The following is a 72,089-nucleotide window of genomic DNA, read 5'->3' on the forward strand; positions in this document are numbered from 1 at the left end:
ATCTTTTTTTTTTTTTAATTTGAAGTCATTCCCCTAAGTTGCTCCATGCCTTGTGAAGTGTTTCTCACCAGGTCTCTTTGAGCCCCTTTAGATACTGGAAGTGCTCGGAGGTCTCCTTGGAGTATTTCCTTCCCCAGGATGAGCACCCACATCTCTCAGCCTGTCTGCACAGCAGAGGTGCTCCAGCCCTCTGAGCATCTTGGTGGCCTCCTCTGGGCTTAGTTCCAGCAGGTCTGTGTCCTTCCTGTGCTGAGAACCCAGAGCTGGGTGCAGCACTGCGTGTGGGGGACCATGAGAGCAGAGCAGAGGGGCAGAATCCCCTCCTTGGCCCTGCAGCTCGTGAAGCAGCAGGGGATGCAGTTGGCTGTTCTGGCTGAGAACTCATCATTGACTCATGTCCAGCCCCTCAGCCACTGGAATCCCCGAGTGTTTCATCTCGGGGCTGCTCTAAATCCATTCTCCACCCAGCCTATGCTTGAATTCGAATTTCCTGTTCTGTTCCATGACTGACTTCTGAGCCTTTTGATCGCAATTCAATTTTTAGAATTCTGCATCTGAGGGGAATAATATGCATCTGAATTATGGGTAGACATTCACTCACAGTATTTCTTTGGGTCCATGGTAGATGCAAATAGCCATGGATATTTGGCAAAACTTGCAGACTTTGAGAGAGAGAACTTTTTCTGTTGGAAAAACTGGGCTGTATTGTTGCAGATAATCATCTGTGGACTGTTTTGAAGATTATGCACACAATTTTTGTAAAGCATAGTGAAAATATGAATGAGTAATACTATACCAAACTGTTGAGATCTTCCAAATCCAAGTGTCAGGATCCTAGCTATTTCTGCAAGCTGGGATCCCATAGAAAATAAAATCTAAAGAGGTTTATTATGAATATCTTTATATAGAAAAATATAAGGACATTCCTGAAACAACATTGTAATTTTTCAGCAGGGAAAAAAGTGAATTTCGAATCTAGATAGACTGCAAACTAAGCTTAAAAGATGTTTCCTTGACCTCCCCTTAAGGAATTGAATTGAACTGGGGGCAAAACCACCGCAAGTTTTTTTCAAAAAAGGGAAATAGCATATGTAAAGTTTAAGCAGTATTCAAATGTAACTTTACTTTTTTGTAACTTGAAAAACTTTCTGCTACTTAATCATGGACTTGCTAAGAACTGATAGTGATTTAAAAAAAAAGTCAACAAAACTACTCCTTCCATGGTGCCATGATATGTTTCAGTGCTGTTTATTGCCTTGAAGTTGAGATTGTTTGTTGAGGGGAAAGAGGAACATAATAGGAAAGTTTCTTTCTGTTCCTTAAACATCCAGAAGACTTGAAAGGAACTTCTGTTTCAGTGGATTGATGACACTTGGCCAGGAATATTCAGCTAGAGCTAAAAGTGCTCATTCTGTTCTCAGTCAGAAAAGGAGACTGGATGCCAGCACTGAAAAGCCATTTTTCTTACTTGGTCTGAAGTAGTAGGTACGTGGCAATCTGTCAAGTGGAAATCAAGGAGCCTGGCTGACAGATACTATCAGGAAAGTTGTTGCTTAATAAAAGAAATGCACAAAGATGTAAGATTGAAGAATTATCACAGCCTTATTGGTGTTGGCAGATGGTGTAAAACAGCCTGTGTGGTATCTGAGGCTGTATTAACAGAGAGAGTTTTTATTTCCACTCTTCAGTAGTAAATAGTCTTTAAAGTCGAGCAATGCTAGTGGTTTCTGTTGGCTGCTCTTTGAATCAAATGTAAAGAGGAAGGCACTGGGAGGTTGCAAGAAGCAAACATTTTCTTCCCAGCAAGGTTTCCTGAAGCAGCTCAGAATAGGATGAAGATCCATCAGATCTGTGGAAAGCTGATAGATGTGTTGACATGGTAAAGAGATGGCTCTATCAGGAGAATTTGAGGCTGAAACTTGGAAAGGACCAAGGAAATCTCTGACAAGAATGTTTGTGCAGCAAATTCTCTGTGTTCTACCTTCCTTTTTTCTCAGCTGTTACACCACACATAAATTGTGCAGTGTAACTAAGAAAAAATACTTGCTCACATGAACTCAAAACCATCTTGTGTTTCTGTGGGAAAATGGACTGAGAAAATGGAATATTCTGTCAACATGAGCCAAGTGAGAGCAGCATGGATAGCAATGGGGAGGGATAAATAAATGGAGAAAGCTCAAGGAGGAGGGCACAACAGGGTATACCTTTATATAATCCAACTGCATCCTACAACCCCATTGCCTGGTACCTGCTGCTCCTGTACCTGTAATTCTAAAGGGATGACAAGAAAGGACACTTTAAAGCTGTTATGTGGGAGACTTTTAAAGATTGTGGCAGAAATACAAAAGAAAAGAGAAAATGAGAAACAACTTGACCCTAAAGTTGCCAGCCTGTTACAGAGGAACTGGGAAACATTTTGATCTTGAAAATAAGTCATAAGTAGCAGTTATTGTGCACTTACAAGTAAATGCAGAAAATAAGCTGTTTCCAGAGCTACTTTGACTTGCTTATTTTGTTAATACTAACAATTTTTATTTCTGAAAGCTGATGAAATCAGGTCAAACTTGTAAAAAAACATAGATTTTAAGAAAATATTTGGAAAGCACAAATGTTTAAATATCATTTTAAAGGAAAGGAATATTTTTGTTCCTGCATTCTCCTCCAGTCTGCTGACTTCCAATGAATAATGAAAGCAAATTTTAAAAAGAAAACTAAGTGTTTTAATAAATTAATCTGTTTATTAAAATAGTCTTTTGTTTCTGGTATAAGGCCAGCAAGTCTTGCATCCTCTGTGGGATACTTAACTCTCTAATGCCGGGAATTAATATAACACTGCAAAGTATGCACTTAGAAGAACAGATGGGGGTGATTAAAGGGTGGCTTATTATTCAGTCCCTTAACACCAAATACTGTTGTTTGATTTCCATTTAGTAATGTTGGAGTTTGTATGTGTTCAAATTTTAATTAGAATCATTTCCCCTGTCTGATATTTCCTTTCAGTTTTAATACAGCTGATTAGAGCTCAGGGCCTCCTACCTCACTTTCACCATATAAATGAGATTTAAACTCTTCAGGGGTTACACTATTCCTTTCTGGACTGCTCAGGGACTCAATTCCTTAGCATTGTGTTTATTAGATTGTATTAGTTTAAATCTTCTTTAGCAAAGATTCCTCTTTAAGGTAGTCAAAGTTGTGTGTGTTCAAAGCTTGTCCAGGTTCACACACTACCTTCTCCAGAGCTCTGCTTTGGAAAATGCATCACTTTCAGTATCTGATTTGCTGACTCACAGGCAAGTACTTGACTCATGTCTGATTTCTAAAGGTTGCTATTCTGCTTTCTTCCCCTGAGATACTAAATTTATGCTGCATTGTAAGGTATATTGATTTCTTTAAAATCTGTGACCTTTGAAAATCAAGCTGTGAGGTTATAATCTTAAAGGGAGGATGTTTTGGAGTTCCATTTCCATAGGCTGATATATATTAGGGGACATCAATCATTAATGAAGTTCTAATGGAGTCAGTATGTGGTAACATCACCGTCATGGCTTGGGGAATCCATGTTACAGCTCTGCAGCTTCCTACAAAGCCTTTAGCTGAGGGACAAATGAACTGTCCAGAGGTTAATCTTCACAGTTTCTATTTGAGCTGCATGAGTAAGCTGGGGCAATTTGGCTTCCCACAAATTATTTGTCACTAATCATTGTAGAAAATCTTGGAGACATTGCTGGGCAGGGGACCTTGTGGTTAACACTGCCCGGAGAAGCTGAGAGTTTGGGTTACCAAGTTTTCTCACTCGTTCTTGATGTTCTGCACATTTCCCAGCACTGCTCTGCGTGGGTGGGGAGGATTCCTGGTCCTGGTGCTTTAGGTCTTTGCAAAGTGTACAGCTGATCTCTAGGCTTTCCAAAATAGAGCTCTTGAAGTGTTCTTCTGTCTCATCCAACCAAAACCTGAGGACCAAAGATATCCTTCAGCTATATCACGTACACTGATGTACTTATCTGATAAAAACATTCTGGTTAAGTATCAAATGAGATTTTTTTTTTTAATTGAAAGTATTTAGAACTAAGTGAACTCATGGTATCAAATTTGGAAGTTTTAATTAAGGCCCATTTTTAATTGTTCCAGTAAGGAGTAGTTGAGAAACTCAAAGCAGCAGCAACTGGTGAAATGGGCCATGTTTTGTAAATGAGCTTTATTTGAGCAATGCTACTTGGAATATATTTAGTATCAAAATTACAGAACAATGATAATGAAATAAGGGTTGCTATGTTTGTATCCATGCCATTTGCATTTAATAAAATATTAAAATACTACTGTGTTGTTATGCCTGCATAGTTCTGTTTGTTTATACCTTTACATGATTATTTCTGTAATGAGCAATCATTAGTTTAATACAGTTTTTGAATGTGAGCAAGTGTAATCTCCAGGCTACTTGACAATGCATATTTTAACTTAAGCATGACCAAAGTTTATTTCATTATCAGTTATAACCATTTCTAGAGAGAAGATTTAGAACAATTTGAATAAAATTGTTGAAAGGGAAACAGGTTTGCTTTTTCATCAGTACTGCTTGTCAACTTCTTCCTCCCCTCTGTGGCCCTGTGTCCCATTATATAAATAGTAGCCATCTGTTAATAAAATAGGTAATGAAAAGCACTGTTCAGGAGTGGTTTACTCTAGAAAGCCAGAAAACCATTCCTACAGTTCTCCTTGTGGAAGCTGTCAGTTGCCATTGAATCAGGGAGATATATCATGATATCATTCCCTGATAAAAGTCCTCTAGCACATGTCTTATGAACCGAACTGGGGACAAACAAATGCCCTCTCTATGCCACCTCTCACTGCAGGGCATGTCAGCAGCTCCAAAAATGCCAAGTTTGGGCAGAAATCCCAAACCCAAAGAATCCAATGTGGCAATAAAAAGCCACGTGGTCAATCTATTATTATAAAGCAGGAGTGTACAGTAGAGGGAGATGGAGGGAAAGAGGAAGCTTGACCAAATTATGCCATTTTATTTCCTTTTTCTAATGTCCCATTCTTCAGCAACCTGAATTATGTAAATCCCTATTCTCTTCATCTTGGTCCCTCTCCTGTTTTAAAAGCTTCTTTAGCATAGCCAAAGGTTTTCATTGTTCAATGTTTTTTGTCATGCTGCTATACCTTAATTTTTTTTAATTAAGAATAATGCTGAATTACATGTTATACCAAAAATTGTTTGCAGTTGCTACTGGTCAGAATTTCTATTGGCATTTTTAACATTTTCTTCTGCTTTGTTCTATGCTTCTGTGTGTAGGGATCCCCTCAAAACAGATCCCTTGCACTGGGTGAGAATGGTGGGGAAGCATAAAACCCCTTTCTGAGGCAGCCGAACTTGGCCTGCTGCAGGCAGTGTAGTAGATGGTGGTACTGGATGGCCAAAATAGAGGGATTCCTGTAAAGCTAAAGCCTTGAAATGAGAAAAGTGCATTGTAGGCAAGATCATAATGCCCAGGCCTAGGGTAGCTACTGTAATATAACCAGAAAAAGTCAGCTTAGTGTGGTCTCCGTCCCATTTACTGGAAGTGTGGGGTTCTTGACCTTCTTTTTCTGAAGGGTGAGATTTTTTTAGGACCCTAATGCTAAATAATTTAATTTAGTGGCACCTAGAGTTAGAATCAGAATTCCAACATTCTTTGGAGACAAAATTAAAGGGCCAAACTATGTTCAAGACATTTGTGCTATGTCTCCTTCCCACTCTGAAAATGCTTAATAACAACAACCTGAGCCTACAAAATCTGCTGATTTATTTAATAGCTCAAATGAGAGCTAAACTACTTTGAAAATCTGGCCCTAATACCAGCACTGTGAGAGCTACTTATGTATTTAAAAAGTCTTAAAATTCTAAGAATAGAGAGTTGCAAGCGCTTTTGAAGGAAAGTTGTGGAACCCATGGTATTTGCCTTGCTGAATAATGTGCTTAGCTTAGTTTTAAAGTAGGAAAATGGGTTAGGGCACTCCAGGGCCTATATTGTATCTGTGCAATGTAGGGTTTCTTCCTTGACTTCTTTTCAGTGAATGGTTGAGAATTTCCTACTTTTGGAATAATTTCTGGCCTACAGGAACAATGTACTTGTGCTCTGTGCTTTGCAGAACACTTAGCACTGGGACATGAGTTATTTGCCTGTTGGCCTTGACACAATTGTCCAGGTTGCTCAGTGCTGCTCAGCAATGAATGTCTTATTGATCACACCTGCATTTCTCTTAGGGTAATTGGGCTTTAACTTAACCTGGCAGAAACTGGAAAGGAATTATACAAAAATTTATTAGTGAAACATTTTAAGTGAGAAGCTGATCTGAGGCCTTTAGCTGTCAAATATTTAGGCATACGCCACTTTATCTAAAGCACTTAATTTGGTACCTTTCATCCAGCTACTTTTTTTTTTTAATACATGTTTCTGTTGGTTAGCTCTGCTCATTTGAGCACATTTGCTTCTAATTTACAATGCTCTGAGAGGCAAATATAGCCTAGTAACTGCTGTAGTAGTATCTTCTACACCTGCAGAAACATTGAGTGCCTTCTGAATTGGCATATGTTTAGTATGCCTCAAAATGCCTCTGGAGAAACCTGTAATTTAGTTAATATGTTATTCATGTTTATTAAGCACATGCCACAGCAAAGTAAAATAACTATTGGCTTGTAATCCCAGACAAATATGCTCTCCTTTACAGGGACAGCACTTCAAACGTGAATTTGTTGTGGTACCTTTTCAAACTTGGTGTGCATTGAATGGGAAAGAGCAAACCAGTAGTTTTGAAATCTTGAATGAATTCTTATTAAAATTAAAAAACAAATACTAGGCAGATTTGCCTGAAGAAAAACAATTCTCTTTTGTAGAAGGCTCTGTTTCCAAATGTATTTTCTTTGAGACACCCAAATGTTTCGAAACTCTTTGGGAAAGAAAATTGTTTTGGTTTGAAGCTGCTCACCTGGAGGGCTGCCTGGGAGCTGTTGATGTCAGGAGCTCCTGCTCAGTGTTCCAGGTCATCCCCAGGCTTTCAGCCCACCAGGTGAGCTGCCAGCAGCTAAACAAGCAAGACACCAAGAGGAAAGGAAAAAGCTTTCCCACAGAAGCATGGTTCGGCATGTGAATCTGGAAGCGTTGCTTTGAATCTATTAAGCGCTGTCAAAATTAAATTATTTCATGTGACATTTCAATTTAAATAAGCCAGCAAATGCCATAGACTAATATTTTCTTTTTTTCTAGTCATCTCTCATTTCAGTTTCATCTTGGACTGGCTATAAAAGTGATACAGTAATTACAGCATTGATGCAGCTTAGGACAGAGTAGCTTTTGATTTGTGGATTAGCTCTACTTTAGAGGTGGTCTAGGGAGAGTGCCTGCCATTTACACACTATTTTTACAGAATATACATAGAGGCATGGAAGCAAAATGAAGTCCTCATTTGTGTTTTACCAAAGCAATTGGTTCAGATACAGAGAGATTGAATACAGGGAGGATCACCACTGTTCTTGTTAGTGATGCCCAAGGCTTTCCAACTTGTCAGTGGAAGGAAAGCTGAAAGTTGGCATTGAGTTTGTGGAAGGCTGAAATTAAGCTATTATCTCTTGTATGACAGTTTCTTCTGGATGAATTAAGAAACTTCCTCCTATCCTCTACCTAACAGACTCACTGATAGGGTGATGGAGAAAATGAGTACCAAAGATGAGAGGAGAGCAAAAAGAAACCAACTATACTGAGAATTAATGAGACACTGACAGTACTGGGAATCTGCTTTTTTAAAACAGTCACTTTGTTTAAGACTTGGAGAGCAAAGAAGAAATAGAGTCAGAGGGAATAAAGTCAGTGACTCAGTGTGATATACAGCTGAGCAAGGAAGTAACTGATAAAGTTAAAATGTTTCCTCCCTAGCCCCTGTGATTAATCACTGCACACATGTGTGTATTTTGCATTGAAATAGCTCATTAAGGAGTAGCCAGTTGACACAATGTGCATTTAGAGAGGTCAAAGGGACATTAACCATTTGCAATAAAACTGTAAATCCAGAAGGGCTTCTTTGGAATTAAAACCATTTGATTTATACTGCTGGGCAAACATTAAAACTGCAGGCCATGAAAAGACTCTGTGGTTAAGTATTGTTCTGAAAAATAGAATACCAAAAAATAGAGACTGAGTTTTTTGGATTTTGCTTCTGCCTTTTTTTGTCATCACAAAGACAATTTGGGAGGTTATAAAGCATTGGTGGGGTTGAGTTGATGGTGTTTACATTCAGTTAAACAACCCCTCAGCTGCAATTTCAAGACCTTCTGGTAATACTAGAATATATTTACACATTTTAGGAAGATGAAAGCTTTAACAAGGAAGTTAATCAGTTTGTATTAATCATAGTCAGAGAAACTCCATTGACAATTGTAAGACTGAAAATATGCATCACCAGCCATAATTGGTGTGGTTTAACTTACTTTGCAGAGTCGGCCTTTGATTTAATGTACCATTAATTAGGTAAAATAATTACAGTTTTGTGTTAAATAGATACTCTAGGCATATGGTAGATGTTAATGGGAAAATATGGAGATGAGTAACCATACTGCCAGCAGTTCTTCTGCTCAGTGCTAATATGAGGTATAATGTTAGCCAGTTACTTTACAGGACCCCAAAGTATTGTCATTCCTTATTTTTTTTTCCTTTGAAGCATGTAGAAATTTGGCCTCATCAAGTATGGTAGGTTAATACAATGCACTCTGTAAAAATGAATGTCTGAGCACTAAGCCATAGCCATGTGTATAAAAGCAATTTTTTGTTGGTCTTAATAACGTTAGTTTATTAAAGAGAAGGGAGCTCTGGAAAAAAAAGGCAGATACATTAACATCACCACATGGTAAGTGTGTTAGGATTCTGCAGGAAGGGAACAGAACTGAAAACACCTCCTGCCTTTGGGCAACTCACTTTGGAAAGCACAAAATTGGGGAATCTCATGCCTTCAAGATCTAGGGTATTTTGACTTTCAAAAGGAATATGTCTACTTTGACACCACTAATCAGGGTGTCAAAATTCTGTGCTATGTCAAAAAGAAAAGCTACAACTCCTTTTAATGCTTTCTTTATTGCTTGCCTAAGCTTCATTAAACAGTCCGTTATTTGGATCTAATTTTCTCAGAATAAGTTCCTGGCTCTGTTGGTTTTAATTTACAAGACAATCATCCTTTAGAAGGGCCAGTTGCTTCTCCCTAAGTATCCAGTAACATTAAGATTAATGCTTGATTTCTACAGCACTTGTAAAGCCATTTCAATACCAGAAACTTTGGCTTCTGATCTTTGCACAAATAACACACAGAGTCAGCACAACCTTCAAAGGAAGCATAATTTGCAGGGGTAGCTGCTTAGCAAGGTGTGAAATCTCCACTAATTAATCTTTTTTCTTGTGTGAAAGATGTTTCCCTTGTTGATCCTTTTCAATCTTACCCGAGTTTCTCATCTCCTGTCTCAGGGCAGAGATTTTTGAATAAGTTATTGTTGGTGGTTTCCTTCAGGGATCTTTTATTACCATATCCAGAGGAAGGGGAGCTCTGTTTGGATGAAACACTTTTTAATAGCTTAGTGCTGAAAAAAACCTTATGGCCTGGTTTTGTATGAAATTGATTTTGGTGAGGAGGAAGAAATGCAACCTGTGTGAGTTTGGCAAGGAGTGGCAAGCCTGGTAAATGTGCAAAACACTTCCCGTGAGAAGTAAATGATCACACTTATAGCTGTTGGACTCTTGTGTCTCACACTGTTTATTTTGTCATTGTGCATGCTGGGGGTCACATATCTGGCAAGCTTTAGTTTGAAAGTCTTTTGTGGTTTTTTTTCTGATAAGAAACAGTATGTGCAAAGAGTATTAAGATTAATTCTATCTGTCAAAGCATTGTATTTTCAGATTCTGCAGATCTTACGAGCTCCCAACCTGTCAAGTTCTTTGCAAGCACTTTGAATTTAAATCTGATAAGCATAGAATGTAGCTCTGGGTCTTAAGCACAGCTCCAGGTGTTTATTTCAACAGGAAAATATACAGCTACAGTGGCTTATACTAATAGTTCTAGACATGTAGGCACACTGTATAGATTCACCAGCCCAGAGGTCAAGAGAATGGAGCTCTCAGGTGTGTTCAGGTGTCTAATGGAATAATCTTTACATTTCTGCACAGATGTGTTTGGCATAGAACAGAAGGTCGCTTCTTTTACTATATTAAGACAGGTAAATGGAAATTATATTCTTGTTCAGTTAAGAAAAAAGGCACATTTCCCTAAGAATGTCCTGTAAGGTGGCAATAAAAATTATTTATTTCAATGAAGATGGTTCATGAAATAGCTCAATATCCTGAAAGGGTTTTCTAGTATAGGAAATAATTTGAAGAGAAGCCAGGAAATGCCTGCCTTATTTCAGACATATCGTCTCAAAGGAAGGAAGAAAACAAATCAATAACTGTCATAGGATAAAGGTGGTTGGAGAATTTTATTTAAATATAGATATCAAACATGTTCTATCAAAAGAGGAGGATTTTCTCTATTGTCAGTACTTCATAAGGTTTCTTTTTGACTGGAGTTCTTTTCAATCTCTTCATCAGTGTAAGCTAAAAAATGCTGAATATTACTTTTTAAAAAAACGTTTTTCTTTGTTGTGCAGTAATATTATCAGTGATAACTGCTTCATATAAAGGTGATAACTCATCTGAAAGTCAAGATCAACTTGTAAAAATTATTTTATTTTAAACATAATAGTTTGCATTCCCAAGATTTTTGTTCATGATGGAACTTTTTAAAAATAGAAGAAAGAAATGGCATTTTGCTATGGTGAAGTGATTTTAAGATTGAGAGTTTAAAAGAACATCAAATAAAAAAAACAGTTTTCAGCTCAGATTTTTATCTGGGTTGGATCCTTGTTCCTTCTCCAGTTAAACTGGATTTTTTCACATTATCTAATTCACATTAGGTAATGTGAAATATGTCAACAAGATTGATGGAGCAGTCTTACACATGAAACCTTATCTTCATCACTGATAATTAAGCACTGGTACCTTAAATGTGTTTTTAACCTTAAATTGTGATGCATTATATGATAATGATATTGAAAGAATTATCAGTATATTTTTAACTTCCTCTTCCCCTAGTGGAAAGTGTAGCCATGCAAGGGTAAAACTTGAAGTTCCTTGTTTTTCCTTTTGATGAGATGTATGCAAACACTTTTGGTAGGGGGTGGGGCCTGAGCATTTTTTGAAGTTTTTCTCAGGTTTGTTTTTTTTTTTCTTTTTTTCCAGGGCTTTTGAAAGATATGTTAGGGAGTTTTGCAGGTTTTTTTTTTTTTTTGAATTTTCTTAGAATGTTTAGGATGCTTTCAGGGCTTTTTAAGGGTATCCTAAAGGCTTTCTTGGTACTATTTAGATTTTTTTCAGGAGTTTTTTGCGTGGTTTTGGGACTTTTTAAGGACTATCTTAAAATTCTTAGGGCTTTCTTAGGACTATTGAGGGTATATTGAGAACCTTTTTAGGACCAGTGTATTTTTAGGGTTCTTGAGGGAGTTTTTAGGGGTATTTTTAGGGTCTTATCAGGGCATTTTAAGGTTTTTTGAGATTAGGATGGGTTAGGTTAGGATGGGTGAGAGTTAGGGTTAGGAAATTAAATCTTGATCTCACATCTTTTTAAATCTTTCTTTAAGCTCTGCAGTGTGAGTTGGCAAATAATAGTAAATTAATTTCACAGGAGGACATACACTAGCATGTGAAGTGTCCTGTTGGAGTTATATTTTATTATTGTTATTTTTAATATTTCTTTTCTGCTTCACAACCTACCATTGAAAAATCTCTTCAGCTCATCCCAGGATTCTGTTACACAGTTCTGCTTCCATTTTATTAAAACACTTTGTGGTGATCTTGATTAACAAAACTGAAGTAAAACTTGGACCATTTTGCCTGCTCCCAAAGAGAGGTCTGGCATGGCTGCGTGCATTTATGAAAGTATTCCTCAACTGGATAAGGAGCAGGTGGAATTTCTTTTATTCAAGTGGAGTGCTTTCTCATAAAATGGTATCTTTTCCAATTTTTTTGCAAGATATGCAAATCTTTTCCTTTTCTGAATTTTTTTTTCCAAAATCTCACATGTAAGATCACTTAGTTTGTCATACAGAAGACAGAGTCCCTTGCTGCAAACAGCTCTGGAGCAGGGATGTCACTCAGCAGACAGAGAGGGATCCTTGGGCACAATACACATAAAAGGATAAAGCTTTGCATTTAATATTCTCCATCTGGCAGCTTCTACTTCAGTCTTGCAGGACTGAGCATCTTCTCAAACAGAGTAATACCGGGAAAAAAAAAAAAACACTACCTCCTTTCCTCCTTTCCCTTGATTCCTTCTGGACCTGGAAGAAAATCTTTTGTGGTTCTCAGCATTTTGCAGGACTTGGCCTTGAATGCAGCATGTGGCCCTGTGATCTCTTACTGAAATAATGAAGAGTGGGTGTTTGATAAATATACTGAACTGGACTGTGTACCTACTGAGGCATATTTTAAATATTCCTCCCCAAAATGTCATGTATAAATAGAAGTGCTTTAACATATTGCAGACATTTGGTTTCATAGAAGATTTGTGCCTCTATGTTTTCTTGTATGTTAAAATGTCAATTATTGCACACTATTTCTGGAATTTTTTGATCATTATCCTTTTATCCTTAACTAGAAATATCCTTGCTCAGAGATTGCTTAGAGTATAATCTGGTTACTCTAAATTTGTAATGCTTTAATGACATTTGAAGTATCTGTTACTGTATCATTAATTGCTGTTATTATGTCATAAATTTATTTCTACAGACTATATCCCTATTTCTGTGTGAATAGGATTGATTTGCTCTTTAGAATAAGAACAGCTTTGATACCTGGTAAATATATTAATGAGGCTTTATCAGGATTTTACTGAAGAGGTCACTGAATCTCTATCGCATAGAGTTTTTAGGATATTCAGAAAATCAAGTGGTGATAGGAGACTTCATGTAGAATAAAAGTGTTTTCTGGGATCATTATGGTTTGAGACTTTACAGAAAAGTTCAGTGATACAGCAAAATTTTCTCACAGTGCTGAGAGATTTCCCTTTATCATTGCAAGATGGTCTCTTTGCAAGTGAAGTACAATGATGTGCTCAAAAATATACCTGCTCTTTTGGGGGGAAAAAAAGGTTTGTTTCCTCCTCTAGAGAACTGAGGCAATTTCATAAACATGTTTCAGGATTTCATTTAGAAAATGTTTGTTCTTCTGGCCATGTAACCCTCAGAACAGCTGCTGTCAGATGGAACAGGCTTATTGAGTAGGATGGATTGTGAACTGAAGAGATTTCCACTGCAGGTGATGTTCTAGGAGTTTGCCTTTGGAAGAGTTGGCAGTATTTGTAATTGTATAAACACAAATAGGGATTACTCATTTAATAAATAAAACATAAATGTTATAAGCAATGCCAGCAAATATGTTTTGGTTGCAAAGTTGTCTTGCAGAAGACATTTCTCTCAGATGTATTGTTATTACATTGCAGCTCCTAAATCAGCTTTGTAATACACTGATGTTTCAAATTGCCTACTTCCACATCTGCTACCTCATATTACAGCTAGTGAACAATGCAATAAATATTTTTTTCTTTGTTTGATTTGTCAGAGACATTTCCTCCCATTTTTCAGCAGTAGGTTATGAATGTGTTAATCTTCCTTTGACTAATGTTTCCTACTTACTCCTGAGTTTTGATTTTCACCTTTTGAAGTGCTACCATTAGTGAGACATAGACACACAGCTTAGGGGTAGCTCACAAGGAAATAGACTCCTTTTTCTGTTTGTCTATCTTAATTTCTGTATCTCAGTTTCTTTTGACCAAATGGAAGTAAAATACATATTTTGGTTCTCAAATACTCTATAAAACTGATGACCATTATTAGTGATTAGAATTGACAATTACAAAGAGGAGCAAAGCATGTCAAAAATAGTTTTAGTATTTCTTTCCATACTTAGTACTGAAGGCTGAATTAAGAAATTTTCTAAAATGAGCAGTCAGCTCAAAGATGTCTAGAAGCTGTTTCTTCACCTAAAAGTTATTTGGTTTAAAGTGACTACTTTTTCCAATTCTATTCCCTCTAGCAATTTATAGTAGATATTAATTCTCAATTTTGGAGCTCCCTTCAGTCACCCACATACTTGTGATATTTGCCTGCTGCTAATGAATATGAATAAAATGAAAAGCAATACCTCATAACTTTAAATTATTATTGTAGAGTCTGATAGGAATGGGCAGGTTTATATAAAATACTCTGAAGTATATTTTTTAAGAACCATCCCTATAATTCTTTGAAGAACAGATGTCAAAATGTACTGTGATAATTTCTCTGAGAAAGAAAATTATATTAAATTAGCGCAAAAAAGTCACACAAGAGGCAAATACTTAAATTTGTCAATTTAATTTATAGAGTATTGTGCATATGAATAGAGCTGTTTGCATTATTACTTGTGAATAACTGATTGGCCTGATTTAAGCCTTTTATGTTGAGGCACATCGTGATTTTGATAGCTTTATTTTTTTAGATTATTTATAGCATTTCAATGAGGTCTTGGTAAGAAGAAATATATAGTGCATGTTGCACAGAAAATCGCTTGGCCATAATGATGATGTATAAATCTGACATGTTTTAAAGGTCCATTATTAATCCTCTTTTTTACAAATAAAAAAAAGAAATTAAAAATCATTATATACATCCTAATCAGTGATGGAAAAATTTGTATAATGACCAAGAGCAAACCTACATCTGCTCTTGGTTTAAACATGTACATGCAAGTGAATGAAAAGCGTAGATTTCAGGGCAAGCTGAAATGACCAGCACATACAAACAGTATGATTACCTGGTGTTGAAGAGGACAAGATGACTGAATTATCAACAGCTGAAATTAGCAATAGGCTAATTTTGATGCCTTCTTTTCAAATTTCCGTCTTCTGCTTAGGAAAATGACTGGAGAACAATGAAGCAGACTCAGATACTATATAGGAATGTGTAAGGACAATGTGAATGTAAAAAGGAAATCTTAATTTTAAATGCTATCAACAATGTGAGAATCAGGGAGAATTCATGGTTTATCTCTCTCTGGTGAAGGCAGATTCAAAGTTCAAATTCATTCCTTCTGATGGTAGCTATGTACCTATAAGTGCAAATAAGTAGTAAAATAATGAAAAGAAGCATCTTACTGGAGGTGCCTCCAAATTTGTCATATATAAAAAAAAAAACCTTGTTAAATTATTTTCTTAGTTTGGTAACTTTATTTGGGTTACCTTGGTAACCTTGTGTACTGAGATATAATATTAATTAGATTAACCTTCTGAGTTGCAGTCTCTAACATTCAAACTTAATATTTAGACTGAAGGAGAAAACAAATGTTCCAAAGGGTACAGAAACACAATTGTGAGGAGCTAAGCCATAAATGAAAATTCTGGAACTCTATTTCCAGACACAATATGTGGAGGTCCTGCTGAGTTCTACAAGATGGTTCCTGTGCACTGTAACTGTATCAGAACAGAATGTGGATAGAGGACTTTTTATAGCACTTGAACTTTTCATTGTGATGGCATTCAGTGCTGTGCAGGCATTAATGCTTCGATACCAGTGTGCCACCCTTGCAAAAGTTATCCACCTTATTAGCAAATATTTTGAGGCTACTAAAATATGAAACAGACTTTGAGCTTAGCATCTCTCAAAGAGCAAACTCAGTTTTCATAGCAGAAGTGAAAGTCAATGATCTACTTTGTCACACTGAAATAAGTGAGGTGAGATGTTATGATGCTGATCTGTCCCCAGGTCTGAAGGAACCCACTCAAGATCAGTGTAATTAATCACTGTTTAATGTGGCTGGAGCCAGGATTTTACTCACAGCTCTCTGGTGACAACCATGGAGCTGCCTTTGGTTCCTGCTGGAGAGTCAGCATTGCAGCAGCTCTGACTGGCTGAGAAACACAATTTTCTGCTAAGCACAGAACTCCTTCAACGGGAACAGGGGCTGAGCATTACTGGTGTGTACAGCTCTGGTTAAGAACTGATAACTCCAAACAGCCTTTAATGCAGCAAGCTCTGAAAGACAGGAATTGTGTTGTGTGTCTGTCTTCAGTGTGCACAGCATTGGCTCATCCTAAACAAAGTACTCCTGGAGCTCCAACAGCTGTTGGACTGGTTGTTCTTGTAAGCATAACTGAATGCAAGTCCTTTTCCTCACAGACGTGAGCACAGAGCATGTGTTCTACACTGCTGTTAAACATAAACCTTGTTCATCTCTAGTGAGATCCTGTGGGTTTATGCCACCAGTCTAGTAGACAAGAAGTGCAAGTCAGTGTTTGTTTGTTTTCCTATTGCTGTTGTGGTTGGTGATCCTTCTTAGAGACCAAATAAATCTACTTTTATAAAGGGAGAACAGAAGCTGTTGTTGAGGGAGGCTGTGGCTTGGCTATTTGCAGTGACTGGCATCCCAGTCTCTGGACTAAATTCAGTTTTTGCAGGTATGAATAAAGGTTGCCACCTGAGGGATTTAATCTACATGCCTTAAACAATGTTATACTTTTTTTTTGTATTACAATCAGATCTTTGCCAGCTCCACAACCTTTTTCTCCTTCCTAGTCTCCCAGAGGATTTGCAGTAGGCTTCCTTTTCCCTCTGTTATAGAGTACTTTAGGTTTGGCTCATTGCCTGTAGGCTGCAGCTTATCATTTCTGGTTTGTCTCAGTCCATTTTTTTTCTACTTTTCTATATCAGCATTGAGATCCCAGTTCTCTTTGTTGCTCCCTTCCCTCTTCCACTCCCTCGTGCTTTGTTTACTCTTGAGCTTTTGCTGGCTTTTTTCCCTTTACTAATTGTGCAAGCTCAGGTCACCAAGATGTTCTAATCTAAACTATTATTTTATTTAAGGCTGGCCTGAATCAAGCAGCTGCTGTGCTGCTGACCAGCCTAGGCCATGCCCATCAACTAGGACTTGAAGCTTGTGTAAAGCTCCAATTTTAACAAATTCTTGGGCTGGCTCAACACAAAGTTTGGTTCCCTTATTTTCTCTTGAAGTTCCAGAAATACCATAGTTCTACTGGTAGAAAAAAAATTAATTTTGGCTTTAAAAATAATCAAGTTTCCCATCAGTACATTGTGAGCTGCAGTCTGAAGTGACTCTGACTCGTGAATACAAGCCACACCAGCAAGTTTAGTGGCATCTTGGTTTTGTTGATAAAAAAGATGCCACAGTCTTGAGAGACCACTGTCATCCTCTGATTCTGGAAAGCTGAGCCAGTGAAAAAATTGTATTTTGCCTTTTTTTTACCTTCAGTTAAAAGAGAAATAGTACTTGCCAGTTTCGCATTGTACGTGTAGACCTCATAAGGTGAAAAATGTTCCTATAAAAATATCTTATTTAATGTTCTCTGTGCCAAAGTACCTTGAGCATGTCTGTTTTTATGGGCTTAAAGAAGCAACAAGTTTGTAGGAGATGATTTATATTTAGTGAAGACATGAGTGAAACCCTTCAAATGGGAATGGAAAATTATTTTGTAAATTAACTCTTCTGGGTGTTAAAGGTCATGTTAGTTAAGAACATTCTTAGCAACTTCAAGGTGGCAAAATCAAAAATGGGAATTCATAAGTAGGACTATTCCATGGAACCAAAACATTTGATTCAGCAAAAGCCTTATATGCTAAGGCATGTCTCAAACTAAGTGTTGCTGGTGTAATCCTATTTGAAAATTATAACTTGTGCTAAAAAATATTCTTAAACCAAACAGAAAAGCAGGACTTTAGGGAGTATGTCTTTGCAGTTTTCAATATGGTAGCTTGTTTGCATTTTGTCCTATTTTTTAGTGATTAATTTTATTATAAATACATGTTGGTTTTGAGGGATGTTCTGATGTTATTAAATACAGTCTTTAATTGGTATTTAATATTATAGTTAAATCAAGCTAGTTACTGTGTAGTTTATTAGCATGGAATTACTGCACTGTTAAATCCAGGATAAATAATTTCCATATTTTAAAATAAGTACAGGATTAATTATTTTATACTGTAGTTTGTTATTTTGCACTTAAGAGTAAATTAATTTGGTTCAGCTAATGCATATTAAATCTAGATCCTTGAGAAATATTGCTTAAAATCTTGTTTCAGTATTTCAGAGAATATATTGCTGGGAAACATAATTAGGTTATGTAACTGAATTAGAACCCACCCAAAGAATATGCAGAGCTCTCCTTTTCATCTGGAAAGAGGCTCCATCAGGAAGTAGAAATGGAAATTTTGTTTTTTCCCATGAAACACTATTTAATTTTTTTAAAAATTTACATCCTTAACTGGATTCCTCTTTCAGGTGATGTAGGCTGTATGACTAGAAAAGGAAGAAATGTTTGTCTGCAGTTTGGACAGGCAGGCTTGCTCTGTGGAATGGTGCAGGATTGAGAGGAGCATCTCTGGAATGTGAAATTCCACACAGAATGCAAGAGCAGGTGCATTTGTGTGAGTGTGCAAGCGGTGTTACTCAGCTTTGGGCATTTTGGAATGTTGGCCTGTGTTCTTCTCAGTGACCTCATTCTCCTAAATTTTTTTTTAATAGTCTGTTGTTCAGGGCATTCTGAGGAAATCTCCTCCCTGCCTTTCCCTTACTGGTTTCTTCAGCTAAGCCAGTGGAATCCGGCACTATTAATTGAATGATTGCCACCATCTTTTACAGTGGCAGATGCTGTGTGCTTTTTATTCTAGATCAAAGTTTTTATGTTCCAGAAAAGTCAGGGTTGGTGCATTACCTTTAATGGCTCTCTGTGTTCCTGCAAGAGAATTAAACTTCCAGATGATTGCATGGCCCTGTTAATGAAAGTGTGATAAATGGTGTAGTCTTTTGTTTGTCCTTTGGCATCATGAGCCATTTTTCTTTTCAGTTTGTGATTTGAGATGTCTTCAAAGACACCTGACATAAAATAGCTAATAAAAGATCTTGGAAGAAAAAAACACAAAGCAAAAAACAAATTGTAAAGGAAATTACCCAAAACTTTAAATGGGTAGCATCCTGTCTTCCAGGAGTGTTCAAGAACTACCAGGACAAACCTCTTTCTTTTCATCAAGTGAACTTACCTGATAAAAAGACTTACTCAAAACAAAATCCTAATTTTATTTTTTGTATTTTTTAGGTTTTTTCCTCTTGTTAATAACAGGAAATTAACTATGTAGAATTCAAATAAATTATTTTTTAATCAATGATAGCTGTTTTCCAGTTCCAAGTGGCGTTTTAAAACGAAAAACAAGTGTTGGGGATGATGATGTTTTTGGTGAGTCACTCTGGATGGTCATCTAGAAATACTTCCTAGCTATTTCTAGAATCTTGGCATGGTTGGGGATATCAATATTCTCAATCCCTCCTGTTTCCCATCTGTGTCGCATTCTGGCTCCTGTTGCTCCACAGCATCTGAAGCTTTGAATGGGTAACAGAGGAGTTTTTGGACTTTGGTGGGAAGACAAAGATCTTTTCAAACCTTGAGTAGTTGCACCTGCATGAAGGTGTAGAGGCTACATAGTGCTCACTCCCAGTCCTCTAGGACTATGGATGAAATACTGGGATTTATTTGTATCTGAAGATATTGCATCTCAGCTTCTGCCTCCCCTTGCATCCCAGCAAGCATTCAGAATCATGTCCAACAAGCTCCTGGCCTGGAAGATAATATGTGAGGCTTGTAACTTTCACTTAAGTATCTTTTTAAAGAAAAAACCATTTAAAATAAGACGAAATTAGACATATTCAGTTTATAAAGGCTTCGATCACTGTAGATGCGAGGTCAGGTGAAGTTCAGTCTGAGGCAAATTAAGAAAAAAGATAAAATCAGCCTTAAGGAAAAGTCAGAGTCTACACAGTTATTTGAAAATCAAGCATTTATCTGTAGAATAGCAGAGCTAATTCAGTTACCCAAGTGAGGAGGAGGGGAAAGGCAGGGTGTGGGAGTGAGGGAAGATGTCTGTACATTGATATATCCTCGTGGACAGAGTGGGACTGGTGCAATTGCTCCATTAAGTGCAGATATTTGTCTGTCCTAAGCCTCTGAAATCAATACCAATAATCTCATAAACAAAGCAAGATTTGACTTTGAGAGAATTAATGCAGCCCAAATAAGGCCGTATATAGATATAATGAAGACATAAATTTATATTACCTAACTAAAAAGATTTGACAAACTAGTCTAAAAATAATAACATTCCAACCCGGAACAGGAGAAACTGGATTAATGTTAACAGGCTTTATTGAATCTCAATGAAATCCACAAGAGAGGTTTTGTTTTGTTAGGATTATCACATGCAACAGGAAGCAGTATAAAACTCCAAGATTTTTGAGACAAAGCCTTTAACTAAGGCAAAGATGGTGTAAAGGGAAACGTACCAATTCAGTTCTGTAAATGAGTGTTCTTGCAACTGGAGCAGAAGTGTTACTGTGAAAGGCAATTGTATGAATGAGTTTCCAAGTCCTTGTTGTCCTATATTTACATCATAAGTTTTCTAAAGAGAGTCTTTAGTCCCCTGCTGTGTATTGTAAAACTTGATGTTCTGTTCTTTGGGAGCAGGAGCAATTAGGATGTAGATCATGCAAAGCATTTCTGGTTGTACAGTCATTAAAAATTCTCTCTCTGGCCCTGTCATGGCACTGCTGGGAATGTTCAAGGACTGCTGCAGCAACACCAGAAAAACTTAATGCTGCCCATCTCAGCCACTCCTTAAAGGGTTGCAGAGTAGTACTGGTCTTTCCAAATTTTTTCCTCCTTATCGAGAAGATAAATATTTGAATTTTACTATATTTCATTTTTTTGTTTCAGAAAATGAAGACATTTCAATATGAAAATTGTGCGGGTTCTTTGTCCTATTGTTTTAAAACATAATGTAGACCAAGTGGTTTTAATGCAGTCTGGCACGTATTTCACATGACTTACAGAGAAGCCTAATGTCCTTTTCTCTACAAATGCAACTCAAAGTGTTTTACTTGATGTTTTCAAACAAAAGCAAATCCTTTATTTCATTTTATTTACTCATAGATTTGAGGCTCTATATGGAGCCTTTCCTTGCACTAGAAGTGGTCACTAAGAAAAATATAAATGAAAGCTGCCCCGCAACTGAAGGTGTTTCCCACTTAGACCTGGGGAACAACAGAGATGGTGAAAACTCAGGTTAATGTTTTCCAAGGGATTTACAGAAGTGCTTGTTGTCATCTTGCTTACCTCAGCATCTCTACCTGATAGAGGAGCCTGTCACAGTAGAATGGGTGGTCACACAAGCAGATCTGAGGCATCTATCATCTCCTAGTTCCTGTGACTACAACAAAGATGTGTGTGTCAGATGATTGTGCCAGGGAATATGTCCCTAGTTCATGTACCCAGATTAGAATTAGTGTGCATAAGCAGACTGTCCTGTTCAATTGATATTATTGAGTTCTATATAAATGAAAATTTTAATTTATGTTAAGAGATATTCAAAGGCTCCCAGTAGAGAGGTAATTGTATTTCATTTAATGCTGATGAAATAAAAAAGACAGGAGTTACATAGTTATATTTAACAGGCAGTTGTGCTGGCTGAAAAATGACATTGCTATCTATGAAGTCAACAACAAATTCTAGCTTCTAAAAGGCAACTCATGGAAGGGTTCTAGGATCAGCTCATCCAGCTTTAGCTTTCCTGAAGGTTGTTACCAACATTTTTCATCTGCAGTTTGTAGTCACAATAGCAGGTTATGTCATTACCACCTTTAAAAAGACTTTACTAATTTCCTTCTGTGTTATTGTCAAGTTTAGTTGCCTGGATATAGAATCCTTTCCTCCCTACAGAGAGGACCTGCCATACAATGAGCACTGTGCTGTGCATTTCTTCCTAGAAATGTTCTGGATGTAAATACAAGATTGTCTGAGCATCTATCAATTGACTGAGGATTAGCCTTCAGTTGTATCCCACTGTGATTCCTACAGGAGCTGACAGGCCAGGCACATCCCTCTGGGACACAGCCTGCCTCAGGCACGGAGAAACATTGTCTGGTGTTTGCTTTTTGGTGTATTACAGGCACTACAAGTAGTGTTTTATCTGGCTCATGTGTCTCTCCTTGCTCGTTTCTATTTGATTCCCTTCACTTCTCCAGTTTCCACTCCTCATAGTCAGCTGTATTTTCCACAGGCATTCTGGGCCACAGTACACTATTCTCTTCTTCCCATAAATCAAATCCCATTATCTTAACTGCTGTAAAAGTTTCAAACCAGCAATCCCTTTTTTCTTTAAGTCCTCAGCATGTCCAACCATCACAACTATTTTTTCTATAACTTTTTGTCCAGATGCTCCTTCATCTTCAGTTTGGATACTGATGTGTTTTTTACAACTTCAACTCTCTTAAAAATATCTTCCCTCCCTGTTTCTCTCAAATTCCTCTTAAATACTCTAATTCTGTCCAACACATTCATCAAGGTCATCTTATCAACTTGTATTTTCCTGTGCTGTGTTCATGCATCTTAACATCACAAATGTCATACTTCATTGATCTCTGTCAGCACAAATATTACCAGTTTCTCTTTCCTCCTCTCACACCCATTTTCAAATTATTTTATGAAGTGCAGAATCATTTTCTTAGCCCAGCTTGGCTAATCATGTTCAGTCCTTCCTTTGTCTTGCACAAGAAATGAGAGAATTATGACAGCAGGAAATCAAGACAATTGCTAAAATGAACCACATGATGTAGTCTCAGAAAATTGTAGATAGCTTTTCCCTATGGAATAATATTTCCCTATTGTCCCCTGGAATTCCCAACCTTGAGTACTTATTGTGTGTATCTTTTGGGGTTTGTGGTGTTTTTTTGTTGTTTGTGGGTTTTGGTTTTTTTTTGTTTTTGTTGGTGGTGGTTTGGATTTGGGAGTTTTTCATTTTGTTTTGCTGGCACTCCAGGAATTTTATTGTACTAGGAGTGTTGGAATGATCCAGGTACCTTCTTGTACTTGTAAAGAGTGGGACTGGGTAGAACTGTTCCCAAAACTTCTGCACAAACCTCAGTCATTGCTTTTTTTCTTGGCATATTGCTGATTGCCTGCACACCCAGAGATCTGAAAGCATCCCATAATGCTGGTAGTGAGTATAGTAGGTGTTAATTTGCAGCTGTGCCCATTGTTTTTCAACCAAGATCTGTACTTGAAATCCACCTGCTAGTGAGCAAGGCCTCTTGCTGTTGAGCTCATATTCCTTCCACACCCATCATTGATTTTGTTAAGTGACTAGTTATTTTGCAACAACACCATCAGAAATGCACTAAATGGGCTTCCTGTTCATTGTTATTAGGGGCTGGATGAATGAGTTTTCTTCCCTACAGAAATGTGTACCAGTGGTCAAATAACCTGCGACCACAGCCTGACTCTCATTAGGGTTAATGGGAATCAGGTCTCAGACTTGTGTGACAATTGACAGCATGCAGCTTGGTAAGAAAGTTTGCTTAGGGAGGAAAAAAATTGCCACCGACTCTAAGATGCCTCAGATATTTTTCCTCTGTTTCCCTTGTCTCTGTTTTTCCAAAACTAATTTTTAAAAGTTCTCCTAAGTATAACATTTGAAGTGTTCCCCTTTCCCACATTTATTTGCTGCCTTTCTTAATCCACAGAAACCAAGATGTTTTTGCTAGGTAACATTCTGAAGCTCTTAATTTCTTTTCAGATTAAAAAAAAAAACCCTATCAATTTTAGGTGCAATATTGCCTAAAATGGAAGGGTAAAATTTTTTTGGTTACTTTAACATGATGCTGCTCTTTACTGCTGTGGCACAGAAAATATTGAAACGCTTTTCTCTGTTTTCTATTTTTTTCCCAGCTTGTTTATTGTTCATTAGCTTGGATATGTCCAGTTCAACACTTAGTAGGCAACACTATTAAATTCTAATCACTTGGTTGAACAAAAGCTTGCTTCATAAATCATTCTTTAATAGCCTGTCTAAAATTTCTTTAGGGTGTTGAAGCTGCATTGCAACATTGCTTAGCTGATCAGACTCTAATTATAGAAATTATACATCCAGCAGTCAAACCAGTAAACCAACCTCCCCTGACTGGGGCAGTAATCCTGTGTCAGTCAGGATCTGTCCTGTTGATTCTGGATTTCTGTCACTCTAATCCTGCTATGCCCTGAAATATCTACTGCTGCATATCACCCCTGTGTTGCTTGGGCTTCACCTAGACCTGTCTTAATTGCTGTTTATAGCCTGCCTGCCTATTTTTCTTAGATAGAAGCAAAAATAAGTGGTTTAACAACTCAAAAACCATAAAATTATTAAAATTATTCTGTATCATGATGCAGTACTACTGAACGCAATAGATAAGAATGCAAAATTCATGTAATACTTTCAGGATCGTTATTTTAGTCTGCAGGTTGTGTTACAATAGAGGCTAAATGATTCAAGAAATATTGCTAGCACTGTTGTTTTATGGTAGGGAGTAGAATTAAAGGATTTATAAGGTTGCTTTCTGGACCATGCATCACTTAACTATGCTTTCACAAACTATTTCACAAACTCTGGCGATATTTACAGCTGCACCTCAAACAGTGGGTTGAAATGTGAAGGGAATAATGTAGGTTGAAAAATATGAAGCGTTAATTACTTTTCAATTTGTTGTTAGTAACAAAATTTCATTTTAGCAAGAGATGACATACACTAAGAAAACATCAGGAAAGAGTTGCAGGATGAGAGAGATGTGAAAGACAGCAAGAAAGCTTAACCAAGTATTTGCAGTATAAAATTACAATAATTGAACTTTATTTGGTTTTTAATTATTCTTGTAATAAATCTTTCTGTGACATTGTGCTGTGAACTGAGTTCAAGGTCAAAACTTCAGCTTACTGCTTATCTACAATAAATCTAATAAAACTGTTATCAGTTTTATTACATGCAAAAATTCTAATAGAATGAGTGGATGCCTGGCATAGCTAAGTCTTACTTCAGTAGAAACTTTATACCTTATTCTTAGGTATATATAGTCTTATATATGTAATAATACTTAAAGATTGCTGCTATTCTCAGTGCATTCAATTTGAATAATCTGACTCAGGAGATGTACCAGGGACAGCCCTATATGCTGCATTCCCCAAAACTCTGAAACAAAAATGTGGGCAAGCTGCTTCCTCAGAATTTTGTTGAGCAACAGAAGAGCTTTCCATCTATCCTAATGGACTGTTACTGAGCTGGATTCTGTAGGATCAAGAATCTTCTTGGGGTTTTTTATTTGTGGTGGTTTTTTTTTTTTTCAGCTGTTCTCTGTGTGCTTTTTACCTAAAAGGCAGTAATGAAGTTTGTCTCAGATTGGCACCTGTGCCTATGCAGAATTTCCTAAATTGTCATGTTGATAGCTTAACAGTCTTGAACTGGATGGACTGAGCAGCAGACAGCACTTGGCAGAAAATGAAATATTTCCCAGGGACAGCCCAGCACCACCACTGGGTGTTGGTTTCAGACACTGCATTAACACAGAACCACTTTTCCTCAGCTATGGGCCTAAACCAAAGTTTTTGTTATTTGGTATCGATATATAAAAAGACCAAAGGAGGGCCAATATTTTCATTTAAGCCACTGAGTGGGAGAGAAGCTTTTTGTGAGCCTCATTTTTGCACCAAGCACTTCCATTCACTGATCTCCCCTGATCACAGTGAGAAGGGCAATATTGGGAATGTTGAGATCTTCTCCTCTCTCTTTAGAGAGACAATCCCTGGAGTTAAAGGGGTAGATGGAATGAGATCAAAAAGGCTTTCTCCACTTGCTGCTCTTCCTGATTAAAATCCTGGCAGACTGGAAATCGCTACCAGCTTACCTTTATGCCAGCATAATCAAATAGCTCTTAGAAGGGTAATAGCTGGAAACAGTTAGGAAATTGTCACACAAGCACTTCAAGAAATATAAAGGTAATATTAATTATTTTACAAGTAATTTCACTGAACATGGTGTCATGAAAAAGAATCATGGCTAGCAGTCACCTAATTCCACAGAAAATTTGAGCCAGTCCAGTTCAGGCTCATCTGTGAATTTGCTTGCTATGAATTTCTTCAATGCCTAATGGTTTGTTTATTCAGAATTTTGCAGAAAAATTTTCAGGAGTTTTTTAAATGTTTCTGAAAACTTATATACTGGGTAATTTTTATCCCTTGCAGAATTGTGGCAACAATTATAAAAGGATGATACCCCAAGCTGCTTTTTAGCAATGCAAGTTTTTCAGATGGAGAAGTTCTTATTCCTTGCAGAAAAATGATAATAACTCTTACTGCAGCTCAGGTAAAACAGGAACTGAGATTCACTGAATTCATTTCTGTGAGCTCTGAATCCATTCCTGAGTGTGCACTCTTTGCAAGGAGTGAATACATGGTTTACAGAATTCCACCCAGGTTGCATAATTCAAATCAAAGCACAAAAGAGTCAAGTGTTCAGCAGTTTCTCATTGCTTACAGAATCTTTTTTCATAATATCTGCTATGCTGTCTGTTGTGAGATTAGCTTAGTCACTCCTCCCTGCTGGCTCCTGCCACAGGCTGCCAGGGAAAGAGACCCCTACCACCACTTTCATGAACCTGCCTGATCACTAAGAAAACAAAGACTTAGAGAGGAAAAAGAAAAAAATTAACTCAGTGACTCCTGTCTTTGCTCTGGCAGTCTTTACATTGCTTTGCTGGTGACTTGCAAGCTGTGAATTCATTGGTTGTACTGACACAAATGCCAATTTTTGTGTTTGTGTTCATTGTAAATACTTATATAAGTGGCTACCTTGTGCTGCAAATTTCTACTTGGACTGACTTTGTGACAAGTTTGTAGTAAGTTAACAACTGTATCTGGTGAGTGTAAGACTCTGGAATAACTTTAAATAATGTAACACTAAATCAGTATTTAATCTTTGTTATGGGTAAACGGAAAGAGATACTTTGTGAAGCCAAATGTATTCCAGTCCAGTGAGCATTTGCTTCTTATTATGCATTTTAGCAAATGATGTGTTACTAAATTTTAGTTGAAACATGACCTTGGGCGGAATAGGCACCATTGCATAAAATCCTAGAAGTCTACTCTAGGTGTACAGGAATCAGCTTTTTTTCTCTTTTTTTCTTTCAGCTTGGGTTATATGGCAACCACAGTTAATACCATAAGCATTAAATCTATTTTTTTTTATTAGTCACTGTTAAAACAATGTTTTGTTCAGAGAGTCGTGGGAGCATCGGCCACCACGTGTAGATTATGGACGTGTCTCCATCACACATTTCTGTGTACAGCACCTGCCCCACCATGTCTGCTCAGGGGTCTTTGCTGCAAAGGTTTCTGCTCCCCACACAGCCACCAGGGCTGTTTTCTCTTTAAAAAACAGATCATTTACGTTGTGTTGTCACTCAGCAATGAGTCATCTTTGTGTCTTTTCTGAAGATAAAGTTTAATTCAGGTCTCCTGACCTCATGCTTCCCCTTGCTCCCTTCTTCCCTTTCTGCTCCACATTCCTGGGGAGAAACTGCCAGCACAGCAAGGCACAGGCTGCAACCAGCAGCGATCAAATCCTTCAAGAGCTTCCCATTAATTACCCATTTTGGGAGATTTTCCTGCTTGGTGACTCATTTCCTGTCAGAAGTTTTGTGCTGATGTGATTGACACCTTCACTTTATACCAAGAATTATAATTTCTCTTACAGCTCAGTTTTGTCGGAATATGAGAGAGAATTTTTTCTGCTCAGTGGTCACTGATCAGCTTATTAATTAGCAAGATCTGTGTGGTTTGTGGTGGGTGGATGTAAGTTCAGGACATCAAAAACAGACTGTTCCTGCTACTGCTCCACAAAGCAGCACAGGAACAACACTCCTGCTCTCATGTGAACTAGAGCAACCCACCTAATGCAAATTATTAGCTGCCTAAAAGCCTGGCCAAATGCATTTCCTCAGGGCAGACTTATTTATTGGCCAGTTTTCTAAGACCTTCTGCAGCATTCTTGCATGTCTCCACCAGGGCTGATTTCACTGCGGTATTTTAGTATTTGAGGTGTTTGTGTATTCAAGTTAAAAGGAAAATGAGGGGGAAACCAAACACTATTGATTCGCCTAATAACAAGGCAGTTACACTTATAATGTGTTCTTTCCCAGGTAATCTAAAAAGGATAATAAATCCTAATTTAAGAGACAGTGATTAATTCAATCTTGTCCCATGCTGTCATTTTTTGTACGTAATCAACTATGAAGTGATCTAATAGCAATTTACACCCACTTCTTCCATGCTCCAAATGCTACTGCTAGCTGTGTTGAGCACTCCTTATTTGAAAATATCTAATTTTTACTTAATAAAACTACTTTTAAGCAAAGTAACTCTTATTCTTGCCATTTCTTGTATAGACTTTCAAAGGCCTGCAAGCATTTTGTTTGTACATGGAGAGTGGTGTCTCTGCTTTGTATCCACAGTTGTGTGAATTTACCAATCCACTTGACAAGGAGTGGAAGTTAAATAAGGATTTCACAGTGATATTCAGAATAACGTGTGTGAAATTATAAGAAGGAAAATTATGAACACTTAGGTAATTACAGACACACTGGGAATGCATAAATGCCTTGCCATCACTTCTATTTATTTTTCTAGTGCGTAGTTCTGTTGGAAAATGTTGATTAACCAATGTGAAAGAGACTCAGTATTTTTAGTGGAGCAAATTTTGGTTTTAACAAAAGCAGTTGATTCATTCTTGTATATGCCTTTAGATTGGCTTCTTTTGTTTGGTGGTGTGTTTTATTTGTTTGTATTTATTAATTTTTTTCCCTTGCTTCAACAGAAATCTGACTTCTAAAGTAACTTTTACCAATTTCTTTGTGTTGTTATTTATTGAAATATACCAAATGTATCCCAGAATTTTTTAGACTTTCTTCATTAACAAAGACTGGGCTGAGAATCTGTCTGATCAAAATACACATCTAGGTTTTTTATATCTTTTACATGTGGCATTAAAGCCATCTAAAAAGCCTCCAGTATATTTTTTGCCTTTCTTTCAAGAAGTGGCAAAGACACATGCTTTCTGTTTGATTTCCTGCTGCACATGGAAACTTTGTTTATTATATTTTCCCTTGTGGTAAAGAGCCTCTGAGGGACTGCTCTCCAAACATGAAACATTATTTTTGGGTTCAGTGACTTCATTTGTTGCACAGGAGAAGAAAAGGGGTAGGAGAAAGAAGTCAAGTGGGGAAATACTTCCATCACCTGTGGGAAATTAGTCTTGACCAGCCTGAGACAGTTATGAGATATAAGAAGAAATTTTCTGTGTTTTAGAAGAAATTAAAATTTATTGGAATATACATTTAATAGGGATTCTTTAGTGAGGATGAGGGGAACAGGTTTTGTTGGGCTTTCCAGAGTTCTAAGACAATTGTGCTCTCATCCCAAGTGAGGAAAAGTAGAAGAGAGAATTTACAAAGTATCTTCCATTATTCCTTCCTACTTCTAGTTTTAAACCTTTGTTTTTTCCTCTCTTCCATTCTCTGGATGTTGATGCTCTTTTTTTTTCATTTTTCTTATTTTAATTCAGTTTTCAATTCCTCTATGTTCTGTTGTTTGTTCTTTCCTTCTCCTTTATACTCTTTGTGCTGCAGTTTCCCCCATGTTGCTTTTCCTCTTGTGATATTCCCTGTGCTGCTCCTCATCCCTCTTTTTCCTGTTCTGTCTCTCCAGTGCCTTTCTCCAATCCATCTTTCTCCCTGTCATGCTCACCTTCCTAAGGTGCTTCTCTGGATCCTAAGATGACATTTTTTTAAAGAAAAAACTACCGGATTTTCATTTTTTTTTTCAAATATTCAGGAAAAAATATTCCAGGTATAACACATACTGCACAAACCAGCAGTTCCTCTAATTAGCACCCTGAATGAACTTCCCTTGTTTTTCAGCAAACTGTTGTCTCATAAATGGGGATGTTGGGGCATGAAACATATCCCAAGATATTGTTATGATAATAAATAGTTTATTCCTTTCAGCAAGGACAAAAGAAACATTCTGATATTTAAATGTTTTTGTTTAGTTGCTTCCTGCTTTTTCTTTTTTTAAAATTAATACTAAATTTTGGGAGTTGACACAGATTGCAAAAAAATTCAGTGTGAAGGAGTGTGTGTTCCCAGAAACAAGCTAGAGGGTTTTTTTGTAGATTTGAGCAGTTCTGGTGCTAGTTCAACAGTTCAGAGTTAATTAAAAATAGTATAATTCAGGTAATTAGAAATAATTGAATATCTTGTTTACTAGAATGGAAAATAACATTTTGTTTTACAACCTAAAATTAATTTGATTGTCAAACTTAAAATTTTCCTTGTAGGACAACTTTTATTTTCGGTTTGGGGGTTTTTTGGGTAGGCTTTTTGTTTGTTATTTTTAAGAAAACAACCCTCCAAAACTTGACTGCTGCTGTGATAGTTTTTATATTCTGGAAGGACCTGAAGTGATGACCCCAAGACATTTGAAGTCCTTGAAACATTTTAGCAGTTATTATGGTGTACTCAGCAGAGGAAGCCTCTTCTGCTCCTGCCACAGGAACAAACAGTAACGACCTGAGTTATGAAATATGATTGTGATTTCCCCTCATCCTGCTTTTTCTCAACTCTGGAGCTTGTGAGCTATTTCTGAGGCTGCACAGGAAAGTGAAAGGATTCTGGCAGAATGTAAATCATGAGATCATTAACATTTCAGCCCAATTTCTCTCCAGCAATGTGTAATCATAGCAGAGATGATTGATGGGATTGGTGACCCACAAGATAGATACTATGGGTCATTCCCCCATATTTCCTCATTTTCTTTCCCCTTTTGCTAATCCTGGTTTCAGATAACATCACTCAATCAATTTCACTGCTGGTCTGGAGCTGTATTCTTCCAATATCAGATATTATATCAGATATAACTCTAGGTAGATATATGCTCTACTTTCCTGGTTTTTGTGCCTGACTATTTTGTTTATGCCTCGTTAAAATATATGGCAGAAATATTTACATTAATATAACTGATTCAGTCTTTGAAAAGGTAAGGTCTTTTTTTTGTTGTTATTGTTTCCTTGATATAAAATACCTCTTCAGTAGATGCAGCATTTAAACAAAAGAGTATCTATCTGCATTATGTGGAAAATGAAGGATGAAAATTACATGATTTTTCTTTCCCTCCCTTTTAGGGATCTCGTGACATGAAAGAAATACATTCAATTGCAAGATGCTTTTGACAGTTTTTGTTTTTTAAAGCATGGGAAACAGAGGGGAATGAGGGACATGGGACATTGGTGTCTCAGATCTTTCTTCTATGTATACCCAATTCTTAAGAAATTAAAACAAAACACAGCTTTTAATTTTTTTCACTTGGAAACATAATTTGGAAGCAAGCAGATATTGAACTATTAAATTAAATCTCCAAAGGTTTTGTTTGACAGAGGAAAATTGGTGATGTGGCTGTGGTGCTGTAAGGATGGCACTGCTGACTTCCAAGTCTGTCATGGCTTCATGAACAAAGTCCTGCACTTATTCTAGATGCCAGATGCTGTAAAAGAAATAAAATGCTGCAAAGCTGCAGGGATTTCTTAATGAACTTGACCTTCTGGAATTTCAATCCCACTTCATTCAACAAAGTAGTTTGCGAAAGCTGAAATCTCAGGTCAAAATGTTTTACTGTACTGGGACCAGCATATTCCATCAAAGCTGCTGCATATGAAGATAGGGAGAGTAATATTTCTGTTATTATGAAATTATTAATTTAAATCATGCTATTAAAAAGAGCAACAATGTGTAGCCCTGTTGAAGATGTATATCTGTGTCAAAAAGCTCTGACACGAAATTCCCACTTTAGCTTGTTTTAGGTTCATCTTCAGCAGCACTACAAGGTTTAATCCTGAAACCAAACATAACAAATAAGAACAATCATGAAGAGGGATGAGGCAAACACTTTCCAGCACTGGAGTTTTTCTGATACCACAGAGTTTGGTACCATTGATCTGCCTGCTTCAGAGACACTTTCCTTTATGTGAATATGCAATGAGTGTTTGATGAAGTGAATTCCTGGCTCTGCCTTTTGCTTTTCCAGGTGGTCTCACAGGACCTGTAGCAGCACATGTAGGAGTTTCCTTTTTGATTGGCTTCTTGGGTTTGTTTTTCTGTGAGTGCAGTTGACTCTGACTCTCTTTAGCTAGAATATGAGTGACTACTGATATCAGGTATTTCAGTGATCCTGCTGAGATAATGCAGCCTGCTTGGAACACGGTGGTATTAAAAATATTAAAAACTAAAAACAACAAAGCCTTTCTTTCAGCATTCCTCTTCCCTGTTTTTTTTTTTTAGAAAGCCTGGATATATTTATCAGGACAGTTTTCATTATCCTCCAGGGGATGGCAGGCTGCTGTCTCACCCTCTCAGCCAGGTACAGCTCACAGCATGCTGTCACACTGGGCTGTGCTGGCAGCCTTGCCAGGGTGAGCAGCAGGAGCCGGGCAGCCTTTTTGTGCCCATGGAAGGAAGCAGGCTTTTTCTTTCATTAACGAGCCATTCTGTGCCTTTGTTCCTTTCTCCAGCTTAAAATTTATAGGTACAGTTTGGGAAAAATAAATTATTAATAAATGCAAATTAAATCCCGAGTACTGTTGTTAAGGCAGAAATATATTACAGATATCTTGCAGGCCATTGGAGGTTTCAACTAAAGAAAGAATATTACTGAAATTTATTATCAAATATAAATACATAGGCCTGAAGATTAGCCATTTCCCATCTAGGTTTAATTTTCCAGAGTATTTGTTCATTGTGGTCCATATTAAGTTGACTTTATAGACTGGCAAGTGCTTAATTGCTTATTTCCCAGATGGATTTAGTTCAAGCTACTTTAACCACGTTTGTTTGGAATTGTGAATTTTACAGGCATCTCTACCTGATGTGTAATCAATTTAAATTACTTCAGCCTTAAAAAACAGAGTTTTTACCTAGTGTGTGCTTGTTTTCTTTTCTTTCTTCCTTCCTTTCTGCCTCCCTCTGTCCTCTCCACGTGATGCAGTATCTGAGGAGCTCTCAGCAGCACACAAGCAAGGAGCTCCCTGCAGTCCCGAGCATCTGTGCTGGGATTTGACCCAAGGGGCTCAATTCTGTGAAACAGGCAGGTAGGGAGGTCAGGATAAGAACTGAGCGTTCAACTAGGAGTATTATCAGGTTTTTTTTTTTTTTGTTTTTTTCCAAAGGTCTGTGGCTGCCAGAATAACTAAAAAAGCATCAGGGTCTCTTTAGAATTTTCTGCAGTGATTATCTGAAAACACATGATTCCTGCCTGGGTGGTTGTGTTTGAAGGCTGAAAACAACACAGGATATTGCATCCAGTAGCTCACTATGTAGAGAGTCTTTGAATATTTTTAATTGATATGTAGGGAGGGTTTTTGTTAGTGGAATAATCACCAGCCCTAAGAGCTAATCAGTTATTGGGTATTTCCCAGCATGCTGTAGTTTCATTATCAAAAAGACAAAGTAATATGGTCTAGTAACCTGATGACATTTATAAATGATTTACTGAAAAAGGATGCAAGAATATATAGTGTGGATTCTTCAAAACATGATAGCTTAAAAAGAAACCACCAGCTCCTTCCCAAACATGCCTTTAGGTTTTTCCACTCATTGAGCTCTGTACAATTCCTGCATTTAACCTAGCTTATAACCACAATGTGCAGGACATGAAAAAAATAAATTGTATTCTAATACTAATTTTTTAGGTTTTGAAAATACATATTTTATTGGGTTTTTCCTTTATTTTTTTATCTAACCACTACCACTAAATTTTAATATCCAAGACATGGTGCTCAGGTGCTGTCAATCAGCATAACTGCCTTGCCTCTGCTTCTGCCAATTTAAGCCAGCTGAGATCATATTTTTTACAGCATTCTTTAAAAAGCGATAGCAAAACATTTCCTTTGTGTTACCCTGAAAGGTTGCACCGCATTTTATTTTTCTGAAGGTGTTTGTAATGGAGCATGTGTCACCCAAAACTAATTGTGTCTCCAGTTTGGGTTTTTGAGCTTGTGCTATAGATCATATTGGGAAAAGATTTCAAAACTGCCTGCGAGTTTTGAAACCTGATTTCCATTTCAAATTGATGCCAGACTTTTAGTTTCACCTGACATAACCATGGCACAATGTTATTTTGAAAACTTGCTCTGCACTCACATTCCACCTCTCATTTAAGATTTCAGCAGGAGTTTTGTGGAACAGCCAAAGGACCACACATCCTTGCTGAAACTCATATTTGAAACAAACTTATGACTTATACCCAACACACACTTTGTCCAAATACATTGGATCTCTCATTATTTTTCTTTTTTTTCCTTCCAAAGAAGGAGTGGAGAATCTCGTGGTTCATTTCTCCTCCTGCCCTGCTTTTTACAGTTTCACAGAGCCATGGGAGCCGTGGAAGTGAACCCAGCCAAGAAGAGGTCAGGGCTGGAGGAACAAACCACACCTGGGACTGCATTTCTTTTCAGCAGATGGTAGCCATGCGCTGCTCAAGATGACAGAGCTGTCTTGCTGCATCCACGTGCAAATGGGATGATTTAGGGCATCCTTTGGGCAGTGAGGAGAGGAAGATGTAGAATCCTTCAAGCTGAGGAGGAAAAGAGGCCTCAGTTCCCCATTTCCCACCTCCTGACTTGGTGCTCTGTCCAGAATGATGCATCCTGGAAGAAAATCACAGTCATTGGTACTGATTCTATCTCTGCTTGAGAATAGAAGGACTGATCCTTCTGCTTCTTAAACTAAGAGCAGTTTTAGGAAGATGATTATTCTGGAGAGCATTTTGGAGTCAGGATCCTGAGCAGTGGCCCCATGCAGCCCAAGGTAGGCTGTTATGTTTTGGAGAGAGGATTTATCTGTCTTTGGTTGAGAAATTCACTGTTAGCAAATCCAGACTATGGATTTGTATATTTTTTTTTAGAAGGAAATGTCCTAAAATCTGAGGTATGGCACTACTTGATTACAGACAATGGTCCTGCTTCTTGTGTCTGATCTGTATTATTTCCTTGCATTGGAAAAAATGCCAAAATTTTCAGTAGTTATTTATCAAGGTAATAAAGCAAAGCAGCCAGCCAAAGTGCCTGAAACATGAAGAAAGGAAATTTTTCCAGTTGGCTGAAAAGACCAACTTTTTTAGGGCTAGGGATAGTTGCCCTTTATTTTTTTTAGGGCTAGGGATAGTTGCCCTTTATTAAAGAATTATAGAAATGTTATTAGCCAAGAGTCCAGTCCTCAAAAGTTAAATTATTCCTTATCTGGTAGTGATTTGGGTTAGACTATCAGAGAGATTATGAAGGACCCTATTGATCCACACCTCTTTTTTTCTTTTTCCTAATTTTTTCATACTGCATCATAAACAAAATAAGATGCATATAAAATTGCCTGCCTGATTTCTGACATGCCCCAAGTAGATTTGATTCACCAAGGTCTTAGTCTATCTAATCTGACAAGAGTCCAGACTGCTTTATGCATAATAAATAAAGGCATTTGTGATATAACACAACCTGTGTTTGCATGCCCCGTGCTGCTTTTCTGGGACACATGGAATGTTGATGCCTTTTGGACTTTTATATTGTTTTGGATTTTTTTTTTCCTTGAGATAATTGTGCTCAGGTGGCTGAAGAAAAATACAATTATCTGACATGACAAGCAGAAGCTCGTTTGAATCCTAAATGAAATGTCAGTCAAAATAAATGACAGTGTTATGGAGAGATAGTACCCTCATTATGGCTGAGGTTTGAACTGGATTTTCATTATGAAATGTTGATGATGGATACAAGACTTTTAGAACCCAAAAGGGAACCTTTATAATCCTGGTAGTCAGATATGTGGGCAAAAGCCTCTTGCAGGTAGGGAGGGTAATCCCTCAGGTGCTACCAGGATGAAGGAAGCACAAGGGCTTAATGAAACTTTCAGATTCTGTTTAGATCAAAGATAATACTTGATGTAGTGTGATTCTTATTCTTCTGGATGTGATAAAATGCTTATTCAGCAGCCACATAATGTTATATAGGTATGTGTTGTGTTAGAACATTGTTTAAATGTTTGATGTTGTGAAGTAGTTTTGTGTTGGTTCTTCCAAAATAGATACTTGACTTAGTGCAACTCTTTTTATGCTGCTTGAACTTGCAATATTTTCACTGTTACCATAATCGCAGCAAACTTTCAGTGTTAAATATAGCATCATAAATCCACGGGGTTTTTAAAAAATGTTTTCAGTAACTTTTTATTATTTTCTGACTGAACATCAATGAGTTACTTTACATCTGTTATGCAAATGTAGAACAGATCTGAAGCAAATATTGATATTTGTTGTGTCTTACCTGCCATCCATAAAAGCGAGTGACTGAACATCAGAGAATCAGGACTGATGGCTTTTCCCATCAGGCTTGGGAACCCTGAATCTCTGGGTCTTGTAATTACTATCTACAAACTAAGCATGTAATAAATTCTCACATAACTTCCAGAGCTTGTTACTGTTGTAATCAGGAAGAAATCCTCCTCTAGCATAGCCATAGTGTTTTCTGTTGTTTCTAGAATTAAAGTTACATTTCCATTGCTGCTAGAAAAAGGACAGCAGCTGTAACATGCAGCAGGGTGAGGCACTAACAATGAGCTCTGTGGTGTGGGCTGGAAGTGATTCCAGACAAGGTCTTCATGAGAGTGTTAGCCATCATAAGGTGCTCAAAGACTGTACAAGTTGAGAGGGATTCAGGGGGAAGAAATGAGATTAATTTGCTGACAATTGACAAAAGATGTTTTGTGTTCAGCTATGCGGTACAATTGGATTTAGGGAATAGGTTTTTGATTCTTACTGGGGGATCACAGTGGTATTTATAGAAGCTGTGTTCTGTTGGAAACTTTCCCTGCCTGTGTACTACCCTAAAAATTCTTAATGGAAAATTCAGTTTTTCAGGCTAGAGCTATCCAGGAACTTCTTTGGAATTACTAGCTGCATGTGTTTTGGAGCCAAACATTTCGAATATTTTTTCCCTCTTAAACAACTTGCCATCAATTGCCATATTGGCTGGCCACAGCCACTCCCTCCTTTTCTTTTGTACCTCTATACCCAAAACATCACTGCTGAAAGGTGCCTGCAGCCTTCATATTCCACCTAATCAGGACTGATTCCAGCTGCTTTTGACAGTGCTGTCACCATTAGCAGTGGTGATGACTTTTCTGTGTGTGTTCCCTGTGATCAGGCCCATTTGGACCCATTATTAAGGTTTAAGGATTTTACAGCCTACTTCCCTTCTTAGATTCCCTTGCTACACATTATCCATCTGGCCTCCCAGAACTGCCTCCCAACAGTTCTCATAACTATGCCAAATTTCTGTTCCCATGGAAACTGTTTTAAGAGTGCTTTAAAATCTGAGAGGTGTATCATTTGCCATCTAGAATGGGTCATATTTCCATTTGCTTCGGTCTTTATATTTTCTTTCTTTTTATTACTGGTTAGTGTTGCCACTTGTCCTGAACAAGACGAAAATCATGAGTTTTGGACACCAGTCTTGTATCTCAATTTCTGCATTTTATGTTGTGAAGAACAACCCTTAAAGGGTTTACAGGTTTTTTTTTTTATTGCATCTTTTAAGACACAGCAAGGAAATCACACATTAATAGAAGGTAGAAGAGTAACAGCTTCAGAAATGTGCAGTTTTACATTCTTTAAAGTAGATTTTGGAAACCATTAAAAATGCTTTTACCACCCATGATTAGATAGGTTTATTAAATATGAAAGGAATTGTTCTGATGGCATCTCAAAGTCTGTGCAGTCTATGCATGTACAGAGTTTGCAGGCCTATTTCACAAAAAGGTTTCCAAAGTTATTCAGCTTTGAAAAATCTTACCCACCAATTCCATGGAAGAAATAAATCTTTGTTTTCCATTCACAGGAAAGCAATCTGCTGCATTTGTTTAATATTTTCCAGAAAGAGATTAAATGCTGCAGTAGCTGAGGTCTCCTCAACCATTGCGCTACACCAATAAAATCCCATCCCCAATTCCTCTCACGTAGCCACAGGCTTGGGACTGAAGAGGGAAAAAATACAAATTTCGAAGATGTTGTTCACTCCTCAAGAGAGCAAAGGTGTTGACTGTTTCTGCACTTACATGTTGCCATAAGATGCTATTTGTAGTACGCCATAAAAATGTCATGTGTCTTCTACTGTCTGCTGACACCTCTTCTGTGAATTATTTACATATATGCAGGGTTCAGAGAATGTTCTCTGAGGATTAGGAGGGCAGAGGTAACCTGTCATAACAGTATCTCTATTTGGACTTATTATTAAAGGGATTTAAGTTGTGAACTATTTCCTAGCAAACATAAAAATGCTGCTCACTGCTAGAACAAAGGTTTGCTCAATGTGCTTAGTGGGCAGAATACTAATTTTTAGACCATTGCTGTTTCCAGAACCTCAGTTCTTCCCATAGAATCTTTCTTTCAGAATAGCACTTAATCAAGGAGTTGGATTAGAGCCCAATTAAAAGGTGCTATGGGGCTTATGTATGTGTTTAACTATTTTCCTGAGCAGTGATGGAATCAGGAATCATAAAGCTTTTGCTAAAGCTCCAATTGTTGGAGCAATCTGTTCTATGCACAGCTTTTCATTAAGGATGCAACATGGGAAATCATAGGCATATTGGATTTGCAGAGGTTTCAAAAGCTGATTTACTACTTGCTTTAGCTAGAAAAAGTCAGACAAAACAAAGTACTTTTCTTTTTTCTTTTTTTTTTACCTTTAGCATCTTTTACTTAGAGCTGAGGTTTTTCCTTTCCTTCTTCCTGCTATAGTTTCTTTTACAGTCAAATTTCTGCTCTCCTCTCTTCTGGTCTTCTGCCATAAAAAGGCTGAGGAACCTTCCTACTGTAAAACTCATTTTATGGAGAGATTCAGAGACCAGCCTCACTGTAGTTACATTTCCCCTCAAGCCAGTTGTGTTTTAGTCCTTCTTCTAAAAGATCAGAATTTAAATATGCTTTTCCCTTGGCTCTTTCTTGACAGTCTCAGCCCTGAAATAAACTATAATAAAAATTGAGAGATATTCTATTGTTTAGCATGAGGTACCAGTAGAAAGGTAGAAGACAGTGAAGATGTAAGCTCAAAATGGAGTTTGCATACTGAAGCAGATACTCTCTCATCTCAAACAAAAATAAGTTGTACCAGGATTTCTCATGTCTTCAAATTGGTGCATCAAACTAAAGGTCAACAACTGCTATTTAATCTGTCAGGAACTCAGGGTTTGATATAAATCTGAAGGGCAACACAATACATATAATTATTAACCTTTAAAAATTTGTGTAAACAGAGAAAAATAATGATTCCAACAACACCTGAGTAAAATTAGGGGTTTTCATACCCACCACAAAATGTTAAATCTGAGAAGAAGGTAAAATCAAATGTTTTCCCCCACATTTGGAAACAGGGAACAAAATTACGTGAACTGCCTATTGGACAAATGCTTTAAATCCTTTGCGGGGAAAAAAGAAACACAAAAAACCACTAACTTCATGGAGCTTTAAATATAGCTAATTAACAGAATGAGGCAGGAACTCTTAAATAACAGGTGCAAACAATTAAGTAATCACCCAGGCTGTTGAGAAGGATAAGATTTAAATAAGATCCAGCCTGACTCTTTGCAGTATTGTTGAGGAAAAGAGCAAGAAAGAGATGGATCCTTAGAAATGCAATATATGCCCTTTTTAAGTGGGACAGGGGAACATATGCACTTGTTATCTAAAGGAATGGGTGATGGGTAGGAGGGGATTTGGGGTCCAAGGGGAGTCCCAGATGCACAGATTGCATTTCTGCATCCTGTCCCACACTGCCCTATAAACATTTTAAGCATGCCCTACATGCCTGTCCAAGTTTGGGAGGAATAACTAAAAAATAATTTCTTAATAAAAGCACAGGAAGAGCAGGTGTGGGAGGAAAAGTGCAGTTGGTGAACCCCAGTCATGAGTCAAGATTAGTTACAGAGCCTGATGGGCATTGCTGGGGGAAATCATCTCTGAGCTGTCCGTGTGGGAAGTGCCCAGGAGCAGGGAGCAGCATCGAAATGGAAAAGTTAATTGATGGACTTGCCATAAGGCAAAACCCCACAGTATGCATCTGAAAAGAGCTGAAAACCTTTCATTCTACATTTAAATTGCAGTTTACAGACTTTAAAGTCCCTTTCCTATGCTGCAGCTGTATCTGCTTTAAAAAAATATTAAAAGATGCAAAAATGTAATAAAACCAGTTCATATGAGAATAGTTGAGAAATTCTTGGTAATATACAAATGCACGGGGAGATCACCCAAGTGTGAAAATTAAATTAGGAATAAAAGTTGGGGGAAGGAGAAAGACTTCCAGCTAAGGTTAAGCTAGAAAAAATTCTTTAGAGTAAAAGGGAGAATGCATTGCATTCACTGACACTTGGTTGGGCACCTTGGTGGGGGAGTGGAAAACCAAAACTACAATAGATTTTAACACTGAAATCCCACACTGAAATTGCTGTGTATTACTATTAGGCAACTCAAACTTCTTAATGAAAATTAAGATCAATTTTAAAAAGTATCTTCAGGAACCTTCCTTTCAGAAGTGACTGGTGTCCTCATCTGCTGTTTTGGTTCAGTATTCAATGCCCAGCATTTGGGCTAATTCATATTGTACAGCAAATGCCCTTTGTGTATGAATACACATTCCTGGAGGCCTTTTTTCCCTGCTCTCAAGGAGCAAAACTGAACATATAAAACCAGCATGAGTGTATAGGGCTCATGGGTGGGTCAGCCTTGTGGAGAGGGTGTTCTGAGCAGCCCCATGAGAGATGTCTCTCTGTGATGCATGATCAATGTGATTGCCTGACTGTATTCCAGCTTTGGTGGCAATCCCTAGGTTTTCCAGGCAAGACAAGTCTCTGACCTGATTCAGGCCCTGCTTGTAGGAGTCAAAGGAGGTCCTGAGTTCTCAGTACATGAGCAGGGATGCCACTTCAGTTGTGGGTGGTTTCTTACCATTTTTTAGCAGAAACACAAAAGAAAAAGTTCAGTTTTCCCAAAAATGATCAGTTGTTCTATCTCAGCTGAGTGCTATATTATGGAAGGGGAAGATGAAATTGGGAAATGAAAACCTCTCCCCTACCCATGGGTACTATACAAACCAGTTCTCTTCTGGTTTTCTGCAGTGCTGCAGATGTGTAATGTGAATTTCTGTGATGAATGGCTGTTCCTGAGCCCTCTTCCCTGACTCATGGAAGGTGAGGGCTGATTTCCTCTCTCAGCCTTCTCCTTTCTCTATCAGCTCTAGCAGGACTCTGATGCCAAAGCAGCCCCTGCACTGGAGCTGCAGTGCTGGTTGTGGCTGTGGAGGGGAAGGCAGAAGGTGGAGGGCTGGTGGAACCTGGCAGGATGCTCTGTGCCAAGAAAATAAATCACTAAAGTCAGCACTGCTGGACAGGCTGAGTATTTATTGCAGGGTTCACACTCTGATATTAAATACTACTGCAAAACCCCTGCAAAGGTTTCACTTTGCAGACCACCTTGTCCTGCCTTAGCACAGACTGGCCATTTAACTCCTGGCCATTTAAATACATTTAACTCCTTAAAGGATCAGAGCCTGAATTCCCAACAGCTTCAACCACTGCCAGGGGAAACAACCGTGCAGTAGTCAGAGATTAAGATTGAGAAGGTGGCATGCCAGCAAGGGAAGGAAAATAAAGGGATTCAGAGCTGCTTAAAATGGCTTCTCCTTCCATTTGAAACATGTTTACCCTGTTTGTGTTTGGATCTATTTTACAGAAATGCAAATCTGGCCAGAGATTTGGATTCCAATGTGCATAAGATATGAATCAGAGCTTTAACCCATTCCTTGAGTAAAACTGCTGTAAATATGACAGCATATTTACCTCCCAAACATTTTTTTTCTTCATTTAGACAGATTTAATATAATTATCATAGTTGCAATTAAAGAATAGTAGGTTTTCTCATTTAAAATACTGCTTCCCTTTTAGCGATGGTCATAACCATGATTTAGGAGCAAATGCTGGGAAACATTGATAGTCTATAGAACAAGAATGCATTATCATACTGCAATTACATAAGCATGAGTGCAAGTGTATGACAAATGGCTTGGAATAAATTGTGGGTAGAAACCTCTTCCAAATAAGAAATAACCACTCATAAGTAGCACAGCTAATTGCTTCTATGCCCTACCAATCCCTATGGAATAGAATCATAGGAAAGAATTTAGTAGTTGCATCAGCTGCTCTGAATTCAGAAAATAAAAAGGAAAGCTGAAAATGAGATAGAAGATAAAAACTGAAGTGCCATGAAACCACAAGTATGTATGGCCACAGTATGTTGTTTTGTTGACTTGATTGTGACATAGCTGTCCCCTTAGGGTGCTGGTGGATTCAGCATAGTTGTAGCAGTTATGTTATAGGAAAGTGATTTTTTTTTTTTTTTTTAAGTATGGCATTTAAAGAAATAAAGTAGAATCTCATGTTTTTTCTGCCAAAGTAGGACTTTCAGGAATTGTTTTCAGTGGGCCACAACAAGGTTTTCCACATATGGGTTTCAGTTTTTTGTTCAGAGACATTTAGTTACCAAAACTCCTAAAGCAACATGCCCTACTTGTCACTCCTGCCTCAGGCTGAGGAAGTTAAGAAAGCACAAGGAGCCTTTTCCTTTGCTATTCCATGTACCTGGTCCGACAGCTTTTCCTTGGGATTGTGGCTGAAGGCAAGCAGATGACTCTGAAGGACAGGCCAATAGGATCTTTAGATATGGAAACATTTATTATGAATATTTAATTTCCAGATATCACCTTCATATACTGCTTGAGCAGGGAGGTCTGATTGCAATGATGGGAATGGAGGAAACATCAGATTGCTGTCCAGAGCAAAATACTGATCCCAGGTGAGTGTCCAGCCAGTGGAGTCTCCTGTGCCAGCTGAACAGTGCCAGTAATGGCCATTTCCCAAAAAACAAGGCAGACACATGCCAAGATTCAGCCTTTGGCTGTCTCCCTGTGGGGCCAGCCAGTTTTTCCACCTGGTCACCACATGGTAATATTGGAACTGATAGAAGCAGCTTAAAGGAGTCAGCTACCCACAGAAGACTGTCATGTGTGTTGTGAAATTCAGTTGTTAAACCCATAAGCCTCCCATAATACTGTCTAGGAACTGGGAGGTGTTTGACTGGCTTCCTTGTATATCATTTGTCCAAGCTGAAAGAATCACAGTTAAACACAAGCAAACAAAAGCAAAGAGTTCTCCACTCTTTCTTTTGGTTGTTTTGGGGGTTTTTTTTTTGTGTACAGCATTGAAATTTGTAGCTTATTTGGGCCTATAAAAAAGGATATGCCAAGGAAAGAGCTGTGCAAGACTCCAAGGTGATTCTGAATTACCCCCAACTTTCATTTCAGCACAATGAATTTCAAGGACACTGAGTTCTGGCAAGTTTGGAGATTGCATGAACATAAAATCACATGCAAAACCAATTTGACTACTTGAGTCTCACCTGGATTGCTTTAAAAACCTTATGAAATGGCAAATTTAGCATGTTTTGACACCAGAGTTGTAAAATGAGTAAGATTTAAGTGTAGCAGGATATTAGGTTGAAATTCCTGTAAAACCAAGACTGAACAGGGGGTGTCTTTATGTGGTTTCATATTTTGTTGCCCACATGGTGGATTTTTATGACTCATGTTAGAATACTTTAGGACACTTCATGTTTTTAAATGAGATCAATAAACAGAACAGCCTGGCACAGTCTAGGAATGGTGGTTTCAAAGTAAATGTCCTGATTAACATTGTTTTAGCTGAAAGATGGAGCGACACTAAAGTCAGATATTGCATCCTTCTATTCTTTGGTATTTTGAAGACTGGGAAGAGGCTGGAAGAGCATAAGTTGGAGGCAGTGGTGGCCTTTTAGCCTTGTTTTCTTTTTGTTTATTGGCTTCAGAGGGGTTGTTCAAGGGAATGTTTGTGTTTTCAAATGAGAGGGGCTGTGACATCATTGCCACTGAAAGCAAGTCAGTTAAACAACACCTTTGTAAATGCCCTTAAAGAAAAAATTCTCTCTCAGAAATTTAACTGAGAGTTTGATTTATACATCAGAGAGCAAAAAAGATGTTAACCTTTCAGTGTCTTTATTCTGCCCCAAGCTGTATTTGGTTTAATTGATTGCCTCATTGTGTGTTCTGTGAGTAGCTGGCAGTCTCCTGCTCCTGTACCCAGCTGAAGGAAAGAATTTAAGCCTACATTTGTCAGACAAGCCTACCAGTGCCTGTTTGAGCCTCTTGTGTACAGCTCACATCAGCTAAGATAATCTCTCTAATGTGATGGAAATTACTTCACCTGACAAAATCTGCTTTTGGCAAGGTTACCAGAATGAAAAGTGACTGACTGTGAAAATATGGATAGGAGCTGAGGCCATATGTCTCCAAATAGTTTAAGGAACTCACACTGCAAAGAACAAAAAGGATGGACTGCAAGAGGGGCCAGGGAGATGAAGCCAGGCAATATTAGGCCAGCACTGTGCTGATTCCAGGGGTGGGCTCATACCAGAGTGATCAGCTGGAAGCAACACCTGGCAGATCCCAAGCATTGTGCTTTCCCCAGCACTCAGGAGTCCGGAACTCAAGGGCAGTGTGTCTGTCTTTGATGCAGCGTCACCAACAGGGCTGGTGAAAACCAGCTCTGCTGTGGAGAGCTGTCTCTAGCTGCTCTCATAAAAATAGTTTGTGTATTCTGGCTGGCCTCACAATTAAAAAATAAAAAATTGAAAGAACAAAAATAAAAATGGCTTGATGCTTCAGACTTAAATATACAAAATTATATCTAAATGCCAAGTGCGTCCCTCTTGAGATGCAAGCACTAGACCTGGGCAAAATGAGGAATTTTCTGCTTTCTCCAAGGACTGCACAAACCACTTTAGTTCCTAATGCTGGCTGGAAAAGCTTTGATAATAACAGGAATCATGGGATTAAACACTGGTTTTGGTTGGAAAGGACTTTTAAAGGTCATCTAGACTAATTCCTCAGTGATGAACACATGATGGTATAATGGTATAATATGTCTGTTGTCTGCTGTTGAAGCCCTGAAAGGTACAAGTTATTCTTGTTCATACTACCTTATGGCTGTCCAGAATATGCAATTATTCCATGTAGCAAGAGAAAAGAACTGGGGAATTATTTTTCCCCCTTTGGAATGATTGGGAAAAGCTCCAGGACTTATTTAATTCCTTTTCTTCTGCAATGGGGGTGGACACCAATCAAGTTCCATAAGATAATTAATGTATGCATTTGTTGGGCTATTTTATTTCCATTTATACCTGAGAAGTCAGCATATGTAATGATGGTTTAATGGTTTGATGAATGGGGAAATGCATAGCTCAATACTTGGCTCTACAAATCCCATTTGTTTAATCTCTTGATGAGTAATTATTTCATGATTTAACTCCTGAGTGTGTGAATCAAGAGAATCACAGGTTGTATTTGATATCTATGTAGTATTTTTGGAGGTAGATGTATAAACCTCTGAAATTCTGAGAATTCTTGTGGCTTCCCCAAATGTGGCAGCAGGCCCAGCTCAGCCACCACTCTCCCAGCAGAGCTTGGCTTCAGTGTCAGGACAAAAGCACTAACAGCTCCTGGCTGATTCAAGTCACAAGCAAATTTCCTGCTGAAAACTGTCCTCTGCATTCTGGATTGACATCCCAATAGAAGCAGCATGCAGTACATGGAACAATTGAGAGAGTTTTGCTGGATGTGCCTGAATATTGGGATTATAGAATTAGATATTTGTTCATTTGATTTAATCACCCCCTACCCCCTTTTTGAGTGTGTGGCAAAGAAAGGCAGACAGGAGAGTGATTTTCATCTAAACTGCAAATGCAGAAGGGTGACCTTTAAGGAAGCCTTTACAAGAACTGCTCTATTAGTCCAGCACTGAGGTCCATCTTGTCCAAAATCCTTCCAACACCTCCAAGCAGGGACAGTAAAACAGGTAATACCATAAATATGTTATGTAAGGAGTGATTTTTCTCTGCTTCCTTTCCTCCTGTCAGTGGTTTGGGGATGGGGAAAGAGAGATGATGTTTTTGACACTTCTGATGAAGGAAATGTGATGTTGACCTACTTCTTCTAATAAGGACTTTGTATTTTCAGCTTGCTTGTAGTTTTGTTGAAAAGTTCAAAGGTTAAAAGTGAATAGAACATTGAAGGTTAGCACACTGATCTTGAATAAAGAGAAAGGAATCCTACATCCTTACTGATTGTTAATGCAATAGTGCCATGCCCCTTGTTGGTATTGTCAAAAACAAAGCTAACAAACCCTCTCATCTCCAAAAGCACAGAGTGCATAATTCCTAGTGTTTATATTTTATATCTGATACCTTGAAGTTCCCTTATTAACATGCTGAAATAAATGAAAAATAGATTTTTTTTAAGTCTTCTATAGCTATGAGTCCCCTACACAGGTGGGTTTTGGATCTTATTTAGCAGAAAATTTTTATATAGTTCAACCAGAATCTCCTGCTTACTGTCCTGGACTTGTTTCTGTAATTTTCTGGACTTGTTTCTGTAACACTTACATAACTTTTCCAATATGAAGCTGAGAACTCCCTGATTGTCTGAGTGAATTTGAATGTAGCATAAATTGGTTGCACTTATCACATATTAGGGATTGCATAGTGTTTTCTAGACCTAGGACAATAACTGTGCTAATATTATCTATTAATCATTCTGCAGTAGCTCCAAGGTACATCCACAGAAGACCAGAGCTTTTTTCCTGCTACGTGCTGCAAAAATGTAGTGAAAACTGTGCAAATCTGATTTTTTAAAGCACAAACAGTATTTAGTATTTGTCTTCTTTGTGGCTGCATCATGTTTTAAACTGCAAAGAAATACATTTTCATGTATTTTAATGCTGTCTTATTATTTCCTATTTCTATATCTCTTTCTTCAGGGCTTTTTCATCTTTTTGCTGTCTGACACAATAACTACTGTTTCATTTTAAAGATGAAGCTAGTGGGATCATAAGTATCAGTACTTTTTCTGGAGTAGTGCTATTGGATGCTAATTTTTGTTTGCTTACCAAATAGATGCAGGCTGGCACATTTTGTGCATTCAACCTTTGTTTTTACTTTGATCCTGAGACTGAGTCCTGCCCAGGAATCTTATCTTCCTTGCTACTCTGTTGTTTCTTGCACTGAATGGATTTTCAGGCTGCAGAAGCAGAGGCATGCAAAGATGTTGTTGAACATGTGTGATTTAGAGCACCTGTCATTCTTTTCAGTTCTGCTTCTGTCCTCTTTTATAAAGTAAAGGCATATAATCAACACACAATATCAGTAAAAAAAAAAGCACACATGTAAAAATACCTATTTTTGTTTCTTTTCAAGTATGAAGTACCAATGAAGCTGATGTGACATGATGATCTGAATTTCAGTCTGGGTAATCAACAATTTGTCAGATGTTTACACTGGATTGGGATTGAAGTATCATCTGCCCTAAAAAGGCATGAAAAAATGCATATTTTTGTAAAGGATCTGTAAAGTAGGTGTGAATCAGAGGGACTTCATAGCATTATAATTCTGTCTGATAGTGCTACAGCAACAAACAGTAAAACCAGCAGATGGATATAACTATCAGTCTGATTTTCTCAGGTTGTAATCCTGAGAAATTAAACCATCAAACAAAGAGAAATTTTACATGAGATTTCTGTATATCTATAAACAGTCCTTAAATTGACACAATTAATAGTTCAGATCAGGGACTTAATGCAACAGAAATATCCAGATCAAAGTAATTCACTATAGTCTAGATTAAACTCCTGAATGACAGTGGGGAGCTGTCCATGCTTCTGCAGAACCTTGTCTGTTGTCTTGTTTAACAAACTTAAATTCAGATTTCTTATGGTGTACTTGGACTAGCAGGAAAGTGGGTTTTATTTCTTTATGTTAAGGCTATTACAAAGCTGTAAATGTTTGTTTTTTTTTTTTAGCATGCAGAAAACCACTCTATCACCTTTGCAACTTTAAAAGGTGCAACCCCATTTCCTGTAAAGGAATAAGCTCTTGAGGTGTGCACAAAGCAATGATGCAGCCCTGTGAGCTGTTAGGGAGGGAAGGAGGGAACCAAGCCATGGTGCTTTGCTGAGCATTTCTTTTCTCCCAGCTGCAGCATCCATCCCTCAGAGCAGAGGCTGCTCTCTCTGGGCTGAGGGAGGAAAGGTGACCTGGTCACCTGCCTGAGCTGACACAGCACAATTAGCCCAGCTAATGAACTGTCACAGGATGACAAACTCCATATGTAATGGCCACAGCAATTGCTGAGCCTTTTCCAGCAGGTTCATTGCTGAAACATCCTGGCTTTTGGGATGTTCCTTGGCCACAGCAGTGAGATCTGACCGGACACTGATTCCTGTCCTGTGTAATGTGTCTGTCAGCACTCCTACCCTGGAGAAAGCAATGCCCTCCTGGCAGGGCCAGGTTAGAGCAGAGCATCTCAGCATGCTCTGGGTGCTGCTGTCAGCTCCCTGCTGCCTTTGACATCAGAGGCCAAAGGGGAGCAGAGCCTGGCACCGCTCTGCAGCTGCCAGCAACACCCTGATGTGACCATGGCTGGGCAAACCCAGGGTCAGCAGGGCTCCCAGGGATGATGTGCAGCCTCTCTTGCTGGGACTGAGCAGCTCACGGATGTGTCTTACAGATTTCTGAGTGAAATGTGATGCCCTGATGTTGTGCTGGGATGTAGGAAAGCGTTCTTGCTCGTGTCGCAGGGATCGCACACTCAGCTGCTTAGAAAGGATTTTGAGAAAAGAAATCTCTGATGGTGAGATGAAAATACAAAGCATTCTTCCAGCTGGAATTTCTATTAAACTAAAAGTTGTACTGGAAAAAAAAATGCATCAGCATATTCCATTTCAATCACGTACTAAGCAAAGGCTAGATAGTAATTTGTTTTGAAAATGGAATTCTGAATGAAGTTATCTTTTCTCTAATGAAAATAATAGCATGTTTTGCCAGAATAAAATAATATAAATATATTATATATATAAAAAGCATGTTTTGCCAGAGGTTTAGGGGTTTTGACCTCCTCTTTTGGGGTAGCCATTTTCAAGCAAATTGACCTAATCTAAGTGGTGACAAATATTAATGGCATATGCAGACATTTTAAAGAAATAAAAATCAAATCCTCCTTTGGAAATTGCACAGTGAAATCATTGGAGATTAATAAGAATCAATCTGGACCAGTGATTCCTCAGGGAATAAGTGTTCAAAAAGAATATCCCAATAACCTTAAGTTAAATAGATTTTGGCATAAAATAAAATTTTAATTTCATAATAAATTGTATTATTTTCTTGGTCCTGAATTGAAATGAACAATTACAAAAATTTTTTTGTCAAATAAATTTAAAATATTGAAGGGGATCAATTAAATATTTTTGCATTATAAGAACAAAATACTTAATTGTTTTTTCTTTTTAGGACTTTTATTCTTTTAAAAAAGTAAGTTACTTGTTTATATATAAAAATTAAAAAGGGAAAAATGAAAATGTAGGTTTTTAAAGTACTTTTATCTTCTGAATACAATTTCAACAGGATTAACATTAAATTTTTAATATTTATTTTGTTAAAATAACAACCTTCTTGATCAGGTTTTTAAGCTTCTAGACATTTCATGCCTGTATTTTATTATTTAAACCACCCAGGTCTGAGCTCTATTTTAGGGCTTTTATTTTTGTTTATAGAATCTATCAAAAAAAACTGCCCGTAAATTCACATATTTTGAAACATGACAATTATTTCAGGAATGTTGACCTCAGAGGGTCAAGTTTTCTGCTGATGTCAGCTGATGCCAGTTCACCAAAGACAAAGCCTCTGACCCAGAGCTGATTAGGGCTCTGTATCCTGGAATTTCAAATAAATGTTAGCAGGTTTCCTGATGAAACCTCTTTATTCCTTGAGAGCTGGTTGCAATTCACATAAATATACACTCTAGTCAGAGAAATGCAGCGACAGAGGAGGCACAGGGGGGCTGTGACAGCAGGAAATGTCCCAGGCTCTGTTCCCTGTGCAGAAGGAGCAGCACAGTCCCAGCCTGTCCATGGAGCCCTTGGTCTGGGGAGAGCCAGCAGGGCACAGGGAGCTCCCTCTCCTCTTTCAGCAGGGCAAAAGACACTAAAATATAAATAAATTCCTCCCCTCTTGCCTCTGAGCAATTGCTGTAGTTGTTACAGGCTTATTATGCATGTAATGTCCATGAGCTTGCGTGCCAGCTGTGCTGGCTGGAAAATCTGAGGAATTCTGTACTTTCAGGCCACCTTTACTGATGAGTTTTCACTTTCTAACACAGGAATCCCACCCTGAAATTGCTGTGTATTGCTGTTGGGTAACTCGGACTTCTTACTGAAAATTAAGATCCATTAAATCCCCTGATTTCATCCTGCAATGAGGCTGCAAGAGGGTTCATTTATAAATGACCATTTTTTCTCCCTGTGGAAGACCTTGTCAGCAGTTTTAAGGGTGCCTATAAACACAAAATGGATCTTTACCTAATGAGTTACCTTCCTCCTGTCCTTTGTTTTCTGCATTGACTATCTAACTTTTAAATAAGTTGTTCCTACCACTGGGTGAGCATTTGTCATATCAGATTGGTAAGCCATCCAGCAGTTGAGATTTGTTATTGCTAAAGCTGATGTTACCAATTATTTTTTTTAACTTTGGAGAGTTTTTTCCCAATTTACCTGCCTGAGTGATGCCAGGAAAGTAAAAGGGTAGATTGGGTGAATAAAATAGAATCTTTAATAGACACTATGATTATTAATGGTCCTCACATCACCCGTATCAGTATCTAGAAAAGATGGGTGTTCAAATGTACACTTTTGAGGTTCCAGTGGACCCTAAATAAAGATTATCACCAGTGCAGCTCTGTTCTCAACATGTGCAGTTTCCATACACAGATGTGGGCAGAGCCAATTGTTTGTGTTATATCCATTTCCTCTGTATTGAGGAACTTGACATTATCTCCTGCATTTGCATCTTCCCTGCTGTTGTTAGCAGGGTTCTGTGGGCACTGGATGCTGTGAATCATTAGCTGACCTACTTTTTATCAGCTTTTATCTGGTGCCTTCTGGCTCCTTTAGAATATGAGCTTTCCTCTCTGTGTGCCTCCCTCACTCTTCCTCAGTGCTTGGTTTTCAAACATGTTTTCCTCCAAAATATTAGTGGGAACCAGAGGGACAGCAACATCAAAGTCAGCATATATTTATTTCTTTGTTTTTTCCACTTGTAATTGCCCTTAGGTAGTATTTAAAAATGAGGAGTTGATAATTATAAGAGATGTTATGAGGAGAATATCATAATGGAAATGGAAGTATTTTGTGGTTTTATTGCTGCCTTCATGGAAACAATCACCAGTACAGACCTGGGGCTCAGGTTATGTTGACTCTGAAGTCTCAGGGCTGATGGATACTTAGGCAGAGGCCAGTCTTTGTAAGTTGCTGATATTTGAAAAAGCTTCTGCTCTGCAATAAATAGTCTTGTTGGTGTAATCTGTTAATATTGTTAGCAAAGCTCATATGTGTCTCTGTCTAACACACCCCATCACAAGAGCTTGCTATCAGCATTTCTTACCTTTTTTAAACTTGTCACTCTGTCTGAAAATTGCATTGTCGGGTATCTGCCCAAGGCTGTATTTTTTCTGTGTCAGCCAGAATGATTCAGCTATTTCAGGGAATGAATTTAGTAGAAAATATGTTTTCTCCTTCTTGGATATATAGATTGAGACCAGCTAGGACCTATATATTTAAGTAGGTGCTCGAAACTTAGCTAAAGTGTTCCTCTGATGGCCAAGAAGTACCTTCTCCTGATTTCATTAGAGAAAAAATTGTTTAATTTTGTTGAATTATGACTCTAGTGGGGTAAATAAAATTGGTGGATTCTAGTGTTCAAGCAGAGTACACAGAGCTTGTTCCAGCCCAAGGCTCCAGGAGCAGGGAACGTGGTTCCCCTGCTTTATGTAATGTGAAATGAGGTGTCAGTGGGAGAAAATAATGAAAAGAGACTTGGCTGTGTGGAAGATAGTAAAACAGGAAGCTGGTGAGAGAGAATATTTGTACCTAGAAACTACAGATCAGAGATTCAGGCAGTGGCTGGATGGAGAAACTAGAATGGAATGAGGCAGGGAGCTGAGAATGGAGAAAAGGGAGTAGAAAACAGAGTTTAGGCAAGCATGAATTATGAGGAATCTGATCAAAAACTCCAGGATAATCCACATTGAGTTGTTTTGATGCTGGATCAAGGTCCTGGCACTCAGCTGTGTCTTGTGTCACACTCCACATCCCCAGTGTAACAACTTCCATGCTTGATTGCTCCTTGGCCACCTTTCCCAGCAGCAGCCTCTGCCAAAGGCAATCTCCTGTGCCATCCGTGCCTGGCAGGAGCTGGGCTGGCACAGCTGAGCCCCTCCTGGGGGGGGAGCCTGGCCCAGTGGCCCTGAGTGCTGGGATGGCAGTGCCTGGCAGTCTGTCCCTGTCTGTCTGTCTGTCTGCAGCCTGTCCCTGTCTGTCTGTCTGCAGCCTGTCCCTGTCTGTCTGTCTGTCTGCAGCCTGTCCCTGTCTGTCTGTCTGCAGCCTGTCCCTGTCTGTCTGCAGCCTGTCCCTGTCTGTCTGTCTGTCTGCAGCCTGTCCTGTCCCTGTCTGTCTGTCTGCAGCCTGTCCTGTCCCTGTCTGTCTGTCTGCAGCCTGTCCCTGTCTGTCTGTCTGTCTGCAGCCTGTCCTGTCCCTGTCTGTCTGTCTGCAGCCTGTCCCTGTCTGTCTGTCTGTCTGCAGCCTGTCCTGTCCCTGTCTGTCTGTCTGCAGCCTGTCCTGTCCCTGTCTGTCTGTCTGCAGCCTGTCCCTGTCTGTCTGTCTGTCTGTCTGCAGCCTGTCCTGTCCCTGTCTGTCTGTCTGTCTGCAGCCTGTCTCTGTCTGCAGCCTGTCCTGTCCCTGTCTGTCTGTCTGCAGCCTGTCCTGTCCCTGTCTGTCTGTCTGCAGCCTGTCCCTGTCTGTCTGTCTGTCTGTCTGCAGCCTGTCCTGTCCCTGTCTGTCTGCAGCCTGTCCCTGTCTGTCTGTCTGTCTGTCTGCAGCCTGTCCTGTCCCTGTCTGTCTGCAGCCTGTCCCTGTCTGTCTGTCTGTCTGTCTGTCTGCAGCCTGCCCCTGTCTGTCTGTCTGTCTGCAGCCTGTCCCTGTCTGTCTGTCTGTCTGTCTGTCTGCAGCCTGTCCTGCCCCTGTCTGTCTGTCTGTCTGTCTGCAGCCTGCCCCTGTCTGTCTGTCTGTCTGTCTGCAGCCTGCCCCTGTCTGTCTGTCTGTCTGCAGCCTGTCCTGTCCCTGTCCCTGTGTGTGGTGCCCCCAGCCAGGCTGGGCCCTGCAGAGCAAGGAGCCTTTGTGCTGATCCAGCCGTGCTCGCTGCAGAGCAGCCCCTGTGCTCTGGGGAGCGGCCCTGGCAGCAGCCTGCAGCAGCCTGCATGGGGTGACCTCAGCCAGGTCTCTCTGGACTCTATTTATTGTGCTTGGCCAAGCCTTAGAGCAAGTCCAGGCTCCTCCAGGTCCTCATGGGCTTTTCCATTTCCCTCAGCACTGCTGGTTTGAGTATCCAAGCAAAGGGAAGCCAAGATGGGGTCATGCTCTGGCCGCCTTGGGGATGGCATTTCCTGACTCCTGTGTGCTTGACTCTATAACCCCAAAGCCCTTGCAGCATAGAGGGCTTTCCCCTGCTCTCTGCCTACAGCTAAATTTGGGCTCATATTGATAAATATCCATAAAACAGGGAACTGAGTTTGTGGAAGTCCTCTTGGGGCCTGTTTTTATAGTACAAATGCTGCTTACAAGGAGACACTGTTGACTGAACAAAAAGTTGCACCAAGTATATGGTTATCTTGGGTGCATAATTAATATGACTGGAAACTACTGCACAGTAATAAACAGTTATAGTTCTCATACTACAAATATTTTTAAAGTGAATTTTTGTACTGTATTCAAGAGCAGGGCACTGTGGTAAAAAAATAAGCAATTAATTCTAAATTTGTGTAAATTTAAATGTGAATGAATCAAAGATTGGCACATCATAAGCAAAAGATATTTTAATTTTTCCCCGTAGGAAGGTTGAAAATCACTGGCATACACTTAGATTTGCTATTGTGAAGGGTGTTTCATTAGAGCTTTGGAGAGTTTTTATTATTATTTATATTTCTGGCTGAAGATTTCAGTGGAGATCTGTTACAGTTTGTGCTACTCTGGAGACAAATAGTGTTCTAAGAAACCAATCAACTATTTAGAAATTAGCAGCTCTCTGCATCTTCATCTGAAAACTATGTCTGTCTACAAAGCAGTGGTGTATTATTAATTAAAATTTGATGATGTTAAAAAACACCACTAATTGCCAGAGAAACTTAATTCCTCCTCAGCAAGATTGATTCTTAGAGGAGAAAAGATGGAGAACTTGGGGGCAGACATTCTCCAAGAAAACATGCTCTTGACAATTCAGTAACAAGATTGCTTCTCTGTTAAAGGAAGGAAAAAAGAACAAGGCAGAGAGGAGGGAAAGGGGCATAGGAGCTGTGTAAATAAACTAAGATTGGGTGTTTATTTGCATACTCTGAAGGTTTGTAATAAGCCTTGATCAGCTCTCCAGGAAAAATAAAAAACATAAAATGTAAAGCAGTCTTTCTAGAGGAATATGCTTTCACAAAACACCTTGAATTAAGCTCAAGATGAAAAATAATCTTCAAAATGCTGCAGTAAGACTTATGGAAATGGCACAGGGAGAAGCTTTTTCTGCTGCAAAAGAGGAAAGTCTTGCATGGCTCTTACTTTAGCCTAAATTAATTTAATAAAAGTTTTCCTTTTGTTCTGTTATTATTTAAATTATACTTTTCATTTTTTAAAATATGTCCTATCACTGAATCTCAGGGCATTTGCCTGCATTAATGGAGTCTCAAGACAGCCTTAAAAGTGATATTTTCTCTTTCAGCAGGGATCCCCTGTTGCTGTGTTTGTGCATGTTACAGCATAACTGAGCTCTCATTTTTGGACCCCACACCAGCAGTACTGTATTACAAATCATTGTCATCAGTAGCATCCAGAACAATGCTTTGTAAATCACTCTGAGATAAATATTTTAGAGTACCATTTTGGCACAGAAAAAAGTGAATTACCTTCCTCTCAAAGAAAGATATAAAACTTACACCAGGTTTTATCATGTAGAAATTGATGCTGACAGATAAGTAGGAGATGTGTTGATGTAGCAGAAATTTGGGAAATCCCAGAAAATAGATGCTTAAATACCCTTAATCCATATACCTAGGAAATTTCATCCCATTTCTTCAGTGGTGAAGCTACTAATCTGAAATGCAGGCGCATAAATCATGGCTCTGACACTGAATGTCACCAAATACTGGGGATTCAGGAGCTGTTCATTGTTCTCATGAAGGTCAGACTTCCCACTTCCTTTATCTTCTATTTCATCCTGTTTTCTTGTATCATTTTTGTTTTGAGACTTTATTCTTATTCCAAAAAACTGGGTATTTTATAGCACGTTGATCAAATATTTCTAGCAAAATCTAACTTTTAGTCATACTGAGTCTTCATTCTTTACATTCCTAGGGGGAAAATAGTAGGAAATCAGGTGGGAAAAAAATTTCAGTTGTTAGTTCTGAAATGTCTCTCCTCTTCCTGCATGAGTCTTTTTTTTATGACCATTCATAACTTCATCTGCTGTCACCATGCTCTATTTTCTATCTTCCTGGAACAGTTCAATTCATCTAAACAGCTCATTTTATCACTGCCTCCCTTCCCTTAGCCAGTGTAGTACATTTACAATGCATTTTTGACATATACTGATACATGTTGGTGTCCCATTTTTTACCATAATTGTCAGTCAAAGGGATGTCAAAGGGATATTAAAATCACTGAAGAAATACTCCCTAACTTAACTGAGAGGCTTTTAGGAATGCCCTGAGAGTGACCAGAATGAGTGGCCAGCTCTGGTTTTTCAGCTGTGTGAGCATGGAGTTTTCCTCCAGGGATTTCAGATGAAATATTTACATGGGAAAAATTAAGTTGTCACAAACTACCTTGATGTGTCAGAGCAGAAGTCAATTAAGGGATAAGCAATGTATGGGATGCTCATGTGAAAGAGAAAGGAAATGTCTCTGCTGAGATGCTCCTTTGAGAGCCTTGGCAATTGCTGTGATTCCCAAAAATACCTATTTTCTACCTGAAATCTCATTCTATGTTCCTATCAGATCTTACATCAGCTACTGTGTTAAAAGTTTCAATCAAATATGAAATCTTCAAGTATAAAAGTAATTTATTGAATGATCTCACTTTGTTGCTTGAGGCAAAAACATACTTAAACTTAGAACATGTGTTTTGGCTATTCTGATAAAATTAAAAATGTTTGATTCTTTTCAAAAGAGACTTTTCCTTTAATCTTAGTTGTGTGCAGTAGAATTAGGTGAATAACTTTAATACATATTTTGGAAATATTAGAAATTATCGAGTCTGGAACTCTGAGTTTAACTTTGTATGAAAAACACAATGAGTTATTTTTAATCTCTGTGAAAAAGATTGTTATTTATTAGCCAAATGTTAAATAAATATCAAAGTTATTAAAGCTCTTTTTCTAAAATTGCTGTTCCTTAAAAAATCAACACTTGAGAAATATCAAACTGTGAGAGTCTGTATTTCAGCTCACCTGTAGATATGATTTCTTGCATAATTTTAGAGTGGATACCACAGAGTGCCTAGAATAAAGAAAATTTTAGTTTGTGGTGTTTTCTAAAGCTCTCAGGGTGATTGGTGATGGCACCTGGGATGAAGGCTCTGCTGGGCTGCTTTGCCTGTTCAGGGAAGGGAAAGGTGGTCGGGATCAGACTCTGACCCTCATCCATGGCATTGAAAATTAAGCAGTTGAACATATTAGAGGTGGAAAGAAAATTAAATATGTCAGCAAGGAGGGCATAATTATCTTGTGGAGGAGACATTATGAGAAGGAAAGCTATGATTTTTGGGAAATGACAGCCCAGAAGAAATGCCAGGTTTATTTTACCCCCAGTGCTATGAGCATTCTTGATCACGGGCTGTGTTTTCCTCATACTGCACATGAGCACACTGTGCATGCTCACAGCTTGTTCTCTTGTAAAATTAACATTAAATGAACCTCTCTTGTTCCTTACTTTATTTTTGCTTAGAAAACAACCAAGCAATTAATGTAGTAGTTTTGGTGATTTTTTTTATAGGCTGTATCCTATGCAAGACATCTATTATTAAAAGGAAAAAATATCTACTGTAAGAAAAGCTGACATGAAAACAAATTAACGACACCTGGAATGTGTGAGTAACTTTTAAGGCCTTACAGTCTGAGATTGTCCATTTCTGTCATCCAACTTGTTTGGAATCCATTGTGCAGAGCACACCACCATGGATTTTTACCACTTGTGCTTGAAACAAACAAATCTGCACTTTAAAATAATCATATTACCAGTTCTATTAAGCTAGCTTGAGTGGCTTAGCATAACATTGAACTGTTCTACTTTGTGCTTTTTGTAAAATTAATGCATTTTTTTATGCTAAAAAAATAGAGATGATCATTATGAAACAAATACTTAAAAGGTAAGGTAAAAAGAGAAATACTGAAAAAGTAAAACTGGAAAACTTCTTTTTCATTCATGAAAGTAACAAGCTCATCTAATTTCAAACAGCTGAAATGCTTACAGAAGAGTAACCTTCCAATTTGGGCACCTGTGCTAGAAATAATGCAATAAATGAACCTTATGATTATTGATAATCAATGTGACTTTGAGCAGCATGGCTCAGAAATGATCAGGCCACTTATTTTCAATTAGATGTAATATGGAAAATATCATGAAAGAAGAGGGAAGATGTAATTAGGCAGCCTGGGATGCTTTGTTCATCTGTCGTATTTTCAAACAGAATTATTATAGAATTACTTGCTTTTGTCTAGCATGTGCTTTGAAGTCTATTATTTTGAGTGAGAAAATAATTTTTCTGGGTGGAGATAAGCTTCAGAGAGCTGTCCATGCCAGTGTGGGTTGGGCAGGGGAGATGCACTGATTGAAACCCCTTTGGGAGCTGTCTTTGGTTGACAGAATTTGTGTTTGGCTGGGTGATGGATCCCACCTCAGCCAGCAGGGTTAGGCTGGTGCCAGAAATACAGGAATATCCACTCTGTGCCTGCATCACTCACCCTAGGAGCCCTAAAGGGCAGTTTAGGGGTAATCTCCTTTCCTGCTTCTCCCCAGAATGCTGAGCCCACACCCCCATGTGGCTGCCATGGGCACACCCTGAGTTTTATTCTCAATAGGCAGCCCCATCACAAACAGAAAACAGATTTCCCTGGGGCTTCCTCTGGAGCAAACAGATGCTCTTTGAGCTGAATGAAAAAGATTTAAAGGTAAACATGAGGAACATGGAGGAGCTTTGGAGGGCTGGAATCCTCCCAGGGGATGAAGCTGAGGACTGTTCTCTCCTCTGTCTTAAAAATCAGAAGGAAACTATAAATGAGCTCCTTGGATATTTGGGCACTGAATTCTTGATTCTTGCATGATGGAGTTACAGTGTTGTAACACTGGGAGCTGGGATGATTTGAGGATGTTTGGGTTTCTCCAGGTCAGGAATAATTGTCAAGTTCCAATGGATTCCAAAGCAAAGCTCAGAGTCCTGCAGTTGTAGAGACAAACATTGAGGACAAGCAATACATGATTTTAATAAGTAGTGCTACTCTTGAGAACTGACTTAACTTCAGATGCATTTGATCTTGCCACCAACATCTTCAAAGACAGTTGACCTTTCTTGACTTCTTACAGAGGAAAAAAGCCTCTGGATTCTGTTGGGCAGGTTAGCTGATGACATTTTAAAAGAACTCTGTATTTCAAAACAAAGAGTGTGTAAAAAAAGTCCAAAGATCTAATAGCAGCAACTCTTGTTTTTTTTTTTTTTTTTTGTTTTTTTTTTTTTTTGTTTTTTTTTTTTTTTGTTTTGTTTTGTTTTTTTTTTTCTTTTTGCTAGAAATACAAGTGCCTTGCAAAAGAACTTTTCAAAGAACAGTTCCTCTTGGTGCTTTCAGAGGAAGGTTTGACTAATGAGGTGTGGATGGTAGGGAGCCAATGTTTTTGAATGTATAAACACTATAAAGTTTGGATATTTATTGGTAGATTCTCACAAGTCACCCAAACAAATGTGGCCCACTTCTGTAGTCTCTAATCCACTGGAACCAACAGCAGTTTCTCAAAAGTAAGGTTGGAACATAAAATCTTTCCAATACAAACCCAAGCCTTTCCTGGCTGGAAAATGTTCCATTCCAGTATTCCAAGATAAAAAATCTGAATTTGTCCATGGGAGTGATTGTGCAATAAAATTCAAGGTATTCAAGGAATGCAAAAAGGTCAGACTCTGGCTAGTACTGGATGGTACATGGTTATGGAAGCCATGATATCTTCAAGGAAATGTTGAGATCATCTGTTAGTACGATTCTGCCATTAACCTAAAAAAAACCCCAAAAACCCAACACAATAAAAGTAATGTCTTATTGACGTTTCATTTTCAATATAAAAAATAGAGACAGACAGTGTGTGGGTGTTTACATGTGTGAGGGATTGATCTTTCAGATGCTCTGAAGTTCATATAATTTCCACCAAAATGTTACTCAGTGGCCTGTAGCCAATGCTGGAGCTTCAGACAGCAGAAGGCCATTGACATAGTAATCACAGCCTGTTTTCTGCCTGATGCCCAAGTCATTGATAAGTTGTAAACCCAGTGATTGTGTGACTGAAACATGGGTCAGCACGCAGGAATTAAAAACCCATGTTTTTCCCATTTATATCCAGGGCCAACAGAGTGTTATGTTCTAAAGTCAGAAATAAACCACATTTGTAATGCATGGAAATATCACACTGTGACAGTTCTGCTGTTGTTTGGTACAGTTGTGTGAGTCCTACAGACAGCAATTTTTTAGTATTCAGGAAATCCTCTTCTATTAATACACTAAACAGAGAAATGGGGAACACATTATTTATACAATGGTTTTAGACTAATTTGTAAGGAAACTTTCAAAATGAAGCTTATAAACTGTCACCACCTCCTCCAAAGAAGAGTTGCTCTATATTTGTATCCTCATAAATGAGAACAGACTTTGACATAGGGAATCTGTGTCATTGAAGTGCTGAGAAATTGTCAGAATATTTTTGCTGATTCAGGCCCTTTTTAAAATGGTTTGCTGTCCCTATGCAAAGCATTATGCATAAAATATTAGAGCTCAACATTTTAATGTTTTCTAAACTCTCTTTTAAACTGAAAAATCCTCTTTAAATTCTCTTTACTTCCCTGTGTGTGGGTAGAATACACAGATCTCCCAGAGGATACTGTTCTTTTGTGTGTTTGTATACATTATGCCACTTTCAGTGATGCACAGGATCCCAACCACCACTTTCAGCTGCCTCACTCTGGCAATCAGAAGCAGCTCAGCTTTACAATCTGCACCTCTTTTACAGAAATTATCTTTTTCCTGTGTTCTCATTTTTCTCCTTGCATAGATTGCTCTTGTAGCATTCCCTACCCTCAGTGGAATTTTCATGAGACTAAGCTGAATTTTTATCTTTGCTGTGCAAGTGATTTCACTGGGTATCCTCCTGATTTCTATTTCTGGACTAACAGAGCTGTAAGCTACTTAGATAAGTGTTGGAGAGCTAAGGATTCAGGTCTTGTGGCAGTGCTGGATAGGGCTCAAAGTGATGTTTCCTCTTTCATAGCAACCAGTCTGTCATTTCACTGTGAAAGTTTCAGGTATTTTCCTACAGCAAAGCTGTAGAAAGATAAATGTGGGAAAGGGAGGGGTGGTGGAGGAAAGGAAATGGGAAATCAGATAAGTTTTAATCTGTTACTTAATTTAAAAATTTCTTTCTAATGTTTTTATTGCACCTGAAAAAAATCACTGTATTCCACAGAACATTTTTCAGATTGAGCAAAGATACTTTTGGTTTTGGTTGTGCAACACTGACTTTTGTAAAGAAAAATAATTTTATTCAGTGTTACACTCCAAAAGCTAAAAAATCAATATCCAGTGATTCAGTTACTTCCTGTCCATCTGGAACCAAGCAGATATACAACAGCTGAATTTTTATGACTAAAGAAAAAGAGATTTGACAGTCCTCAGGAATATAAACTTGTATATACAAATATGTAGGGAGTATAAAATGGCCTCCGATATTATTCATAGTGCACTTTGCTGTGTGAAGTGAGTATTGAAAAGTTGTTTTTGATAATCCAATCCAAGGAATTATGAAAATAAAAACCCAGAACGTGAACCAACATAAATAAGGCAACTGGCTGTGAATTCATGGGTTAAACTCACTAGTCTCATCTAAGACATTTACCCCTGCTGAGTGTTCCTTTGAATTTAAATGTCACTGATAACTAAGCAACTTTCTTATTTCAAATAAATGGACAAGTGATCTTGAGATCTATAATACAAAAATGCACTCACAATTACATTTATTCATGTACATTTTTCTGTCTGGCTTCTCTGCATGTTCATGAGTAGCAAATCATGTGCCAGCTCTTGGCAGAAACAGCTTTACCTGCTCTCTTCTCTGCTCACCTCTTGATGCTTTTTTTTCCTCCTCCCACCAAATCTTCACTTTAAATATTATCCTGCATGCAGATGAAGGATGTAGATAACTGTGTTATAAGGGGCACGTACAAGGTCGGATGCATCAGCAGAGGGGTGTAAGTGGGCTCTTGTTCAAAGCCAAGTTTTATAAAACTCTGTAGTTTACAGAGTTTATAAAAATATAAATAAATATCTGTTGACATCCTGTATTTCTGCTGCTCCTTTTGGTATCTTGTAACCAGCACCCACAGCTGTGGTCAAAGCTGCTGGTCAACATCAGGCCAAAGAGTTATATCACAAGAAGATGATAATCAAAATATTAAATAGCTGTACATGTGTGCATGATGCACGTATTCCTAGCAAACTGTGGAAGAATTTTCTTTTTCCAGACCCTGGAGCTATGTGAAAGATGTTAAATTAAATGCTGTAGGCTGTACCACTCCCTTTTGCATGTGAGTGGTTTTGTTCTCAAAGCTGTGCAATCTGGTATTTCAGTTCTGTTTATCTCCAAAATTAATAGCAGGTAAATTTGTTCCCTTGGAGGCAGATGGTTAGATATCATAATTGCCTTTTTTATTATAATTAGTTGCTTCTCACAAAATTTTCTTTTTCCTAGTCTCAGTCTATTTGGTCTTTAAATATTAGTATGGAGATCTTATAATATAGTTCTGTCCAGCAAAGTGTTTTGCTTTCCTTTGCCACATACCAGGATGCATCCATTTATAGAAAGAGAAAATTGCTTTCATGTTTCCTGTTTTATTTTGTAGGTTTCTGAATTACTTAAATATATCCTAAAATGAAATGTCACTGTATATCTGTGCTGTGTCTTATCTGCATTCAGGAAGGCTGAAATTATTTATGGTGAAAGGCATCTGTGCTAAGCTATGTTGAGAGCAAGCAGTGAGTGGAAGTAAAATATTGTAAAATATGAGTGGCAGCACACCTAAGTGGCATGGGTTGGTCTGGCTGTAATGAAAATCACCTGTTGGATACTGGGATGAGCTGGGTTTTTTTTTAATTTTTTATTATAAATTTGGACTTTCAGGCAGGAATTGCTATTAAACCTCAACCTGATCTTCAGCATTTTAAGCAAATTGACTTCTGGGGGAAATGCAAATAAGCAAGTACTTATGTATGCAAAAATATTAAAGTTAATCTATGCAGGAAAGGGGCTTTGCAGTGAAACTTTGTTCTGGCTGAAGTCATTCTCTTATTCCTTGTACAGAACCCAGCCCTTCCCTTCCCTTTGATGAAATTCTCTTTAGCTACAGGGCCCAGAACGTCCTGGATCTGAGTGGGAAGATGGGCAGGGAGCCAGCTCCTGCCTCTCTGAGCCCACTGAGACCGCAGCAGAGCACTGCTTCTGATGTAATGTAAACACATAAAGTTAACAGAAATTTATGTCTGATGTTTGGATTTTAATCATTCATGATTTATTATAATCAGATATACGCTATGTTAATTAAATCAGATTCCAGATGTTTGCATCCCTAAAGAGAAACGAGGACAAGAGAAAGTATTAGGAATGTTTACCAAACAGTTTTTTGCATTTCAGAGTGAAATCTATGTGATTTTGGAGGCAAAAAAAAAAAATCCACTAACAAAACTGACAACAAGTTAATGTCAAGCAACATCTGCGTTATACAAAATACAAACCCAAAAAAGAGCCTTGAGTATTGATTATGCAGTGTACTCAAAACAAGGTGAGCAACACACTGGTTTATTTCTAGATACCAATATTTTAATCAGACACCACAAATCTGTTAAAATTATTTTGAATTTTTTTATTTTATAGTTAAGGTTAGTGTAGGTACCAAGAAATTCTGATTCCTCTAAGGTTAGAAGAAACAGGATATAAAAATCTGAAGGCAGCCTACTCTCTCCAAGACAATGTTGGTTGTCTCTAGTACTCTTTCCCTCTTTTTCACCTGTGCTTAAAAGAAGCAATTCCCTAATAAGCAAGAAGGAACAAATTAAAAACATAATTAGTGCCTCTGCAAGTTGCTTTCTGTGTCCCAAAGCAGGCAGGCAGTGGTCCAGCTCTGGAGTGTTGTCATTTGTAGCTCACTTTGTGATACAGTATGTAAAAACATCACATGATGGTTTAAATGACATCATTTAAATGGATCATACCTATGAAATGAGAAAGTCTTGTTCTTCCCTTGAAGTATCTCCAAAGCAAGAACTGAAGAATATTGTCCTTAAGGGCATCAAAGTAAAATTTCATTACTTTTTAAATGAATGTTTATTGCTTGTGCACCTGGATAGTAAACCAGCCCTCTGTATCCATGTCACTATAATCCATTTTTCTCTCCACACCTCAGAATTCTGATTTTTCTTGGATTTTATTAAATGCTCTTAAAATACCTTGCTTCCTTCCAGCTAAACCAAATACTGACTGATCCCAATTCTCCACTTAATCTTCATTTAAATTTAACATGTCTTTTTGGTCCTGCTTGGGTTAAAGTTTCTATTCTTTGGCTCAACATTTGCTATTAAAATGTTTCTAAATATCAGAGTCCTGCTGCTTTGCTATACAATATGCCAGATCTAAGATCTAATGGACTTGTCTCATAAAAATATAATTCAATGCATTCAGATACTGGGGATAAGTTTGTAGACAATTTTCTTTCTTTTGCCATCTTCATATGAAAAAAAAAGCCATTAATGCAGCAGCTCTGAGTGGGCTAGCCACTACAGAGGTGAGATTTTTGCATTCTTCTGCAAAGTCAGTCTATTACTGGGAAAAAGGCATCAATGACAGCACTTAGCATTCAGATTCTTAATGTTACTTGAGACCACAGTCTTGGCTATGATGAAGTCAACAGCAAAGCAGCTGGTGATGGGATCTGAACTTGGATTTGGTGACTGAGATGCTAAGGAAAAACTTGACACTGACTGTGGGTGAGGGAATTAGCTAATAGAACAAATAAATGTAGTATAAATTGAGTTTTGAAGAATAAGAGCTTTGCTTCTCATAGTTAATAGTGTCCCAGAGTAGGAGAACAAGAGGAAGGTCTTAGTATGAACATTCTGAGAAAATTCTGAAATTCATTTTTTTTGTGTACTCAGTAGATGAAGGTTTGAAAAGTTAAGCTATTTTAATTAGCTAGATGTTAAGGCTGAGTTCTGATGTGTTTCATGTCCCCATGAATTTCCCAAATAAACACCCTGTTGATTTTTAAAATAAATGTGATTTGCAAATTATAAGCTGCTATTAGATGACCAGGAGTTCCATTGACTTCATCAGTACGAACCTATTGCTTACTTCTAATATATCATACCCAAAAGTACCTGTACTGGTTGGATTTTATTACCATTTTTTTAATTACCAGGCCTGGTTTTAGCTGGGATGCAATTCATTTTTTTTGTCTTGTACAGTGCTGTGATTTGCGTTGAGCTCGAGGACAATGTTGATAACACACTGATATTTAGTCATTGCTTGCTCTCAGTCAAGGACTGTTCATTTCCCAAGTTGTGGCAGGGAAGCTGGGGGAGAGCATGGCCAGGACAGCTGGCCCTGACCCCCAAGGGACATCCCAGACCATGGAACACCATTCCCAGTCTATAAACTGGGGATCTGGCTGGGGACAGGGACAGCTGCTGGGTACAGAGGTACAGACTGGGCTTCATTCCGTGGGCACTGAGCACTTGTGTCACACCTCACTTATTTCTCGTGGGATTTCTTCCTTTTCATTACTAACAGTACTATTAGCATATATTATTGTGTTTCAATTATTAAATTGTTCATTCCTCAGCCCATGAGACCTTTACCTTTTCTCTCTGGTTTCCTCCCCACGGAGCAGCAGAGGTGCAGTGAGTTCAGCACTTTGCTGCCACCTGGGATTAACCCCTGACAATGGCACATTAATTAGCTGGAAAGTCACTTTATTTTCTCTAATCTAGCTATCAAATTCCTCTCCCCCACAAGTACTCTTGAAATGCCAACTTTCTGCCAAGCTGTTTCTTGTGCTTGTTGTATTTCTGGCATTCTGTCTTCCACGTAGGAGGAAAAATATTGTCCTAATCAGCACACTTCATAGATCCTGTAAATAATATTAGAGCAAAGCTTGCACTCTGATCAGACTTAGATATTTTTGTTTATTACTTTTTTCTCATTGAATTTCTTCTATTTTGTTACTTTCAGTTTTAGAAAGGTGGCAAAAGAGATGCATTTCACCCCAAAATTTTACTATGCATGTTTCTAAAACATATCACCCATATGACAGCACTCTTTGAAATACCTCTATGAATCAGAAGTGGTCTAGCATTCTTCCAGTTCCAGTAATGTAGTGGTCAGAGCAGATTTTAATGGAATTTGTAAAGGATTTGTACCCTTTTAAAAAATTCAAAGAAGAAATAATTTTGCCTTTATTGAAGTTCTAATATTGAATGATTTACCATGGTTTCTTTGGCTTCAAATTTAGCAGAGAATACACAATGTAAGAATTAAGAACATATTTATAAATGTATTATGACCTCATCTTCTGGACACTGGAAGGACAGAAAATCAGAGACATTCAGTGTAAACCTGCTTGAATTGAATTGAACTAAAAATGCTATCAGGGCATATTTCTGTAATGCACAAGATGAATTAAAATCAAATAAAAAGTTGTAGTAATCTATGAAAATGAAAAAAATATCTGTAGGTCCCAGTCTGATAAAAGCAATGGGAAACATAGCAAAATTATAGCTTTTTGCAATTAATTAAGATCTACAGGTTATAATGGAGAAACTAAAGGAAACACTTTCATTCCTTAAATCATAGCGCACAGGCTCTGTTTTCTGCAAGAGAATTAAATCTAAATCATAAATTCCAAGTGGGAGTACTAGTCTATATGTCCTTCTTCTGGGAATGAGCAGAAATTAGAGGCAGTATTTTAATATTTTTTTCCTTTCTCCAAGGGAAAGGTTTTTGCAACGATAAAGATTTTGAAGCCTTCCAAGTGGGCTGCATGGCTATATTCTTGCAACTAAAATGAAATTAGTAGAGCTAAAGTTAGTTCTCTTCCCTCTAGTAGCAGAAAAGGAGTTCAGCTCTATCTGCAGTGGGAGAGGGAAGCAGCTGCTGTGCTCACACCATTGCCAAGGCAGGCAGACGTGTGCCATTATTTTTTAATGTCTGCTATCAAGAGCTTTGCTTTCCTGGCCTGAAATACAAGTGCTTTACTATTAAAGCCAGTCTGATGAATGTGATAATTCCGTAGAAAATTTCAACTTTGGGAGGATACCACTGAGAAAAAGAAAGCTGTCTCCTGAAATCCATGAGCAAACCGCAGAGCCCTGGGTCAGTGTGCCCAAGTTTTGTCAGACTGGTTCCTTCTGTGCAGTCAGGGTCTCCAAGGATTGTTCTGGCTTCTCTTGCTGACCTGTGCTGTGGTTTTGCCCTGGCTCTGATGCCTGGGGAAGCTGCAGAGCAGATGAGGAATGTAGGAAAGGGGAGGGAGCAGCAGGCATTTTAACCGTACTCCCATACAGCACATCTAGAGATGCTTAAATTGCTTGTTTGGCATAACAGGGGAATTCAAAGGGGAGGAAAATGAAGGGTTAGGAGCTTAAAATGGTTTGTCTGCAGTAAAAATTACCTTTTTTTGTAATGCACACTTATTTGATGAAAAACATTCGCCAGTTATGGAAAAAAGAATAGTGGAAACCCATATTTTCCATTAAAATCAGTTTCAATGAAAAATCTCTCATCAAATTTTTTACCCTGTACTCTTTGATTTGGCTCACAATGACACATGAAACTGTTACTGACCAGACTTTTGAAATGGAGATTTTTGGTTTGTTTGGGTTTTTTTAAGCATTCATTTACTTAGCTACTGGCACTCTCTTCAAAGAAAATCTTTCTGCGGATTTTGCCATTGTTTTCCAAGTAAAATTAATAATAAATAAATAAAGTATGTAAAATAAAATAACCAAACTGAACCCAAAAGACATCCAAACCGAAGTTGTCAGAACCTGTTTGCTTTTAACCACATCCCTGAAGTCTGCAGAAGATAAATTTTGCAATTCTGTTAAAATCATGCAGCCAAATCTTCTGCTTGAAACTTTCATGCAGCCGTAGCAACATTTCAATGCATCATCAAGGTTAAACAGCAGAAAGCTTGGTTGCCTCACTTCTGCACAATTACAATGAACAAGAAGAAATTTAAGAAAACAAAATACTAATGCAAATCAATATCTATTTTCCACTGTAGGTTACACTGTCAAAAAACCTGGCACTGCAGCAAAGCACTGCCACCAATAAAATAAAAAAAAAAATAAAAAAAAAAAAAAAAAAAAAAAAAAAAAAAAAAAAAAAGCAAACACATTCCAAAAACAATTCTCATGTTTGGAAAGTAATGATTTATCTCCTATGATGGCTGAGCCACCTTTTTGAAATTAACTAAACAGTAAGCTCATTTAAAAACCAGGTATTGAGAGTGGTTGCAAAAGTTCCTTGGGAAAAGGTGGTTTTGCTTTGTACCCACTAAACATCAGTTAGGTGGGTGATTAAGTATGTGTCAATGAAAAAAAAATAAACTATGGTTAGACTTAAAAATCATGTCACTCTCTGAAATGTGAATGCTATTCTCTATTTTCTGAGTATTGTGACTGAGGTGCACACTGCCTCTGAACTCTTGGGGAGTCAAGGGAAGGACCGCATTTGTCCTATATGCTTCCAAATTACAGTTAATTAATACAATGATGCCTGAAAATCAAAACAAAAAATGAGTTTACATGACAGAGGAAATTTAACTTTATCCCTTGGAAGTTTTCTATTTATTCATTTATGCAGAAATTTCATACTTTGAGGTAATATCAATAATCACCTCTAGAAACTGGACTTGATCCTCTGCTCAAAAATGCCCTGGGTAATTAGTGCAGGTGCTTAATGGAGGACTGAACAGTTCAAGGGAAGTGAAAAAGGATGTATAGGACTCATAAAAAAGCCTAGAAACTTCAAATACTTACAGAAAAAGAATATTCTGGCTGCCTCCTGAGAGGCCTTTGGAGCAAAGGTGGCACTGTGAATGGGCACAATGGGGAAATATCTGCAGGGAAAGAGATATCTGGGGGGAACCAGCACATTTATGTCCTCAATGTGTTGTGAGATCCCAAATACTTTTTGCAAATGAGCAAGTTCACAGCACAACCTCCCAAGTGTTTCCTCATGCCTCCACCCCTCCCCTCCTCTCCTCTCTGCCCCCAAAATCCAGAAAATGCTGCAACTTTAAGCTTTTCTGCAAAGAGTTTTGGTACAAATTCTGTGTTTGGTGTTTCACCCTCTACCTTTCAAATCCAGCTGCAGGCAGCTCATCCAGCAGCTCTGTAAAATATATCCATTGTGTGTGATTCTGCCAATCTCTGGGTCTCTGAGACAATGGGACAGAAATGCACAGAAATTCAACACCTTCCCTCAATTATTCACTCATGTGGAGGATCAACAGTGACAACAGTAAATGCCTATTTTACAAAGGTTTGGAGTGACAAATACCTCTGGAAGGACGTTTCCTAATGTGTTTCTCAGGGAACATTATTGCCTGCATGAAAACCTGTTTCTGGTTCATTACTGATATTTATGCTCAATACCAAATTAAACAACCTTTTATTTGAATTCACTGCATTTCTGGTTTCTTCAAGTTAGCTCTGTGATTCACTGAAGCCATAAAACATTAATAGGCATCTAATTAAACATATAATTCATTGAGATTAATTGTGGGAATTAATCTCAGTAAAACTCTAAGTCCCAAAGTAGGATCTTTTCCTGCTGAAGATATACACCATGAAAAATAGTACAATATATCTTCTTTTATCATAAAATCAGATAAAGGTAAAAGATGGTAATTGTTGTTTGTTATAACAAGACATAGTAGAGAAATGGGAGAATTAAGCACAAAAAAGAACATATATTATCTTAACAACTGTTTGAACTCATGGCTGGTTAACATTAGACTCTGGGATTAAAAAAATAAATCTAACCATGTCCCATCTACACACTCCAGGAAAACTTCTGCACTATACAAAATCCTTAACCCTGAGAAAGGGAAGGTTTGTTGAAGAGCAAGTGAGTGTAAATGGAATGGAACAGAGCTGTCTTCTGAGAGGTTTTGAGTGTCCTGGCCAAATATGTCATTGACCACACTCCTGCTGAAGCTGGCAGGGCTTTGATTAGCCAGCAAAAGCTGATCCATGCCACTGGATGTATTTATGTTTCTCAATTTTTGCTGCCTCTATTTTTGTCAGTACTTTTGTTCCTTTTTGATACAGGAGTTCTTTGTAGATGAAAAATGTTTCTGCAGTAACAGCTCATGGCGTGACCTGAAGGGGCTTTTAAAGTATTTTACTGTGTTCCTAAAAGGATATTCCTGGTTAGAAACTGTTTAGACTTGCCATAGGTCAGCTTGTACTTGGAACCCATTTACACAAGTCCAGGGCAGTGGTTTTCATGCAAGGTGTAGAGATAATTTCATCCCACACCTCGTGCACTGTGGCTGAGGTGGTAATTCTCTCAGAATGCACAATGGCACTCCAGAAAAGGTGACTGAAAGGTGCAATAATTACTTGAAGTAGCAGTGGGACATTTAAAAACTCAGAGTGCAACTGCTGGCACTGGAATTTGTCAGGAAGTTTAACCATGCCTTTATCCTGTGTGTCTGATAACCCTGGCTGCTGCAGATCTTTTGTGCTTCACCCCAAGCCTTAAGAGCAGCTCATCAAATGCAGCATTTCCCTGCTCTTTATGCTGATGGCTGTACAGCTCTGGGGTCAAGCATTTTCCAGTCGAATTTGGTCACGGCTTTTCAAATGTCAGCACTTTGAAAGTATTTTGTCCTCTCTTCCTTCTCTATATAATAAGAGAGAAAATGGCAGATTTACTCATAGGGTCATGTGAGAAGCTGGACTTAGTTTTTGACCTACTCATCCCTTGGTAATGATGGTTCTAAAACTTAGATATCAGTTCTCAAAAAAAAAAGTCTTGTCTAATTCTTAGCTAGTAAAATTATCTTCAGTTCTGCTTAAAGAATCTGCTTGGAAAATGCTGGAGAGATTTTAGATATAGATCAAATGTATATAGACATAAAAATTCTTATAGTGATTTCAATTTTTTAATTTGATTTATAAGAGACATAATATATTAAGTTCTGCATCGTTGCAAAGCAAAGGAATTGTGACAGGTTTGCTGGAAAAAAAAGGTGGATTTGGAGATGGCATCCTGAGAAGGAATTTTAGAAAGTGTTTTGAAACTAAATAATGTGATCTTGTAAGGAGGATCAAGGCAAAAGTTAGGAGCCGTAATCAATTAATTACAAGATTGGCAGAGGCCTTTTCTGACTAAAAATGCTATGAGTAAGTCTTTGGCTTTCTAAGAAAATAGAAGGCTGAATACAGTGGAGACAAGAAAGTCTGTACAGAACTCACTTATGAACTGTGCAGGAAAAGGTGAAGCCACCATAGAAAAAAATTTTTGGTTATGAAAAAAGGATATAAATTTGACAGTTATTATTGAATGGGGATTGAGCCTGAGATATCTTGGGTATTTGACTTAAGAGTGAGTGTTGGGTGAACAAGGGAGTCACAAAGGGGTGGAACTGTTTGTTTCAAGCTGATATAAAAATGTAGAAATTTCTGTGCTGTGCCCAGTGGAGCAGGCTGATATGCCTGGCACGGCCCCTGGCATTTACAGGGCTGGGCACCCAGATTTGCTGTTCCCTGGTCACTTCAGCATGTCCCCTCATCCTGGATATTCATGTGCTCAGGATTGTGAGGCTCCAACACCCTGTTTGATGCTTTACCCAAAAGATCAGCCTTACTGGGGTATTTTCTGAGGTTTTATAACATTTCTGTGTTAATGATATTCTTAACTGTCGCACATTAAAACAGTGAGGCACTTGTGCAAATGAATTATTCCTTCCTGAAAGCAGCATACAGCCCTCCTCAAACAAGGTAATAAAGCTCTGTTGAGATGTAATTCTCCTCTATAAGACATTGCTTGCACATTCTGGAATCATTAAAAATCAACCACCAAATCAATGAGTCTCATTAGAAATCTGTCTTTTTGCTTAATGCTATTGATTTAATCTGTTTTAGAAATCCCTATTAACCATTAGTTAATTAAACACATGACAGTTATATAGATCAGGTAAACCTTACTGCTGTCTCAGGAAGCTGAGAATAGATTAAGTGATTATCTGTAAGTTTATTTTAATTAAAAGACACAGTTTAGATATCTTGCACCCTCTAAAGCCTATAAAATAAACTCTTCAACCAACAGTAATTATATGCTGGTAATACATATATTGACAAAAACTAGCTAAAAACAAAAAAACTAAAGAAGTGCCTGATAAGCTAGAAATCAGTTTGTGCAGTTGTTATGGTGTCTGAACTGCATAAAAGTGAAATGTATTTCTGTGGAA

The sequence above is a fragment of the Melospiza georgiana genome, chromosome 12 (assembly GCF_028018845.1).
Source record: "Melospiza georgiana isolate bMelGeo1 chromosome 12, bMelGeo1.pri, whole genome shotgun sequence".
In the NCBI taxonomy this organism is placed as follows: Eukaryota; Metazoa; Chordata; class Aves; order Passeriformes; family Passerellidae; genus Melospiza; species Melospiza georgiana.